Here is a 71859-nt window from a genome sequence, read left to right as displayed (position 1 = left end):
CTCAAAGACCTCAACATGGCCTTAAAACACCCTCACTATCCCATGCGGAGCGTTGAAGTACAGGTGCAAACATGTCTGGAGCAACCGTGTTTTCTGTGCTGGATGCCAAATATTCATTTTGGCAAGTGCCAAAATGACAAACAAATCATCACTGCTGACTACATTTTGGAATTAACTCAGCCAGCAAAGTTTTCTAGCGATCCATGTAACAGCTGTTTACTGGGCTTCCCTGTTCAGTCATTGTGACTGACATCATTATCGGTGGTTGCAACCTGGCTGACTCAGCAAAGTACTGGAATGTGCCAGACAAGTTACCTTGAGACTGAATCCAAACAAATGCAAGTTTTGTTTGAGTAAAGTGCACTATGTCGGTCACATCTTTACAAAGGAAGGTCTCAACGCTGATCCTGCAAAGATCACTGCCATCACCAACATGTCTGTCCCAACGTTTCCTTGGCAGTGACGTTGCCAAGAAAACGTTGCCAAAAAAGGGGAAGCAAATGTATTTACTGTAGATGACACACTATCGAGCGCTCTGAACCCTTTCACCCCGCAGAATCCATTTGAAGATGAAACCTTCAATGTCATGTTGGTGAGTTACATTTCAACAGTCCAACTGTAAGAACTCAGGGAACACATGGCAACTGACAACATGCTTAAAGCGCCTAGCCGTCGTCATACAGAAAGGATGGCCAAACAAAGAGAGACAATTGGAGCCTGCTCTGCACCCATTCTTTCCCTACAGAGATGAGCTAATTGTGGAAAATGGCATCATAATGAAAGGCCAGAAAGCTGTTATTCCACATTCTCTACACAAAGACATACATAAAGGACAGCTAGGTGTTGACGCAACAAAGTGGCATGCAAAAAGGATCTTCTGCTGGCTCACATTGTGCAACGACATCACAAGAGAGATTCTGTCGTGTTCTGTCTGCAATAGCACCAATCCCCACCATCAAACGGAGCCTCTGCACCCTCACCCAATTCCAGATCTTCCATAGTCTGTGGTTGCGGTTATAAATCCTCTGGCTTCAGTTCCTCGTCTGGCAAAGCTCCGCTCCTCTCACTCCTCATCGGCTTCTAGATACCTGTCCACCCTCAAACAATCAATCACCCTGCAGCTCCTTGAAGACCACTCCATGGAACCGTTAACTCCCAGCTTCTGGATGCTCCCACTCAAATCAAGCTCCACTCACCTCCCTCTGTCACAAAGAATATTATTCACAAGATTTATTATCAGACTCCACCCAGATATTCACCTTCTCCCTGCTTCACTTTCAGTTCTCCAGTTACACCATTTCCTGAACCTCAGACAAGCTGTAGAAACCATTATTCTTTTCTATTTTATAATAAACTTTATTATTCTTTCCCATCTGGTTTCCTTAAGTTTTCTGTGTGTGAGCAAAAAGCATTCCAAAAACCATGACATATATTTTGAAGTAATTAAAAGTTTTGGCGCATCAGCAATATTTTAGTTAATTTTAACACTAAGGTATTTCATATGATTTATTTTTTTATGGTGATGAATAGGAATTGCTGGCCAGGTATCCATAGATGTCAATGGTGATAGAGTCGGCGATTTCTCTTTGATGGCTATGACCAATATTGAAGCAGGTAGCTATGAGGTAATTAAAATATTAAAAGTTCCCTAAAAAGTAAAGTACCTTGTATCAGTCCTTAGATATAAAAGATTGTAAAGGTTTGTGAAAGTAATATAGATATCTGATTTACAGGTGGTAGTCAACTACTTTGGGGAAAATAAAACTTTTCAGCTGTTGCCTGCCTTCAACACTGATCGTTTCACTCTGAAAAGAAGAAAGGAAGTCCCAAAAAAAGAAAAAGAAGTGGAAAATCATTCATGTAAACATATTTCCCTGTTTGAAGAACTCATAGAACTTTCAGCTTCATTGACTTGATAATGTGTATGTTTGCGTTTTTCTCAACTTCTCATGATTAGGTGGACTGGGAGTATCAGCCTTAACTGGAGTCACGGTTGGAGCTGTTCTTGGAGCTCTAATGCTGATAGCATTCTACTTTTTCAGGTAACAATACTTCAGCTCTGCCAGCTGCCCCAGCTTTTTTGAGTCACTGTAGTAACCGAAGAATATTTGTCTTCCTTCAAATTAACAAGTTAATGTGTGACAATAGTTTTGGTTTGGCTATGAATAGCAATTAATACATGCCATCGGCAGTTATTTGTGACAGACTGCTGACCTATCCAGGTGACCCCGCCTCTCGCCTGGAACGTCAGCTGCAGATACGCACCAGCACCCCTCCCGACCCCACTAGGGACAAGGGTGTACAGAAGATGGATGGCTGGATAGTTTTCTCGGTTATTGTTTACGAATACCCGTCTGATAAGGACGGTATTTATGCACAACATGTGGCTTTGAAGCATAGTATATGTTTGGATGTTCAACACAAGGATCGCTAACAAGTTCAAACAAGTTCATCCGCCAATATTATTTTGACAACGATGATGTCCAGGTTAAACTTTAAAGTGTCACTGACAAGATGTTGGAACTTTGCATAAATTGTCAGTATAATTGTAAATAATTCACAGAGTTAGAAGTCAAATGCTAAATTCAAACATGGTTTGAAATGTTTTAAACTTACCTCTGTGTTGTGCTAACGGGACATCTGGCGGTGAAGTAATCACTAATTACCCCAGTGAACAAGCACGCCTGTTCTCATTCCCTAAAACTAAAAATCTTCAAGATCAATAGACAAAGCAAATATAGAGAACAGATGGCTTCCTACTCCATCTTCTGTACTTTAGTGATCATTTCACTGCAGACAGTCACACAAAAGTCCCAAAAGTGTTGAAAGTATGTTGAAAAACAAGATTATCCATAAAATACAGAGGGATTATTTGTTTGTAAATATGGTGAATACATGAGCAACCTGACGTCTAAAAAGCCAGCCTGCATTTAAACTGTCACTAGTTGCCATGGTTACCCATCATTTTCTTTGCTGTCTTAACAGTAGCCAGAATGTTGTCAGCGTGCTACAACTGTTTACCAGAAGAGAGATTCTGGTAGAGTCAGAATCTCTGGTAGAGTCCAATATTCTGACTCTACCAGAATCAGAATTACTTTTATTGTCATTGTGCACAACAAAATTTTAAAAATAGCAACTGTCGAAGGAAAGTTAAATAATTGAATAAAATAATAAGTATATCTCAAGAATATAGTAGAAAAACACAGAAACAACTGGGATGTGAAGGAAAACAAACAAATATGTAAATAAATAAATTGGCTGTATTCAGTACAACAGTTCTTGGTTAGAAACTGTTTTTTAATCTGTTTGTCCTTGACTTTATTGCCCTTTATTGCCTCTGTTATGCCTTCTTCAGGCACAACAGACTCAAGTGGAGTTAGCATTCCAGCTCAGGTCTTCACTAACGTGTTTTGTTATTTCATCACAATGAGACTGAGAGACTGAAGAAGCTCAGGAGAGGTCTTAAATTAGCTAAGCGAAATATGTATTAACCAGTTACATTGTAAATAAGAACAAAACAATTTTATTATGAAAATAACTGGTTTGGGGAAGAAATAAGCATCAACTTCCACACTAAAGTGTTTACTGGAGTCGGGCTGGATGACGATGGGTGATTGGGAAAACCAGACTTAGAATACTGTACGTATATGAAAATGTTATCCAGGTAAACAAACACAAAAACATTCAGAAAATTACATAGAACGTCATTTACAGGGGCTTGAAAGAAGGTTGGGGCGTTGCAAAGGCCGAAGGGCATAACGAAGTATTCAAAATGTCCAATAGGAGTTTTAAAAGCAGTCTTCTATTCATCCCCTGGAGGACGAAGAGAGGGTGTTTACTGGAGGTCAAGTTTTGTGAAGACTGTGGCACCATGAACTGGTTTGAAAGGATATGGAAACCCCTCACAGATCCCAAAACCCCAGTTCCCAACAAAAGGTGCTTCATGAGGTTCGGTTTGTTTATTTGTATTAGCTTACTGGCAGATGTGCCACATTCAATATGGTGGACGTTGTGACATATCGCAGGAACAAGCTGACCCACTCAATAAGGCATCTACGTATTAATGTCTATGCCTTAGCTGTTCATCTCTGAAGTCATTTTACATTTTGTAAGTTTAGGAGCAGCAAATAGGAGACATGAAAATGAAAGGATGGTACAGAGCTTGAAGAGTGGTTTTAAAATAAATTAGTGAAAACTCTTACTGTAAGGAGCAGGTTATGCAGTAAACAGAGTTGATATTGTATGAGATGTATAATGTATACATCTGGAAATCAGTTGTTAAAATTCTCAAGTATGATATTTATTTTATCTTTAGTTAGTTCATATTGTGATATTGTACACTGCTACATGTACCGTCTGTTGTAAATATATTAATGTTATGCTATCCACTTGAAGAGGAGAGTCAAAGTGAGGGAGCAATGGGAGAAGACCAGAAGGTGAGACAGGAGCACATAACAGTAGATATTTTAATTGAAAAGTTTGTGGCTGAAAATGAAAGGAGAAAAAAAAACTCTTTTGCCCCAGTCAGAGTTTTTCAACCTTTTGGCTCATGGCTCATGCATGGCAAGTTATTGAATTCAGGGATGGAAAGTGAGGTGGCGATGAATTATTGTCACAATTTGGCAGTGGTAGAGTGGTAAGGTAGACTCAGTAAACCCAGGTTTGTAGAATGACATGATTTAATGATGAATAAAGCACACAATCCAGGCAGCACAGGTGAGCAGAAGGCTAAGAGCTCAGAACTGGTAGCAAGTGGAAACAAATGGCAGAATAGACAAGACAAGAAAACAAGAGACACAGGTGGATTTAAATACACAGAGGGTAATCAGGGAAACAAGACACAGCTGGGAGCAATCAAGGGTAGACAGGACAACACGAAAACTCAACAGAACACAGAAACTAAATAAACACAGGAAAATCAAGAAGAGTTCAAGAAGAACAAACCTTGTTTTTTAGACTTTGTTTTTGTTGGTCAAACTACTGTATTCAGTTTAAAACTACTGAGTCGAATTTTACTAGCTGTTTTTAATTTAAGGTTTTAGAAAAAGGTAAAACTAGTTAAATTGCCAGTCAACCTACGTATGTAAATGCAGGTTTGACCAATAGTTAGATGTATTTTGACAAATAAAATACATCAAAATCTAAGTAAAATGACAAATATAGTAATGCAAAGTGACTTGGATAAGTCACTTTAATCTGATTATTGGATTATAGAAAGTAACCCCTGAGAGTCCTTGGTACTAAAAACGAGGGGTCAGATTAGAGTAATGACTTACTAAGTAAAGTGTTAGTATTTACAGTATTTTTTCACTCCTTGTCCGCTCGTCTCACCCTCCATTCTGCACATCACATTTCTCCTCTCCTTCTTCCTCCCTCCTGACTGTCTCAGTGACCAATCAAATGGCAAAATCAAATAAAATATACAGTGCATTTTACGTCACACTAATGCTTCTTTCAATTGCGATGTTTACGTAAAATAATGCTCTTAGTCGATTTACAAACAATACAGTTTTAATTACTAAGTAAGCAAATTACTTAATAGCTACCTTTACCTTTTATATTATTTAGATATTAAAGTAAAAAAAAATACTAGTGTATTTCTTTCAGAAACAAGAATATGAAATCCATAGCTGTCACCAATGCTATGCAATAGTAAATAAGCTTTTATATCTTTGTGTCCTGTCTTGAACTATGTAAGATTTCTATTAACCTTAACATACAGTCATTACAGTAACCTCAGTTTACCACAGGGCTACACATATAAAATGAAATTCATATTTAGCATGCAAAGGACAAATAAAATATGATCATTTCTACTTATTTTGGTCACAAATAGCATTCATTTTGACTACAGGGAATATCACATTGTTCAAGTTAATTTTTTCTGGCGGGCAAAATAAAAATAGATAATAGTTTTCAAAGAGTATTGCAGTGTTTGGTCACTGTTACCCTAATTTACACTGCATCGGGCTGTGCTCCGCTCCACTGTGAACCGCAAAGGTGTATCAAGTCACATGTGCGAGAAATGAGAGATCACGCAGTAAAGTATGTATTTACTATTATTGTAAATACATACAATAATAGTTCACAACGTCCAAAATTAATATTTTCCATCCATTGCTCTCCCACTTCATATGACACTTGACTTATAGGTATCAGAATTAAATCATCATGTTTTGTGTGTATAAATCCATCCATTTTCTTTACACCCTTGTCCCTAGTAGGGTCGTGAGGGGGGCTGGTGCCCATCTAGAGCGAAACATTTCAGGCGAGAGGTGGGGTACACCCTGGACAGGTCGCCAGTCCATCGCAGGTGTATACATAGAATAAAATAGAATATATTTTATTAATCCCCAAGGGGAAATTGCTTATTCATTGACAAGCTACTCCATCTGAGGTATTAAATATCAGTAATACAAATATAACCATATGAAACAAAGTTTATTATATATATATATATATATAACTAAAAATGATGAGATAGTTAAATATGACTAAATATAAATAAATAACAAGCATGAACATTTATAGATTATTTATTATTCAATAAAAAATTGAATAGATAGATAGATAAATCTTTATTGTCATTGTCACAAGAACAACGAAATTTAAAAGGTGCCATCAGTCAGTGCATATGCTTAAAAACAAAAAATAACTGTCTCACAATTCACACACAATGTAAGAATTAACAAATAACTGGGGGAAAAAAACAAAAAAAACTAATAAATAAGAACAGCCACATTCTCACATACATCATTCATGATGATTAATGGTTGTTTTTGAATGCATTTAGTTTTGTTATTGCTATCGGGTAGAAACTGTCTCTGAGACGGTTGGTTCTTGTTCTGATTGCTCTGTATCTTCAGCAGTGTGAACAGAGAATGTCCGGGGTGAGAAGTGTCTTTTGTGATGTGTTGTGCTTTTCTTAGACAGTGGTCGCTGTGCAGGTCCTCCAGTGAGGGGAGAGGGCAGCCAATGATTTTTTGGGCTGTATTCACAACCCTTTGGAGAGCTTTCCTTTGCGTCGTAGTGCTGCTGTTATACCATACGCAGATACAGTAAGTCAGTATGCTCTCTATGGAGCACTTGTAGAAGGACACCAGCAGCTTCTCCTTGATGTTGTTCCTCCTGAGAACCCTCAGGAAGTACAGTCTTTGCTGGGCCTTTTTTATCAGCTCGAAGGTGTTCATGTTCCATGTGAGGCCCTGCTCAATGTGGACCCCCAGGAAACGGAAATCAGCTACCCTCTCCACACATTTCCCCCCAATGGTTAGTGGTGTAATGTCCGTTTTATTCCTCCTGTAATTTATTATGAGTTCTTTTGTCTTTGAGTTGTTGAGGAGCAGATTGTTCTCCCTGCACCACACCAACAGCCGTTCCACCTCACCCCTTTAGGCGGACTCGTCGCCTCCTGAGATGAGCCCCACCACTGTGGTGTCATCAGCAAACTTGATGATGGTGTTGCTGTGGTGGGCAGAGGTGCAGTCGTATGTGTACAGACAATAGAGCAGGGGGCTCAGCACACAGCCCTGTGGAGAGCCAGTACTAAGACTGAGGGCAGTGGATGTATGTTTTCCCACCCTAACTCTCTGCTGTCGGTTGGTCAGTAAGCTCAGAATCCACATGCAGGTGGAGTGAGGGAGGCCCAGGTCCCCCAATTTGTCCACCAGTCTGTGAGGGAGGATGGTATTAAAAGCAGAGCTGTAGTCTACAAAGAGCATCCACACATAGCTCCCCTGCTGCTCCAGATGTGACAGAGCAGCATGGAGGGCTGTGATCACAGCGTCCTCTGTGGATCTGTTGGCTCTGTAGGCGAACTGGTGGTGGTCAAAGTCAGGAGGGAGAAGTGCTGTGATGTGACCCCGGACCAGTTTTTCAAAACACTTCGTTACCACAGGGCCAGTGCCACTGGCCGGTAGTCGTTGAGGCAAGAGATGTGAGGTTTCTTGGGTATGGGGACTATGGTGGAAGATTTCAGGCAGGATGGGACTGTAGACAGGGCTAGGGACTGGTTGAAGATCCTAGTGAAGACTCCAGCCAGCTGATCGGCGCAGTCTTTCAGGACACGTCCAGGGACGCCATCAGGTCCAGCAGCCTTCCTTGGGTTGACAGCCCGCAGTGTGCGCCTCACCTCGTGCTCCTCTACAACGAGGAGTGTGGTGTTGTGGGTCGCTTGGTGTAGTGTGGCTGCCTCTGTTGGCTTCACCTCAAAGCGGGCAAAGAAGAGGTTCAGCTCCTCTGCCAGTGTGGCGTCGCCTTCCACAGCTGCGAGGTTGGTCCTGTAGTTGGTGAGATGCTGGATTCCCTGCCACACCTGCCTGCTGTTGTTGCTGTCAAGGTAGCCCTCTATCGTCCTCCTGTAGTCAGACTTAGTCATTCTGATGCCGCTCTTCAAGTTAGCTCGGGCTGTACTGTAGACGGTCCTGTCCCCAGACCTGAAGGCGGTATTCCTGGTCTTTAGCAGTCGCTGGACCTCCTGAGTCATCCAGGGCTTCTGGTTTGGGAAGACCCGGATGCGTTTAACCACAGCTACAGTGTCAATACAGTTCTTGATATAGCACAGTACACTGTCTGTAAAAACCTCCAGGTCCTGATGTTCAAAAACATCCCAGTTTGTCCTGTCGAAACAGTCCTGCAGCTGCTGTGTCGCATCCTCGGGCCAGGATTTGATGGTTTTGGTGATGGTTGGAGCAGTTTTCCTGAGGGGGGCATAAGCAGGAATTAAATGCAGGGACAGGTGATCGGGCTGACCCAGGTGAGGAAGTGGTCTAGCCCTGTAGCCTAGCTTGATGTTGGAGTAGACTTTGTCCAGAGTGTTAGCCTCTCTTGTAGCACACTTTACATGCTGGAGGAATTTGGGGAGCGCTGTCTTCAAGTCTGCATGGTTGGGGCGTGCTGTGGTGGCGCAGGGGGTTAGCATGCCCCACGTTTGGAGGCCTTAGTCCTGGACGCGGACGTCGCGGGTTCGACTCCCGGTCCCGACGACCTTTGCCGCATGTCTTCCCCCTCTCCTCACCCTCCTTCCTGCCTGCCTACTGTTGAAAAAATACTAGCCACTAGCGCCGCAAAAACTCTTCAGAGACAAAAATGGAAAAAAAAAAAAAAAAAAGTCTGCATGGTTGAAGTCCCCCGCTATGATGTGCACAGCATCTGGATAGATGCTCTGCAGATGGCTAATACTGTCATGCAAACGTCCAATAGCTGTTTTAGCATTAGCATCCGGTGGTATGTAAACAGCGGTTACCATGACTACGGTGAACTCTCTGGGGAGGTATATTGGTCTACATCTAACAGTCACATACTCCAAGTCTGGGGAGCAATGGCTGATGACAGTCGTTGTGTTAGTACACCAGGTGTTGTTCACGAACACAGAGCCCTCCTTCTCTGCTCTTACCGGAGTCTTTCGTTCTGTCGTGGCGCTGTACTGTGTAGCCTGCTAGCTCGATGGCAGAGTCCGCTATGTCTGGATGCAGCCAGGTCTCCGTGATCAGAAGAATACAGCTGTCCTTCACTGCGCTGTGAGATGCAGCCTGTAGTCTCAGTTCATCCATCTTGTTTGCAAGGGATCTGGCATTCTAGAGAAACAGGCTGGTGTTAAAAAAGAGGATAATTTAATGCTAACTTTGGACAAAACGTTTGGCTCTTTCCTCTTTAATTTTCCCGGGATCCTCGACGAGTGGCGGCGTGCTCTAAAGTGAAAGCAACAACAAAGCGCGTTGACGTCACAGATCACAGAGTTTAATCTCATACAAAGCAATCAACAACAAAGCTGCAGAGGAACAGAGATATGCATTTTTCTCATAAAAATAAAGACAGACAAGGGGAAGACAGACAAACACAAAACAAAGACAAACAAAAAAGCAAAGACGTCTTTGGAGAGAGAGCCAATGCAAAAAGGCAAAATGGTGGCCGCTCTCTGCATTTTCTCTCCCGACGCGAAATCTTATACTAAAGAGGTGTTTCTCTATTTAATTTATGCACTCAAGGCGTTCCTCTTGTTGACCAACTGGAAACTCCCTTAAGCACTCAGAGAAACTTGGAAACTCCCCCTGATCTACGCAAAGATCAAAGGAACATCTGTCTTCTGACGAGACAAAAAAGCGGATAGCTGGCCCTGACCCACGTGGCTCCCACGGTCATTCTGAGTACAGAACGATCCTGAGATAAGACCTCACAGATACCTGAGAAATCTAAAGTCTCTGTCTCCCAAGGAAAATGCTAATTTTATGGCTTCGCCTCACAGCGGGGAGACTCCATTGAGTGATCTGCATTTTGGCCCCTGTTTGTCTGAATGCCTGCTCATCTACTCAACAGAAAACTGTTCTAAATAAGAGTGCTGAATATACCTTTAACACATGTCGTAAGATTAACTGTATTAAGCACTAAAAATAATCATTTTTCCTTAACACTGGGGAGCGGTGGTTTGTGTGGTTGCCTCCGTAGCCTAGCTAGCACGCCGGCCTTGCAGCCCCGCTTCTGCCTTCTCTCTCTACGCCGCCAACGCTTCCTCCCTGCTATGATGGTAATCCACGGCGCGCCGGGGCTCCTCGCTATGTCCCCCGGAATATTGAACAAGCGTTGAAAATCAGCTGTAACATCTAGTTCGTAGCGGGCACCGATCGTCAGGAGATCGTCCCGACTGTATATTTTGTTTGTCCGACATGACGAGTACGGAACACAAATCAACACGTACACAAGCAGCCAAACATAGCACCGACCGAGAGAGCAATGAGCCCCTGCAACTGCGTGCGCCCCCATCTTGGGAAAAAAAAAAAAGAATTATAGATTATTTATTATTCAATAAATAATAAATAGCTCAGACTTGGGCATTGTAAAGCCTAATGGCAACAGGCAGAAAGGATTTTCTCTGTCGCTCTGTGGTGCACTTTGGTAAAATAAGTCTCTGGCTGAAGGTGCTCCTGTATCCAGTCAGTGCATCGTGAAATGGATGAGACTCCTTGTCCAAGATGACCTGAATCCTTCTCCCACAACAGTCACTGACACCACAGTAAGAGAGTCCAGCAGCACTCCAACCACGCCGCTGGCCTTGTGGATCAGTCTGTTCAGTCTGTTGGTGTTCTCCACTTTCAGCCTGCTGCCCCAGCACACCACAGCGTACAGGATGGCAATGATAACCACGGATTCATAAAACATCCTGAGCAAGGTCCAGCAGATGTTGAAGGACCTCACCCGCCTCAGAAAGTAGTGGCGACTTTGGCCCTTCTTGTACACAGCATATTTGTCACCATATGACAAAGTTGTCCACAGCAGCCCTGTATTCAACCTCATCACCCTCACTGATACAACCAACCACATCTGAGTCATCTGAGAACTTCTGGAGATGACAGGTTTCAGTGCAATAGCTGAAGTTGGATGTATAGAGCATGAAGAGGAAGGGAGAGAGGACAGTACCTTGTGATGCCCCTGTGTTGCTGACAACACTGTCCGACACACAGTGTCGAACTGTGGTTTGCCAGTTAGATAGTCCACAATACAGGATACCAGGGGGAATCCACCTGCATCCCCGTCAGCTTCTTACCCAGTAGAGTCGGACGGATGGTGTTGAATGCACTGGAGAAGTCAAAAAACATAATTCTCACAGTGCTCGCCGGCTGGTCCAGGTGAGCGTATGCGCGGATCAGAAGAAGATGATGGCATCCTCAACTCCAAGTTTGGGCTGGTAGGCAAACTGCAAGAGGTCCAACATCTTGGAGGCCGGAGCTGCTCCAAGATGAGTTTCTCCAGGGTCTTCATGATGTAGGACGTCAGCGCCACAGGCCAGTAGACCTTGGAGTCACAGGTCTTTGGTACCAGAACAACACAGGATGTTTTCCACATCACAGGAACCCTCTGTAGATGCAGGCTGATGTTGACGACATGCTGGACGTCTTCAACATGAAGAGCTGGATAGCACAGGCTTTGAGCATACACAGCTATAACATGTTATACATGCTGACCGCAATAAATATGTATAAATATCCCCATATTTTCTTTAATATAGCTAGTATTTCAAGTAAATCTAGTCTGTTTTGGTGAATTACTTTGAAAATACGGATACTGTGCTTCTGCAGTTTCTTGTTGGAGCAGTATAATCATTGAAGAGCGACTCCACACTTGCTCTGTCGTCCTACAAAAATACACTACATAATTTCGGACATAGTGCAAATGCTCTCATTGACTAGAATGAAAACTGCAACACTTTGCAATACCATGGAATTTAAAGCAATATTTACTATTAAAAGCTTTTGTGTAGACAGAATGAAAGCACAGTATTTCAACTTTTTAAATTATGTCTTCATATTTTGCGCTAAGCACAAAGCAGCCAGGTTACACACCTTGTGTTGATTTTATAAAAGGACAGCATTGCACTACTTTATTTTTAAACACTCTGTGGGCAGTGGCATCTCAAACAAAGAAAACCAACTGAAGCAAAAACTTTTTTTACCTTGTGACTTTAGCTTGACATTTTTTTTAACGCATTTCATTACATCATGTTTAAACCAGCATATAAACATAATAAATAATCAAATTTGTTTTGCCTGCTTCTGCAGAAAAAACTACAGGATAACTATTCAGCGGCGTACACGTGTTGAAGAGTCTGAATCCATGAAGCACCATCAGTTACGAGAGGACTCCATAAGATCAAACTTCTCAGCAGCTTAAGGACGAGTCCTGACAGAAGATTATATATGTGAATGTGGATAAAGTTTTTACTGTATTTTTCAGTGATTCCATATCCGCTGCAATTTGACATTTTTTGTTGTATTTAGGACAGATTTATTTTTTAGAACCTGGGACTGTTTTGACAGGTACACACCACAGTCACCTTAGACTTTCCTTAAACACACAAAGATAAAGTTTGTGTACTGAAGAGTGCTCTATGAAAAAAAGGTTTTCCTTTTGTGTATGTGTGTGTTTTCCATTGCTCAGGTTTTCAGTTTATGATATTATTAGAATTTCTTTCTCTCTCTTATTCTGGTGTATTGCTCCTGAAATATATTTTATAATACACAGATTTATTCTCTTCAACTGACTGTTTAATAAATTAAAATTACACTGCCTGTTTCAAACTACAAAATGTCTATATTTATTTATTTGCTTATAGTAAAACTGTATTGGAACTAACTTGGTTATTTTATGGACCTTACCAAGCTCCGCCCACAACCGACCCATTGTCATCAAGCAAGGAACAAGTAATTTCTTTTCTTTTCTTTTTTTTTTTTTTTGCTTTGCTGATCCAACAGTTAGACAGATGCCCTAAACTACAGATACAGCAACACAAAAATTGCCATTCTAGAAATAAAAATTTAGGAAATTGTGGTTTGTACAAAGAGAAAATTATGCAGTAGTTGTGCGGTCTCACAGTATAAGTGTTATTAGCTTCATTTTCAGAGAGTGGCATTTATTGATTCTCCAAAGCTTGTTTGAGTGTTCTCCGGTTGCTCCTGTTAAACTATGATTCACTTACAGTTAAAATAACCCCAGTCACCTAAACCCCAGCCCTAACAAACCTCTCTGAAGAGTTATTTTTGAGTCATACATAATAAATTTGTGACTCAAAAATGTGGTGAATAGGCCTGTCACGATTAATTGCTGAGCGATTAATTGTCTCAAAAAATTATTGCGATAAACGATAATATTGTTTGAAGACCTTTTTACACTGATGTAATGGAAATGACGTAATAATGCATGTGATTTCCTGCCAAAGATAGATATACTTTATTTTCAAAAGAATATTTAACACTGGAACTGATAAACAAAATAAACAAAACAACCAAAAACAAAATGGATTCTCAGTCTCCATTAACAAAAAATGTACTTGATAAAAACTAAACAACATAAAGCCAAAGTGGAAATAAATACTGCATTCAACCTAAAGACTGTAGATTATGAAGTGTGTATATTATGTTGCCCTTCAGTAATATTTAGATTTAAATAGAGAAGACGGGCACATCGACTACCTGATGCAATAGTTCACACTACATGATTTTTTGCTCCTATTTTTCCCCATACAACAATCTTAGAACGTTGGTCTTTCTAAGATTGTGTGGTGTGTTACGGTAGATCGTCGTTGCCGCTCCGGTCCAAATCAGGGGTTTTCCCCGACTGGGAGTTTTAACGCAGCCTGTTGAATGTGACAGGTAGCCAATCAGAAAGCGCGGATTCTCCTAGTGCTTTCTGAGGGGAAATTACAGAGGGGAATCCCAAACAGCTGACACGCGCAACCCGAAGTCCATCGGACATTGGAGATAATAGTGGAAACAACATTAATGTTTATTCAACATGCAAAGAATATAGAAATGACAAGAGGAGGAGTTGGAGCGAAATCGCTACTGCAGTTGATAAACCCGGTAACTTTTCAGCTGTTCTTCGTTAACGTGACGTAAATAGGTTATAATGATTTTCATTCAGTCAGGACTTTACTCTGACACTAGCAACATGCATTGCAGGTAGACTGTAGTAAAGCATTGATTATTGCCTGGTTTTAAAATTAGTTAACTGGACTTGCAGCCATTATTTTGTGCCCATTGTTGGACACCACACTGCAGGAACGAACCCGATCGAACCTTTATGCCTAGGATTTTTGTCAGCTAATGTGTGGTCTGTCAGGTTTTGAAAATGGGCCGACAATCGGCCGACAGCTCTAAGATCGTAGTGTGCGCTGGGCTTTACACTAAGGAAATGAGAAAGGAGGGTCAGTGGAGAGCACCGGAGTTGAGCCTTTTTTCATTCGGTGTCATCAACAGAAAGAGAAAAAGGCCGGAAGAGACGATAATGCCGATAATTGAAATGACGTCGATAGTTTTAATTTATCGATTAATTGATTTATCGTTTATTGTGACAGGCCTAGTGGTGAAAAAAGGCTAAATGATGGAGGAATGGTACAAGTAATCAAATATAGTGTTTTGTATATAACTGATTATTGTGTGTAAATTACTCTGTTTTTCTTTGTGGTTTGCAAAAGTATTCATACCCCTTGAACCTTTCCATATTTTGTCACATTACAATTACAAACATAAATATAGTTCATAAACTTATACATGATTCAAGACACTTTTTGCAAATAAAAAACTGAAAAGTGTGGTATGCAAATGTTTTCAGTGCTCCTGAGTCAATACTTTGTGGAACCACCTTTTGCTGCTAATACAGCAGAAAGTCTTTCAGGGTTTTTCTCTCCCAGCTTTGCGCATTCTTTTTGAAAATAAGTTCCAGGTCAGTCAGATTAGATGAAGAATGTTAGTGAACAGAAGTTTTCAGATCTTTCCACAGATTGTCGATTGAGTTTAGGTCTGGACTTTGACTGGACCATTCTAACACATGCATATGTTTTGTTTTAAACAATTCTATAGCCCTGGCTTTACGCTTAGGGTGAACCTACACCCCAGTCTCAAATCTTTTACAGACTGTCATGGAAGAAATTTCTTTAACAAGTATCTGGATGAGAAGAAATAAGAAATTCATTAAAACTTTGCAAGGTGACAAGAGAGTCAACTGGTAGCAACTGGAAACAAATGGCAGAGTCAAAGGAGTCTGTCAAGTGCTCTGACTAATTGTGGATTCTGGCTTCCTTTTGTAGGTTCTGCCCAGCCGATCATATAGGCAGTAGGTTGTCATGTGTTGTTGCGCAACACCCCCCCCCCCTTCTTTCTCTACTCTCTCACTCTCGTACTTCCTCTTCTGAGAGGGGAGATGTGCTACCAGCTCTCCTTCTAACGGGTTAATTGAGTTTCCTAAATCTGCTGGGATTTACCCTGTCCAGAACTGAAGTAAACTCTGTTTAAGCTGGTTTCGAGAAACGATTCACCTGGTTTCTGACGGCGTACATCCAGGTGTCCCAACCTTCTTCCCCCTGTGAATTAGCCAGACTGAGCAGCCTGCAGCCAACTAGTTTCACAGAGCACACCTGTTAACAGTCGCTCGTTCTCTAAATTACAACTTGCATTTGTTATTGAACCAGGTAGGTTTTAGTGACTCGGGCGAGTCCCAAGGATGATGTTTTACATATGGGCTACCAGCAACCTAAAAACATTTTCCACTTTTTCCTCTCCAGAATCAAACATCATAACTATTTTACAACCATTAAAGAACTTTAAGGTGACTCATTAACTGAATGTCCACAACATCTTTTAGATTTTCTTTATGCTAAATATTTTATTAGTAAGGCATTTTTGCAAGGGTCAGTACAGCTTCATTCAGTAGCAGAAATAATCAAATAAGTAAAATCAATCATCTAGTTTATCTTTCCCTACTGCTGACACTGAGAACTAAAAAAGGGAACCTTTGAGAGAGACGGACGGAGTTTGGCGTTTCGAACCCCAGACCTGGCCTGATGATGAAGAAGGTGTTGCAGCAGGAGGAGGAAGTTGATCGATGAAGGCAGGAATCTCTGTAGGTCTGATGAGCTTCTTCTCTGCATAGATGGTGAGGTCACACAGGACTTGCAGGAAGGAAGGCACCAGTTCTTCTACTTTGCCTTTGTTCTTTGTCTTTGCCTTGGTCTTTGTCTTTATCTTCATCTTTGGGCTCTGAACCCAGCTGATGAGAGAAGTGTGATTTGAAGCCACAGGTTGTGGGGCTGACGGGTTGGTCCCCATGCACAGGACAGTCTTCGGCTCTGTGGCCCCGGCTCTTCTTCAGCTGCAGAGTTCTTTGTCCATCTCGATCTTGGCTCGAAGCTGCCTGGAGGATCCAACCAAAGGTTCCTCTTTTGCACCCACCTTTTATAGGGTTTATCCACCCTTTTGGTGCGTTTGCATTGGCTAGCACTGTTGCTGTACTTATTTCATTGGCTGACTGCTTAGACAGATGATCTCATATCCATCACTGTCTTAGAGACATTTCCTGATGTCTGTGCTAATGTGAACCTCCTATGTCCCTTGCCTGCAAGACCTTTTCTCTGAAACGTTTACGTTGTTCAATCTGTTTCTAAATAAGGCACTGATCATCTCTGCTCTCCTGTTAGTTCCCCTTTTTCCCCTTAACCTTTCACCTACCATCTACCTCCAACATATCAGTGATGTTTAATTGCAGTTACACCTTTTTACACCATTTCAAGTTCAATGTCAAAATCACATTTATAACTTCTTTAGCTTCTCTGATTTAGCATTCATTTGTAATTTTATAACCATACTCATAATCACGCTTATTATTATGTGAGTTATTACATATGTTTTCTGAAAAGAAACCAAGAATAATCCATGATTCTAATTATTTGATACCAAAGTTACAGTTACTTGTTTTTCTTGTAAGTGTTCCCACAAATGTAAGTGTAAGTATTATTATAAGTAAATCAATATTAATATAAGTATTTTACTTTGAATCTTATCAAATTACTCAAAATGTTTAGATTTCATTCTTTAAAACTTTCATGCTTTAAAATAAGAAATAGTCTCAGCTATTTTTATAAATCTGCAGGCTGGAAACTTACTTCCTCTTTTTCCAGGAAACCTGCTTTTTCTGTTTCATGACTCTCTCTGACTGACTATGATTTCTTATGATTAGATAGAAAAAAGTAGAATTAAAGCAAAGTTTGCATGAGACAAAAACAACACACACAACCAGATTTATTTTATTGACACTTAAGTCTACCGTTGGGCCTTGATGTCACTTGAGTGATTCATTTTAAAGATAACTTTATTTATTATTACTGTTAAACTAAAATCTCCAGCATGGGGAAGTGGGATGAGCTCGGATTTTCTTGACACCCCCTCCACGAGGTCAGACCTTTCACATGCTGGGAGTCCATCACACTCCTGCAGTTTGCCGTCCTCATCCCCTGGAAAGAGAAGAGGTTCGTCTGGGCTGTGAAGATGCAGATTCTTCATCCTCAGTTGTCACAGAGGGCTCAGTGTAGTCATCAAAACTCCACTTCTCTTGACACATGTCACCGTCTCTGGGTGTTTCCCAGTGGTGGAGAAAGTACTCAAAAAAAATGCACTTAAGTAAAAGTACAAATACACAGACAAAAATGTACTCTAGTAAAAGTAAAAGTACAACATTAAAATATTTACTTGAGTAAAAGTAAAAAAAGTACTGGCTTTTGTAAATACTTAAGTATTAAAGTAAAAGTACTTACTGAATGCATTACCTAATCGCTAATACAATATCATTAAGTGTACCTATCGTATTTAATTTTACTACATCAGTGATGTGCCATTTTAACAAACAATGCCACAGATAAAGCATGATGTTATTGTGTTTACTCTCTATAACATAGTTTAGACTTAGATTTGTGATTCTATGCATCATAATTTCAGGGATGGAAACATCTTGTCTCCTGTCCTAATATAGCATGAACTTCACTTTTTTGCCACTAGAGGCATTTATTTTGAAAGAAATCCAACAGAAAGAGGATGAAAAGAATGTGGATGGGGGAGGACATGCAACCAAGGAGCCATGTAGCAGTGTTGTAGTCAAGACCGCCTAACCCGAGACCAAATCAAGACCAAGACCAGCACTCCGCGCTACATGACACAATAAAATGAAGTGTACCTATCAAAATTGCTTCTCAAATTGATCTGAAAAATCCACATTCCCATAAAAACACCTAGATATTAAATACTTAGAGCTGAAATAAATTTAACCAGTATCATTCTCAATTCAAATTCTTCATTCTGCTTTGCTTCCATCTCTCTGCCACAATCCGCAGAAGTCTCCTGCCAAAAGATAACGCCCTGGGCGGTTGCCCATGTCAGAAACCACAATTGTCTGCACCATTAAACATAGCAATTAAGGCAATGCATTAACGGTAAACAATGCTCAACTATGAACACTGTCCAAGGCGCAACAAGCAAGAAGTAACCACGCTGAAGGAGCACCATGAGTGTTCACCCTGTCTGCCACCATGACAGGTGATGAAAACAATCAAAGAGCAATGAACATGCTCTGCGTTCTTACGTTCTTGTTTTATTCCCCAATTAAATAAATCTATATATATTTCAATTAAATATTAATAGCGACTGAAAGTGTATGCAGAGCATCACAAGAACAAAAAACGGCTCTCAGTGAGGCTTCAGTCCTATAGAACCTAGTAAAGATTCGTCCAGAAGAATTGGATCGTTCATGACTGTTATATCACTATATAGCAGACTTTGGTCACAGCTTGTCCCATATATGCGACACCTCATTCAACACCTCCGCACAATAATGGACCTTACCAGAGGGGACGCTTTTCATTGGCTGATGCCCATTCTACGTGGTCACGTGCGTAGCCATCTCACAAACACATGTTTCCTGTTAGCTAAGTACAGCATAATGGCAGAACTGATACAACTTCTACACCCTGAAGCCTGTCTGCTACACAGTCTTACGTTAGCTAAACAGATCAATATGCAATGTGTCTGTATCTGACATACACTAAAGATTTTATTTTAGCAGAAAAGGCTTTGGATTAAACTGTTACTCGTGTTAGCCACTCTAGCACCAAGTACAGCTAGTCAATCAACCATCGCTGTGTTCAGGGAAGTGTTGATTAATAATCGAGAAATAAATATCAAGCCTGGAAACTTGATATTGTAACGGACTGAATGTTATGTTTTTAACGTAATCTTTGCTCGTCTTGCGGGGCGTAGGCAATTGCCACGGTAACAGGTGTGCTTAAACTACAAAGAGAGAGAGAGGTAAAAAGGTACGAGTGGTTTTGAGTTGATCACCTGTTCGGGTTATTTTACCTTTGCTGTGGCGCATTACAGCCGCTGTAGCTTCTAAACGTTGGACTAATTACCTCATTCCTTTGTGAGTTTACGTCATTCAAACATCAAATTACGGTGGCCCTGAGGTGCAAAGCACAACAATATTAACGAAGCACAATTACAAATTCAAAAACACAACATTAACGAAAACACAACAACATTAACGAAAACACAATGACATTGACGAAAACACAAAGACATTAACAAAACACAACGACATTAACGAAAACACAACGGAAAAGGTATGTCCCAGTGGGAGACCTAAGAAATCGCTGATTGGACTACAGCTCGTTTTACTTTTGAACCGGAAGTTACTCTGGTGTGCTTCGTTTTAATGAGAAGCGGGAATACGGTCACGTCGCAATGTTTTGCCCAAACTGCGGGAAAGAGCTGGTTGAGCCGTCATCAAACTTCTGCAGCAATTGTGGCAAGAGGCTTCAACTTCAGGAAATATTTATGGAAGATACTCCACAATGTTCAAGTAAGTTAATAAGCATAAAGAAATATTTATGTTTCTTATGGATGTAGCAACTTGCTAACGTTAGTGGTCTCCAGACCGTGTCCACTGTCATTTAGTTGTTCATTGTAAATGCAGTTAAAAGTACACAAACTCGATATAATACAGCAGCATGGTATTAGCCATATATAGAAAAAGCCCATCTAGGGACAAGTGCTGCGATGACGTAAACATGAGACTGCTGTTTTGTTCAGTTTGTCCATGTCGCTGTATGTCTGTCCCTACCAAATAAACCAATTAAATTAAATTAAAAATAGTAAGGTCCGTTACAGCCTTAGGCACTGCTTAAGGCTGTGGTCCGTTAAGGTCCGTTACAGCCTTAAGTAATTTGGCTGTAACGTAATACATATCATCTGTTTGCATGAATGTGATGTGCAACATTTTTTCTTTACTTTACTTCTAGCACAACAGCCTGTTCCATCCTGCCCTGCACCAGCCCTCAGCACCTTCCTTGAATACAGAAAAAAGAAAAATGAGGAGCGACAAAAGTATTCTCTTGGGAAAAAGGGGTTACAGCAAAAGGAAAAAAAGAAAGTTCGGGTAGGTCCGGTTTTGTTCCGACCAAAAACAAGCAGCTTTTAAGTACCATAATAGACTTGCTTAAAGAAAGTTCCAGGTAGCAAAACTATACAGAATAATTGTTTAACAGTGTAGTGGTATAGAAATATACATATTCCTATACAAATAGTTTCCAGGTGTGACGCTCCGGTTGGGTAAAGTGGGCGGGGTATATAAGCGGCCGCTGTGCCCAGTCAGACATGTGTCTTCCTCATCATTCACTGTGTGGCCCGCGTCTCTTGGGTTCCGGCGGAAGAAAAGGCAACATATCGCCAGTGTGGTGCATGCTGCTTTGATTCCCTGGTGGTGAAACGCTATTGTGCTGCTCTCCTCTGCTTCCTCGTTCAGCGAGTGTGTGTGTGCGCGTTTTTGCCTGGATTGACAGGTCTCCCCATATTCGAACCATTGCTGCTCTTTTGGATCCCGGATTTTGCACGTCATCAGTCAAACTCGGACTGTGGTGGCGCCTATACGCCTTAATTGAAGCGGTGTTTGGGGTGTGGCATCGGCGCGCCGAGCTCGCTTCCTGCAGTGGCGTGACCAGAGCCACACCGGATCTTAATATTCAACTTGGATTTTCTATTTGTTTCTTTATTTAGTTTCCAGCCCTTTGGTTCCTTTAGATAATTGTTTATTTATTTGGGCTGATATTGTTGTATTAAGTTTAAGGTTGTTGTATTTGGTTAACTGTTTTTCTGTTTGCAGTTGCTGAGGCCCGGTGGCGGTGCTGGTGTGGTGACGGTGTCTCCCTCTTTTGTGTGCCGTGATTCCTGAGTTTGGGTTGTCTCACTGCGTCTGGTGCTTTTACGGGTTTTTTTTGTTTGCTGTGTTTGGTGGATGCCGTCCCTATAGTGGCCCCTTCTGCCGGTGACCTCAGCTACTATAGTTTTTTTTTCTGTTTTTCCTTAGTTTTTTTGTTGTAAAGAACTGGTTTTAAAAAGAGTTTTAAAAGAATTTAATAAATAGCTTTTTGTGTATTTGCAATTGCCTCAGATGTTTTAATTCATGCATAACTGAACCTGTGTGCTTTAAAAAAAAGAGAGGTAATATTCTCTGGGTGAAATTCCCAGGGTGGCGCTGTGGAGCAACTTAAATTGGGTCTAGAAATTTAAATTGCCCAATATTCTTGATTTTAACCTAGTCTCGCCACATTTTTGGCGCTGTGAGCAGGACTGTGCTTTTTATGAACATCTGAGACAAGTATTTGTTTGGGGTTTTTAATATTTGTGTTGTGTGTGTGGATTTTTTTTTTTTCTTTCTCCCTTCTTTTTTGTGTAGATTGGCCAATCCGGCAACAGAGCAGCAGTGGTTCCGTGCAGATCTTCAAAGTGGTGGGTGAGGTGTTAACAGTTAACCTTAGGTTGTAGTTTTGCACTGTAGTAATCACAGGAAACAGAATAAGCTTGTGATTATGGAAGAAGAAATTCAGGAACTTAAAAAGCTGGTAGCAAGCTTAAGAGCCGACAATGAGCAGTTGCGACAAGGACAGGCTAGCTTAAGTGCTCAGCCGTCCACTTCTTCAGCTTTGCCTAATGCCCCTCCTACGCCTAGTCTCCCTGTAGCAGAGAGACTGATTTTTGTCCCTAGAGATAGGAAATGTCCCATCTTCAGAGGGAGGACAGGCATAGGTTTGAGTGAGTGGATGGAGGAAGCGAAGGTGTGTATGAGAGCACGACATCTGTCTGTGGTTGACCAAGCGTTTTTCCTATTTGATCACTTGGAGGGAGAGGCTAGAAATGAAATAAAGTATCGCTCTAGTGCAGAGAGAGAGGACCCTGCTAGAATATTTGAGATCCTACAGGAATTGTATGGTTGTTCAGAGTCATATGTTGCTCTTCAAGAGGCCTTCTTTTCTAGAAGACAACAAGAGGGAGAGAGTCTTCAGGAGTTCTCCCTTACATTAATGGGCCTTATGGAGAGGGTAAAGCAGCGTGCACCTGCTGGTATGCTGAATTCTGAGACGTTGCTAAGAGATCAGTTTGTCGAACAGGTGTTAGACAGTTCCCTGCGTCATGAGCTGAAGCAGCTGGTACGCATGAGGCCGGACAGCACTTTGCTTGAGGTTAGGGCTGCAGCAATCCAGTGGGAACGCGAAGGGGTACCTCATAGTGGGAGGAGCCGTAGCCAGTCGGTTCCCTCAGTTTATGGTGTCCAGTATGGGGTTCGTGGTGGTCCTCAGGTAGCTTCTTTAACATCAACGGAAATGAGCCAGATAAGAGAAATGCTAAAGCGTCAGCAAGAGCAGCTCCAGCAGCTTAGTGAGAGCATTTCTCAGTTGCAGAATTTCCGCCGTCCTAACCAGCCACGCTTTACTGGTCCAGTGATCTGTAGGCGGTGTAACCAGCCTGGTCATTTTGCACGAGAGTGTGATGGGGTGCGTGCCCCCCATCGAACCCAATGCCAGTCAGATTCAGCTGCTCAGTCCCGTTCTGCTTCCATGGCGGAAAACTAGTTCCCACCGGACTGCAGAGCCACAGTTTGGGTGGGGATGTTACTGGCTCACTAGCCACTATTGGAAGTTTGGGTGCTTCTAAGTTGATTTCAGTTTGCCCTCATGCGGATGTAGTTATGGGTGGAGTGACAGTCACATGTTTGGTGGATACTGGTTCGATGGTGTCCACGGTTTCTGAAAGTTTTTTCCGTCAGCATATGGAGTCTTGGGGTTCGGAGCGCCTCCAGTCGTGTCATTGGTTGGAGCTTAGAGCTGCCAATGGTCTTAAGATTCCTTATATTGGCTATTTGGAACTGGATGTATACCTCTGTGGCAAATTGATCCCCCACTGCGGTGTTTTGGTTGTGCAGGACCCTTGTGGAGAGGTCCCAGCCAAAGTCCCAGGTGTTTTGGGGATGAATGTGATCAGGAAGTGTTATCAAGAACTGTTTGGGCTGCATGGTGTAGCTTGGTCTTCTGTGTCTGGTGTTTCTGAGGCCCCTCAGTCAGTCATGCAGGCACTGCAGCAGTGCCAGTTTGCCGACTCGCGAGAGTCTCGGAGTGGTCCCGGAAGGGTTAAGGTCAGGGGTAAAAAGGGCTGTCGGATTCCTGGTGGAGTCATGAAAATTGTGGCTGCCACATGTTCTGATGTGTATGCAGGCTCTACTGTTTTGTTTGAACCTTTAGAGTCCGGATTGCCTTCTGGTTTGCTTGCTTCCCCTGCCTTGGTTCAGGTAATCAAGGGTACAGCTTATGTGCCCATTATTAATGTTGGTACGACAGAGGTGGTGGTATACCCTCGCACTGTTGTTGGCACCTTAAATGTTGTCAATGTTGTTAGTCTCCCTGCAGGAATTACTGAAGTCCCAGCAAAGGTAGCTACGATGGTGTGCCAGACGGCTTCAGTTAATGTGCAACAGCAGGTGGAGGACTTGGATTTGTCCTCCTTGTCCGTGGAAGGACAAGGTCAGGTGAGGTCATTGCTCAATCAGTATATGACAGTTTTCTCATCTCACGATGGCAACCTGGGCTGTACTAATGCGATAGCTCATGACATTCCTCTGATTGACGATGTCCCAGTTAAACAACGCTATCGGCGCATTCCCCCTTCTGATTATGAGGTGGTGAAGGACCATATCAATCAGTTACTTGCTTCACAGATCATTAGAGAAAGTAGCAGCCCATATGCATCTCCCATCGTCTTAGTTAGAAAGAAAGATGGGAGTATTCGTATGTGTGTTGACTATAGAAGACTAAATGGCAAGACCCGAAAAGATTCTTTCCCCCTTCCACGAATAGAAGAATCGTTGGATGCTTTGTCTGGCGCATGTTGGTTTTCCACCCTTGATCTTGCTAGCGGATATAATCAGGTTCCAGTTGTGGAGGCAGACCGTCCAAAAACTGCCTTTTGTACCCCCTTTGGGCTGTTTGAATGGAACCGAATGCCTTTTGGGCTCTGTAATGCGCCTAGTACATTCCAACGGCTAATGCAGCGGATTTTTGGGGACCAACAGTACCAGTCTGTCTTGTTGTATCTTGATGACATTGTTGTCTTCTCTTCAAGTGTGGATCAACATCTGGAACGCTTGAAAGTGGTGCTGGGCCGACTTCAACAACAGGGGCTTAAAGCAAAGCTCAGTAAATGTTCCTTCTTTCAAAAAGAGGTACGTTATTTAGGACGTGATCTCTGGTGAGGGGGTTGCTACAGATCCTAGTAAAACTGAAGTTGTAGCCAATTGGCTAACTCCTACTAAAGCCTCAGAACTTCGGTCGTTCCTTGGCTTTGCCAGTTATTACCGTCGTTTTGTGGAAGGTTTTGCAAAATTGGCAGCTCCATTGCATAAAGCGGTGGCTCAGTGTGGTGGTACCGGCAAGAAACCTGACCATGGACTTGCTGCATGTTGGACTGATGAATGTCAAAAGAGCTTTGAAGTCTTGAAGGCTAAGCTAACAACAACACCAGTGTTAGCCTATGCAGATTTCACTCAACCATTTATCTTGGAGGTTGATGCCAGCCATGGTGGCCTGGGAGCAGTCCTCTCTCAAATGCAGGCAGGCAAGGTGAGACCGATTGCTTATGCTAGTCGAAGCTTGAGACCCACTGAGCGGAACATGGCAAATTATAGCTCCATGAAGCTTGAGTTCTTGGCCCTCAAGTGGGCCATGACCGACAAGTTTAGAGAGTATCTATTGGGGAATAAATGTATTGTATACACTGATAACAACCCTCTCAGCCATTTGTCCACTGCTAAATTGGCTGCCACTGAACAGAGGTGGGCTGCTCAGCTAGCCTCTTTTGATTTTGAGATCAAGTATCGGTCAGGGCGGTGTAATACGAATGCTGATGCACTTTCCCGTCAGCATCCACCTGATCCGCCAGATGTGAAAGCCATGCTTCCAGGTACAGCTATGCCTAAAGCATTACAGGAAGCTTTGGGACTTGAAAAGGTTGAGGCAACCCAAGCAGTTGTTGCAGTTTTGCCACAGCATACTACAGCTGAACTTTGTGCTTTGCAGCAGACTGATCCTTTTTTACAGGACTTATTGGTGTTTTGGAGGAAAGGACAGCATCCTAGTCGAGAGGAGCGAGCCCAGCTGTCCCCATCCACCTTGGTTCTGCTCCGGCAGTGGGACCGGTTTGTCGAGAGAGATGGCGTTCTCTATCGAAAGATATTTAGATCAGATGGTGGTGATGCTGTGTTCCAGTTGGTGTTGCCAAGTGTGCTAATTAAGGATGTTCTGACTCAAGTCCATGAAGAACATGGTCACCAGGGAGTGGAGCGAACTTTGGCGCTCTTGCGGTCCCAGTGTTACTGGCCTCATATGGCCTCTGATGTGGCTCAATGGTGCCAGACTTGTGAGAGGTGCCAAGTGGCAAAGGATGTTCACCCTAAAGCTTATGGCTACATGGGACATTTACTAGCATCACGTCCTAATGAAATTCTGGCCATTGATTATACCACCTTAGAGCCCACCCAGAATGGCTTGGAAAATGTTTTGGTCTTGACAGATGTTTTTAGTAAATATACTGTTGCTGTCCCTACACGGGATCAGCGAGCGGCCACTGTGGCTAAGGTCTTGGTGTCTGAATGGTTTTATAAGTTTGGCGTTCCTGCTCGGTTGCATTCTGACCAGGGTCGTAACTTTGAGAGCTTGCTTATCCAGCAGCTGTGTAACTTGTATGGCATTGTAAAATCACGCACCACTCCTTACCATCCGGAAGGAAATGGCCAATGTGAGCGCTTCAATCGGACGCTGCACAATCTGTTAAGGACACTGCCTGTGTCCCGAAAAAGGGATTGGCATGCCTGTTTGCCCCAGGTTCTTTATTGTTATAATACAACTCCACACCAATCTACTGGAGAGTCACCATTTCTTTTAATGTTTGGTCAGGAACCTAGATTGCCCCTGGATTTCCTGTTGGGTAGAGTTGAGAGTCCAGTTGGTGGGTCTATCCATGAGTGGGTTCAAGAGCATCAAGCTCGATTGCAGGTAGCCTTTGATGGGGCTAGAGAGCACCTGAAACATGCTGCAGATCGCCGAAGGCAGGCTCATGATACCCAGGTGAAACATCTGCCATTAAAGGAAGGGCAACTTGTGTTTTTGCGTGACTTTACTGCTAGGGGGCCTCATAAGACAAGAGACCGATGGAGCTCTGTGAAGTACAAGGTATTGAGGGCACCAAAGGGGGGTGGCTCTGTTTACACCATTGTGCCTCTGGATGACCAAACTAAAGTGAGACAGGTGCACCGTACCATGTTAAAATCTGTGGTTGGTGTTGTTCCTCCTGATCACACTCCTCCCCATAACTTGCCTCCCGTAGAAAAGGGACTGACTGAGGATAATGGCCCCTTTGATTATGATCTGTTTGTTTGTGAACAGCAACCCCTAGTGCAGGGGTGTCCAAAGTCGGTCCTGGAGGGCCGCCATCCTGTGTGTTTTAGTTCTCTCCCTGGTTTAACGCACCTGGATCCAATGATGGCTCATTAGAGGCCTTAGGAGAACATTGACAAGCTGAGAAGGTTGTTACTACAACCAGGGAGAGAACAAAAACATGCAGGATGCCGGCCCTTGAGGACCGACTTTGGACACGCCTGCCCTAGTGGTTGCTTCTGCCTTACCTCCTAGTAGGTTGCTGCCTCAAACTCCATCTCAGGAACCTGGACCACCTTCTGCACCCACCGAACCCTCTACATCTTTGGCTGGTCCATCTGTCAGCTGTGCTGACCCAGTGGCCCTACGTCGCTCCAACCGTCCAACTGCTGGTCGACATACTAATGTGAACCATCTCCCACGGCCAGCAGGAGACATTCATCCTGGGGGCGCGTCTGCATCTTTGTCAACTGTATCAGCTTTGTTTAGACCTTGGAACTGATAACATTGGTTTTGAATCAGCCATCGTCGGGTCGACGATGCAAGAAGGGGGGGTAGAATGTAGTGGTATAGAAATATACATATTCCTATACAAATAGTTTCCAGGTGTGACGCTCCGGTTGGGTAAAGTGGGCGGGGTATATAAGCGGCCGCTGTGCCCAGTCAGACATGTGTCTTCCTCATCATTCACTGTGTGGCCCGCGTCTCTTGGGTTCCAGCGGAAGAAAAGGCAACATATCGCCAGTGTGGTGCATGCTGCTTTGATTCCCTGGTGGTGAAACGCTATTGTGCTGCTCTCCTCTGCTTCCTCGTTCAGCGAGTGTGTGTGTGCGTTTTTGCCTGGATTGACAGGTCTCCCCATATTCGAACCGTTGCTGCTCTTTTGGATCCCGGATTTTGCACGTCATCAGTCAAACTCGGACTGTGGTGGCGCCTATACGCCTTAATTGAAGCGGTGTTTGGGGTGTGGCATCGGCGCGCCGAGCTCGCTTCCTGCAGTGGCGTGACCAGAGCCACACCGGATCTTAATATTCAACTTGGATTTTCTATTTGTTTCTTTATTTAGTTTCCAGCCCTTTGGTTCCTTTAGATAATTGTTTATTTATTTGGGCTGATATTGTTGTATTAAGTTTAAGGTTGTTGTATTTGGTTAACTGTTTTTCTGTTTGCAGTTGCTGAGGCCCGGTGGCGGTGCTGGTGTGGTGACGGTGTCTCCCTCTTTTGTGTGCCGTGATTCCTGAGTTTGGGTTGTCTCACTGCGTCTGGTGCTTTTACGGGTTTTTTTTGTTTGCTGTGTTTGGTGGATGCCGTCCCTATAGTGGCCCCTTCTGCCGGTGACCTCAGCTACTATAGTTTTTTTTCTGTTTTTCCTTAGTTTTTTTGTTGTAAAGAACTGGTTTTAAAAAGAGTTTTAAAAGAATTTAATAAATAGCTTTTTGTGTATTTGCAATTGCCTCAGATGTTTTAATTCATGCATAACTGAACCTGTGTGCTTTAAAAAAAAGAGAGGTAATATTCTCTGGGTGAAATTCCCAGGGTGGCGCTGTGGAGCAACTTAAATTGGGTCTAGAAATTTAAATTGCCCAATATTCTTGATTTTAACCTAGTCTCGCCACAACAGTAACAGCAAACTGTCAATTAATGATAAGTCAAAACAGTAAATCATCTACTGATTAATTATTGCATAATAATTTTCCAATCATTGTTCTGTTTGCATCAGTTCAAAAGTAAAAGCTTGAAAATGACTAATAGTTAATGGATCTATTTGGATATTATTGTAACATAATACAGGAGGAATTAAAAACAAAAAGAAAAAAACAGAGTATTCTCTAAAACAAAACATTGCTCAGTCTTCCGCATAATCTTTTTTTTGTTTTCAGATAAATATTGGCTTGACGACCATTCACAAGGATGGTCTGAAGCCACAGCGTGGAAAAACCATTTTCCTTGCAACAGATCCAGATGTCTCTGCCACACCTCTGCTCAGTCTTGCTGCTAAAAAAATGAAGGACTTCAACAAAGATATAAAAGATGGACCTTTCCTCCTTCTGTACCCAGATGGGACAGAGGTTATTAATATCCCTGGGACACAAACACCGTTCACTCTTAAAGCTTATAAGGCTGAAATTGGCAAGTCATACCAAAGGATCTCTCTTTTCCTCTGCTTGAAAAGGGACTTTGAAGAAGGTAAGCTCAGCTGTTTGTGTGTATTGTTTGGCACATTGCACTAACTTCAATAAATGTACATTTTAAAACTGTGCAATTAAGCATTGGTGGCATGAACCAATCAAGTAAAAAGTATACATAGATTGGCTCCTAAATGTAAACTTACTTCCTGGAAACTTGATAGCTAGACACTCAGTTATTAGTTTTTACCAGTGCTGTGTTTATGCTTCCAGATACAATGTAATATAGTTGACCGAACACGGTACTATCACTTAGTAGTTAAATTGGCTTGTTTTGTCTTTTTTTCCTTGTTTATCAGTTGGAAAATTGTCAGACTCGTCCGATTCCGACCCAGAGGTTGTTATTAGAAAAAACTCAGAGTTTGATCATGCTGATACACTGGTAAGTACAACTTAAAATGTATTTGGTCTTTTGTTTTTATTTGGTTGAGTGACCACAACAAGAGCATTTTACCTAAGCTTCATAGGACTATGCCGATGTTTTTATGTGAAATTGTGTTTCATTTTCTTCAGCCATGGGAACCTATGGATGAAAGCAGTCCTTTGCAAAAGGTGGCAGAAACAGAGTAAGTTATATTTTAGGTACATGCCATAGCATGGTGTGTGTATGTGTATCAAAAGTATTATAGCCTTCAGTGAATTTTCATACAGTATGTACTGGTGACATGTTGAATGTGGATATTTTTAAATTATGTGGTTATGGGAACATGTCCTGGGAAGTATTTGTATTTTTTTCAAGATGTTTGTTTTTAAATATTGAATATACTGGTGTGGAAATAATTATTACACTACCCTTGCTTTCTTCAATGTCTTATACATTTTACAAGTATACAGTTGTTTAGATAAATATAACAAAAAGGTTCACAAGAGTTTCAGTAAATAACTTGTCAAATAGTTTTGCATGTTTTTTGCGATAATGAGTAAAATCACTTTGCTTCTATAAAGATGGCATTGTACTGCCAAAACTGCTTTTAGGCATTCCATGTTTTAAGTTATGTCTGTTTTAGTCAGATGACGGACAGAGGAGTTACAGTGCAATAAAATGATTGAGACAGTGAAGAAAACTGGGTGATCCCATAATTTATACTTTGACAGCTTATGCTCAAAATACCCATTAATATGTTCTTTCATTGTCCTCTAAGGAATGGTGTTGGGGATCTTGTACTTGCAAATGAAGTACAACAGGTACAAACTTTTTATTATCTCACACAACAATCCACAGATTTTTATCTCAAACCTTTAAGTAAAATATTTAAATATTAAAATAACTGCAGGTTAGTCAATCATTAAGTTTTACTCTTGTCTTTTCTCTGTTTTCAGGTTATGGACTTGGATAACAATGGCAACAATCCAGGCACCAGTCAATGTCTCACTGTCCAGAGCTCCTGTTACAGGTGTGTAGGGGCTTCTGTCATAAAAAAGAAGTGTGTTTGTAGTGTCATCATGACAAAGTAATACTGATACATCTATTGTAAATTTATGTACTTTGGATGTTGTATATGTAATTTCTGACATAAATTGAATGTTTTGTGAAGAAAAGTTGGAAGTACACCTTTATGCTTTTTTTTTTTTTTTTTTTTACCTCATCTATATTGTGCATGTTTTTTCTCCACAGAGACTACACCACTCTCTTTGAGTCCATTGTTATTGATGATGATGATGAGATTGAATATTTTACAGAAGACAAAAAGCAGGACCTGCCCCCAGAAGAACATTTGTTAGTAATTTTAATATTTTGTATTAAATTAATCTGCATCCTGGTCCTGAACGTAATTACATAATGCTAAGTGTGATCAATCAACTGTTTTAAAATAAGTTTATTTTTTTCTAGACAAACGTGCAGCCACATGATATTATTGCAGAACTGGCCAAGAATATTGACCACAAGAAAGTCAGCCGGTTCAACATATGTCGTACTGATGTGCGGGATGGAGCTGTTCGGGGCTTTCAGAGGAGCACATACTCCGACAAGAATGACATGTTCATCAAATTTAACGATGATGCTGGCTGTTTGGAGGAAGGGTTGGACACAGGTGGCCCGAGGCGTGAGTTTCTCACACTTCTTATGGCCATTCTGAGAAATTGTCCTATCTTTGATGGACCCCCAGAAGCTCGTTACGTTGAGTGCAATTCGAGAGGTGAGTCATTTTTGGGTTAGTGAACCTAACTAACCTTAGTTAGTGAAGTGGTAGTACTTCTAAAATAAAAATTTGCAGAAACATGTGCTTATGTGTCTGTCATAAGCAGATCTAAGATTTAATTACCCACAGTAATAATTTGCTCTGTACAACAGCTGCCAGGGAAGATGAGTATTTTTTAGCAGGAAAGATGATTGCTGTATCGATTGAACATGGGGGACCGGCACCACATTTTCTCTCAAAGAACCTGGTCAACTACATGATAGGGAATCCAAGTTTCAGCGCCACTGTTGAAGATGTTCAAGATGAGGAGATAGGGAAAGTTCTAAAGCAGGTAGGAAATGACCTAGGTTTAGGAAATAGATTTATTGTATGCCAACTGGAGATTATTTTCACGTTCAGATTAAGATTAGGAAATTATTATAACAAAATAGTAATTTCGTTTTCTCAAAGCTTGACAAATCTTTTTGTTTTGAAAGGCCTGATTTCAGCCTATCTCAAGAAATGTGAAATCACAAATGCACAAAATGTTTATGCTATTTTTGTATTCATAACGAAGAAGTTGTCAAATTGATAGTTCTGTACTTCTTCTTATAATAAACTGCTTGTTTTATAGGTCCTGGAAGCTGAATCAGACGAATCTCTGCTAAATATAATTTTTCAAAACAGCGGGATGTTCCAAACTGCTGGTTGCTTCAGAAGTGTGAAGAAAACTTCTGTAGAGGAGTATCTCAGATGGTACATCCTTGACAGAAACCACAGTGCCATTCAACGGTAATTACTAAACAGTGAGCTATTAATATTATATTATGTTATAAAGATTTTAAAACTATTCTAAAGTTCGATGCTCAATACTCAAGATCAATGACATATTTCCAGTTGTTCACACCTGCCACTGATATCATGATGTTGTAATTTACTATGAAAAACTAATTGGGTATAAAAAATTGTGATCAAATTATAGATATGAAATTACTTGATCAGATATCAAGTTTAACAAGCTTCTTTCCTTAATTGATTTTGTTTTTTATCTTTGGTTGGTAACATCTTTGTGTGTCCTTCTGAAAAAATATGTGAAATGTTGTAATATATTGAGCAATACTTTCCAAATTCTGAGTTTCACCACTTTTATCATCCATTCAGAATTTTATGTACAATAGGTATAATCTTCTTTTGTCATCATAAATATATATATATTTTTAATCATTGTCAGATTAATCATAGGTATGGCACATGAATCATTTTTCAATGTGATTTCTAAAAATATACTGTTGCATGACACAATTTTGTTTTTTTTGCACAGTGAAAACATTTTTTTTTTAAAGTTTGAAATGATAAATTTTTACTTTTAATGATGATTTTTGAGCACTGTGTAAGGTTAGCTTTACTTTGTATATTTAATTTTCTTTTCTTTTTAGACATATTGTACTACAATGTGGTTCACATTTACACAGGACTTAGAATACTTCATATCTATGCTATGAATAAAGTGCAGTGCGTATGTTTTTATCCTTAACAGATTCAAAGATGGACAGGCAAGTCTGGGGTTTTTCGCTGCACTGCAACAGCATTCCAGTGTCCTGTCCCCAGTCCTATGTTTCTCTGCCAAGGCCCTGACTGCTTCAGACTTGGAGACTGTTGGGTAAATTATATTTTTAGTATTATCAAATATTTGTTGTATTATGTAGCCTTGTAGTTACATTTAGATAATGTTTCTGTGTGTTCATTAATTCTGATTTTTTCCTAATCCCTCCTTGGAAGAGGGAGGTGACAGATATTCTCAGCAGGACTCCCTGTTTAATGGAAGTGTTAGTTGTTCCAAGCTGAGTTTTACAACCCTGGAGGAAACTCTGCTTTGTTCTTTGTGATACAAAGCCGTTGCTTTGAAGCTATACAACGTGTCCTATTCGACGCTGTGCTTGGAGCAAGAAGGATTTAGATTGTAGATACCATGTGTTTAGTTTAGTGATTGTCTTGTAGCACTGCAACTAAAATGCTTTGACCCCACCCCCTAGAGTTGCAGCGCCCCGTGTGGCAGGGTTCCTAAAATCAATAAAACAGAGGAGCGGGAGATGTGTTTTTCAGAGCGGTAGGAGATTTGTAACTGAAAGCACATCTCTGTCCGTTCTCCTCGCGAGAAACAAAGAATCTAACTCTCTTGTCTTTCCTGTGTTTGTTTAAATTGTCTCTAATAGGTATTTAGACCTGACAGAGACCATGTTCAAACCAGATCTCAGCCCAGTAGGAACCAATAGGCGGCAAAAGGAGGGCAAAACAATCGTCTTCTGGGCAGATTATTTGCTTGATTGCGAAGGTTAGTAAGGACGGATTGTGTTTTATTCTAAAATTGTTTTTTCCTCTTTGTTTTATTAGGAGGAAAGCATACATAAAAATAAATCATTTGTGCAATGCATTATCTATTAACTACATTGTTTTTAATTTTTCAGAGAAAAACACTGCTGTATGTCTAGAGGAAGTCCTGATGTTTGCTACAGGTCTGACAGCGATTCCACCAGCAGGCATGATGCCATCCCCACATCTTGAGTTTTTGAGTGATTCACCCTTTCCTGTTGCAAACACCTGTGCAAATACACTGAAACTGCCACTTTTGGAATCTTACGCTGCTTTTAGGGCTAACATGGACTTTGGAATACAAAATGCTCCGGGATTCGGATGCTACTGAAACTGAAAGAAGAGATTTCTTGGCAGTCTTGTTCTAATGCTGTTGGCATTCAGCTAATTTTGTAATGGTTGCTCCATGGGTCCATGTTGTTCTCCATTTCTGGGTGGCAAAGCCTTGCCATAATTTCTGAAAAGATTAGATAATATGATGTCCTTTTCAAATGATAGCTTTGAAAGGGACATCAGCTCATGAAGTCAACAATCCGTTAGGGCAAATTCTGTATTTTTTTTTTAGAGTGGTGTATGTCTGGTTTAGGCTCACAGTCCGGGCATTTCTAATATGTCCATAATATAGTTTTTTTGTATCATCTTTAAAGGGGATACACTCGGCTTTCATTTAAGCCAAGTTTTGAATCTGACCAACTCAGGTCACCAGAGCTTGTTAAAACAAAATAATATGAATCCTATTCGCCTAACCAAGAAACATTGTTTGTAATCCAATGGTATCCAGGGATACAAGAGTTGACAACTGAAATACTCAGACTAAGAAATCCTGAAATGTACCAAATCTATACTACCATGCAGTCATGTTTTTATGTGGTTATTATGGATTACATAATGGTAGGCTAATCTAAAAAACAGTATATGGTATACATTTCCAGATTTCTTAGTCTGAGTATTTCAGTTGTCAACTCTTGTGTCCCTGATGTCCCTGGATACCACTGGACTAAAAACAATGTTTCTTGGTAAGGCAAAAAGAGTTTGTGTTATTTCTGTTTAACAAGCTGTGGTGACCTTTGAGTTGGTCAGATTCGAAGCTTGGCTTAAATGAAAGCCGAGTGTATTCCCTTTTAAAATGATACAAAATTTTATATTGTAGAGCTTTGACAAATGCCCGTATCGTGAGCCTAAACCAGACATACACCAGTCTCAAATAACAGAATTTGCCCAAAGGGATTGTTGACTTCATGAGCTGATAACTATGAATAAACTGCCACTTTAGAAGGGCTATCCTTCTAAAGTGGCAGTTTATTCATAGTTATCAGCATGATTTTATATGATTTTCATATGATTTTGCTATCATATGAAAATATCTAAAAATAGATAATATTTTATGTTATATGTTCTTACCATAACAATGAGTTTTCATTTGAGTAAAATGAACAGGACACAAAATATATATATAAAAAAAATGTATTCAGGTTGTTTGTGTCTACAGCCTTGCTATGTGTTTGAGGAATAAATACAGTTCCATAGCTGACTCCCAGTTTTGTGACTGCTGTTGTCCATGTTGTTGCATGACTTGCTGTAGGTATTCCTCGATGTCTTTATCACCACACAACTCTGTCACCTGACTTGCTTCCGGGAAAACATCCAGATCACTGTCCTCAACAGGAAATCCACAATCTCTTGAACCATATCTGCAAAGTCAGAATATAATTAGTAATAGAATTGTGACAGATATTTTATATATTTAGTACAAGTACTTTATCATGCTGGAACGCTACTCTGTGACCCAGTTTCCAGAGGAAAGGGATCATGCTCTGCTTCAGTATTTCACAGTACATATTCGGGTTCAGAAATGTAACTCCCCAACACCTGCTACACTCCTGCAGCCCGAGACCATGGCATTCCCACCACCATGCTTGACTGTAGGCATCACACACTTCTCTTTGTACTCCTCACCTGACAGCTGCCACACATGCTGGAGACCATCTGAACCAAACAAATTAATTTTGGTCTCATCGGACCATAAGACCTGGTTCCAATAATCCATGTCCTTTGTTGATATGTCTTCAGCAAACTGTTTGCGGGCTGTCTTGTGTACAGACTTAAGAAGAGGCTTCCTCCTGGGGTGACAGCCATGCAGACTAATTTGATGTAGTGTGCGGCGTTTGGTGAGTACTCTTAGGGACCTCTTAGGGGTGTACTCACTTTTGTTGCTGGTGGTTTAGACATCAATGCCTTTACATAGTTATTTTGTGGGAAGAATAAATTTACACTGTTATATAAGCTGTAATCAGACTACTTTTCATTGTGTCAAAGTGTCATTTTGTTGGTGTCATCCCATATACTTGAATACCTGCAGAAATGTGAGGGGTGTACTTACTTTTGATACACTATACATTAACAGCTATAGGTTACTTGTACATAGATAATAGATGTTCTAACTTGTGCTAACAGCACTTCTGCATTATTATGTAATGTCAAGCATTATTTCTATTTGTGAAGATGTCAATTACCTGTGAGGCTAGAGATAGAGTTCGTTTGGAATCCCCCCAGGACATGATGCAAGTCTGCTTGGCCGGATCCTGTGGTTATTCCAGAGATTTTTGCATTCATCCAGGTCTTTCTGCAGAACTCTGGTGAAGCAGAATCTGAGCAAGCACTGGTGCTCAACACTTCCGTTGAAGTTTCCGGAGTCTCTTAAATCTCCAAACAAGTCCATCCAAAACTGACACCTGAGGATACATTGAATTAGAAACGGTTCTGTTCTTTTTCATATTAAAATGATTAAAAGATTGTCTGTCTTTCTCCATGTCCATAACATTGAAAGCATGCTCTAAATCAGGCGTGTCCAAAGTCGGTCCTCAAGGGCCGGCATCCTGCATGTTTTTGTTCTCTCCCTGGTTGTAGTAACAACCTTCTCAGCTTGTCAATGTTCTCCTAAGGCCTCTAATGAGCCATCATTGGATCCAGGTGCGTTAAACCAGGGAGAGAACTAAAACACACAGGATGGCGGCCCTCCAGGACCGACTTTGGACACCCCTGCTCTAAATCTATGTCAAACTGAATATCGCATCCTAATTTTCCACGTACAAACTAAAAATTTGTATAGCATCTGTAACCAAACAATGAAAAATTCTAATTTGGAAACAAAATATTTGCTAAAGCCTTATGAAAAAAAATGTTTGAAACTAATTCAATATGGCATGTTAACTGGCAAAACGGCAGCTATGTGACTGCCAACTCCATAGGCACTTCCTATGGAGTTGCCATGACAACAATAAACAAACCACAAGCTTAGAAGTAGCTTTCACCTCATCCCTTATTTATAAACAGTAAAAGTATGTAACGTCTATTACTCCATAATGATTTTTGAGTACTCTACCCACCTGTGTGTAATACTAAAATTAATATCACAAACATGTATTGTAGTACTTACTGCAGAACCTGCAAAATTTGCTTAACTAACATAGAGCTTACGTGACTGTATGTTACTAAAGTCACCAGAACCTTGTTTTTCACACGAAGAGTTTGGACCTACTTTACAAATCCTTTTTAAACTCAGACTGTATGCTTCCACGGATTTCAGACCGTGATCAGCTTTCGCTGTACTTGACATCTGAAAAACACAGATATGTACCCACCTTCCTCTTCTGAAAAAAGACCACCATGACTCGATGCGTTTTTTCCCTGTGGATGATCCGTAACTGTGGCTTGATGACCCAGCATAATAATCCGTATGCGCATGGCGGAGGGTACACTGTATTGCTGCCACAGTCCTGTTCTCTGTGCCGAGGTCTGTTCGTAGTCTCATTGGTATCACTCCAAGACTCTTGACACAGTTTATATAATGCTGGGCAATGACAGAAGGATTGTTGTTTGTTGCCCCACAAACAAGCCACATCATTCTTCTCGAAAATCCATCAATGCATCCTGAGATGGCCAAGCCGAATGGCTTCAGTTTGTCGTAGCCGTCTACATGCCATATGTAATTGGGCCCCATAGAGTGATAGGTGCGCCTTGTAAATCTCCTGCGAGTCCTCAGAGCGATGCCTTGAGGGTTCAGCTGCCTCAGCAGTCTCATTACAACATCACGTTTGACACACAGGTTGTGTTTTTGTTTGAGAACTTGCCACATGGTCTGATAGCCAAATAATTGCCCTGGCCCTCTCAGCTCGGCCGTAATGGCACGCCTCACTTCCCGAAGTGGAGAGTAGTTGCCTCTTCTATGTAGCCCCGCTTCTTTTAAATAAGTCTTTAGTGAACGCATACTAACTGACTCTTTGTGGTTGGTCCGAAGCATGTCCAGTATCACCTCATATGTATGTCCTGAGTCAAAAGACTCTCGAATAGCAGTAGTAAGGTTTGGATCACCGAGAACATTCATGTTATTAAAAAACAGGTTGTAGCCAGAATAACTTCCGGTTCAAAAGTTAAACGAGCTGTAGTCCAATCAGCGATTTCTTAGGTCTCCCACTGGGACATACCTTTCCGTTGTGTTTTCGTTAATGTCGTTGTGTTTTTGTTAATGTCGTGTTTTCATTAATGTTGTTGTGTTTTTGAATTTGTAATTGTGCTTTGTTAATGTTGTTGTGCTTTGCACCTCAGGGCCACCGTATCAAATAGAACAAATATATTTCATACACAACAAATGGGTTCTACCCTGGTAATTATGTGAAATTAAATTAATTATATCCCAACTTCAGAAGATTTGCCTTTACCTTTACAGAGCTCTTCCTCCTATCAGTCTGTAGCTTCTCATATTTCAGTCATCAAACCAAATTTCAGATCTATCATAACTGACTGACACCTGCTGGCCTCAGGTTTGCAACCAGCTTGTGACTGAGAAACCAGTAACCTCCTCCCAGATGATATGAACTTGTTAGTTCCTCTGTCCATTTTAGTAGCTGATATATTGTGAAAATCCAGTAGAAATGATGCACTAATCGAGTCATGTTTACATAGAAACAACCCGCTGCGAGGCTTTGTTTGTGAGACTTGCGGTCACGTGGGTCGGTTGTGGGCGGAGCTTGGTAAGGTCCATTCAGCGCATGAGTGACAACTTTTTTTCATTGCAGATGCAACAGCGTCTCTGTACAGCTAGCTTTGCTAACATCACATCCACATAACTTACCTTTCGTTAAGCCTCCTTTACAAGTGACGCTAAACGTTGGACGAAGTCCTCACCGTCTGTGAAAGCGAAGCGCTGCTGATTTTACATGTTGTGGTATTCTACTACTGACGATTAGACGGACATCTTCTCCCGCTCAGAGAAAACCACTGCACATGTCTCGGAGCTCCGCTTGCGAGTGAAAAGAGGAGGCGGTGGGTAACAGACACATGTAATTAGTAAGTCACGTTATTGCTTTGATTTTACAGCACCTTGTTAAGTCCCTGAACGTAACATTTTAACGGAAAAAAAGCGCAATGCGAGTAACGTGACGGTTTTGTAGAAATGTAGTGTAGTAGAAAGATATTTACTGTAAAATGCAGTGGAGTAAAAGTCAAAAGTATCCATGTGTAACAGGGTTCTGCTTCACTCCACTGTACCAGGCCGGCCCAAGTAACCCCTGGACTCTGTGTTGCGTAGTTTTTTAACTAAGACAAGGAGTTTCTGGGTGATCACGCAGTTTATGTCATGTTTTGGTTTACTCGATTAACCCACATGCGCAGAACACACTAGAGAGACCACAGTAAGTTCAATGATTTATTATAAACACGGTGCAAAATGTGAAAAACATCCAGGATGTGACACTCGGGAGGGCGGAACCGGACCAATGGTCTTCCTGAAGAGGAACACAGAAGTGAGAACAGAGTGACGGGAGGGAAACGGAAGTTCAGCGGTTCGAGGCCTTACTTGCTGGTGGAAAAAGCGGAGCTGAGAGGGATAGGCAGCACGGTGGATCAGGGGTTGGAGCAGAGAGGACGGGCGACTGCGGCGTTGGAGGGCGGACAGGTGAGACAGGTTCTTCGGGAAACAAGGAGGACCAGGTCGTGTGGTCTCGATGATTCTTCCGGCCACTGGAAATCCAGACGGACAGAATGCCGGCAGTTCCGCGGCAACGAAACCTGAGGCAAGGCCACAAGAGCAGAATTTTAGAACAGAGCAGGTGGTCTGAGGTCAGCAATAAACTGGATCTACCATTTACGAGCTAACACTCTGGCACTAGAGTGTTGACATGTCCTCCTGAAATACTCCTCCCAACAAGGTAAGTGGCAGCAGGTGTGCCGGTAGGATCCGCCGACCACGCCCACTACGATGTTCCTGAACGCCCCCTGGTGGAGAAGGCCGCAGGAACCTCATCCAGTCCTCCGGAGATCCACAACAGTTTATTTCCTGAATGAGAACATATCGGGGTTCGAATTAGTGCAACGGCTCAGCTTCACTCAGCACACTACAACAGAGCATTCTGTTAGCTTATAACTTTGCACATGAAGTGTTTTATATTAACAAAACTAAAAATACAAAAATTGGTGCCAGGCACACATCTAGTAAATAGTCATTACACACTATCTGTCTAAGTTAATAAAAAATATGTTTTATGTGTTGCTAACACTTTTCTATACTGTGTGCTGAAGAATGCAACTCACCTTTCGTGCAGCTTTCTCAGACTGGCACTGAGTACATGGGCCAGCAACCTATAACCAGCCACACAGAGATGGGGGCGCTATTTCCCCATTGCACTGACCTAACCTAATCTAAACACTGTTACATTCCCCCCTGCTGAATGGGCTCTTTGCACCTGCCATGCTGATGTCACAACCGCATGCGCAAATGCGGCTCTCTTTTTTCTGCTTTGAGTTACCATGACAGCTAGAAAAGACAAAGTCTTATTTCAGACGCAAATAAAACAATACTATGAACATTGCTGTCTTCCTAATATAATGGGCTTTTAAGTTTTCATGGATTGCCAAGCGGTCTTGAATTAAGAAGACGTTGGCTTGTAAATATTCGTCGCTACCAGTTAAAGCTAATGCTGCACAGCAAATTTTGCAGCCTTCACTTTACTCCGGATCAACTTCTTCAGCCTAAAGAAGAAGGTAAAGTCTTTCCATGTTATTTCCATGGAATCACTTCTGTATTCAGCCTGAAAGAGCGAGTTTATGGGAACAAGAGAGCAGACCAGAGCCAGACAGCCGAACAATTGATCCGCCTGTACACACTGCTGTAAACACTGCCCTGCTTCACAAGAAGCATGCAAAACTAATAAAGCGAAGTAACACAGAGACCTTAAGGAACATGGCCATATTTTTCTAAAAGCAACAACAGTCAGCTGAACTAGAACTCCGACACCAGAGCTGCTCTACTGTTAAGCTATGGGCTTGTTGTTCCTCAGGCTTCAGAAGCAAAAAGCCTGAACCGTAAAATCCCCGTTACTTGGTCTCTGACACTAACGACAATAAACACACGTAATATACTTGAACACAAGGTAAAAACATTGTCCGTTAGAATGGATGAAAAATGTTTAGATACTTAAATAGCACATTTTTACAATAAAAATGTCTAGCATAAGCTAAAGCTAATGTTAGCCACAAAGTTTAAAGAAAGTAAAACTCACCTTCGTATCTGTGTATAACGAGGCGAACATCTTAAAACCTTTCTCCAGCTTACTTGTCGGGGCTTTGGATCGATGTACATCATTAGCTGTTACCTTGGACAAGCCCTGCAAACCCCCAGTGTAAAGTGCCTTTTTCAATAGATCGGAAACGATTGAGCCGCTTTTCCCCGAACGCGGAAGCTGAGGTGCAAAGAGCCACTTGCACCCCGAAATGTTGTTCACCATTAGCACATTGTCTTAATTGCTATGTTTAATGGTTGTTGAGAAAACGAGATATATTTGCTACCTGTTGCTCGTTGTTATCTCGTCCTCTATGGAGTGAAAATAGTCTCAAAATATCTGTGCGCGTGTAAAAGTATATGTGCATGTGTAAAAATATTTGTGTGTGTGTAATACTGGATTTGTAACTCGTGTAAGCATCTTTGTGTGTAGCTTTGGATCGTTGTGTCTGTGAGACATGATTTGTAAGCCTTAAAAATAAATTAAACCTTCTCTTACAACTACAAATGTTGAAAAAGTACGCACAGGTCACCTGGTACACACACACAAAACTGGATTTACACAAAGATCCGGTTACGAGTGCACGAGTATTTTTGAGACTCATTTCACGCTTCGGGAGCTCCCAGATTTGTGTGTAGATGGTGCGTTTAAATACTAGTAGAAAGCTGGGTCATCTGAGTTTTGCTCTGAATCTAGTGTTTTTATCCTTCTTAACCTGGGCTCTATCGAACCCTAGGGGTTCAATGACTCGGTCTCAAGGGTTCGGAGGAGCCTCTGCCGCGGAGGTAAAGACACACTTGTGTAAAGTCGTGATGACACGCCCAGCTTGGCCATCACTTGCTGCAGAGGATCATATTACATTGCTTGGCCAATCAGTGCTGCGGAAAATATAGTGAGCGCAGTATTCAACGGCTGTCGTAGTTGTACGTCGTGTGGTTTCTTTCTTAATATTTTAATCCATACTAAATATGTAGAGCAAAAACAGAAGAAAATGAACAGATTTTTCTGTGAAGATGACATGAGAGTAGCAAGGTAAGCCACGCCTATCTGAACTGGTCTCCCAAAAACAACAGCAGAAGTCACACTGATTCGCAGGTATGTAAATTTGGTCAATGCTTTATTCTGGCCCCCAAAAAAGTATTTTGTGGATTCAAAATGGCAAAAAACAAACTACATTTAAAATAATAAAAAAAATTAAGTTATTAAAAAAATTTTAAATTCTTCAAAAAATCCCATTTTTTTAAATTAGTATAATAGTAAAAAAAATATTTTTGGGGGCTTAAATTCTTTTATGGGGCTGAAATATTTTTTTGGGGGGAGGATAAAGTAATACCGTAATTTGTTGTGAGTTCATGCATTGTGTTGGTTTTGTTCTTTGAGCAAGGTGACGTTCATGCATGGCTCATTTTGTGCACCAGTAAAAAAAAAAAAAAAAAAACATATACCTATGTCTTAAATTTGAAAAACAAATATTTTACTTATCACTAAAGAAGGGTTCAGTGAATGCGCATATGAAACTGGTGGGTTCGGTACCTCTAAAAAGGTTAAGAACCACTGCTCTAAATGTTTCTCACTGTGGCCGAAGTGGCAAATACGTTAGTTCGGTGGAAAACGGAAACCCAAAAATATCCCAAAATTATTTATTCACATATTGTGCATTTTTGAGCGGTACAGGAGACTAAGTGGTCTGATAAACGACCACTGGATGGCGAAATGGTTCGCTGGCCGGAAAAATAGGCAGGCACATCAAGAAACAAAACTTCTTGATGGTCTGCCCTCAGAAGTAAGTAGAAGCTAATGCAGGCTTTGCTCTCCAATTATAATGAGACTTGGAGTAATTATAAATAATTTCAGATTACGTTTTATATGGCTGGTATTTTGATACTCTGCCCTCCTCATATGTTTCTGTTAGCGGGAGCTAATGTTTATGTGAGCTATGCTACTTTAGCTGTTCGCAGCTAAATCCGTGTATTTTTAGTGTCACACTCAGCACAGTGTGAGTCTATCTTCAGTCTTAACTTTAACCCAGGTTGATCTAGTTTTATCATGCTGAAGTCAGCAAGCATCTTCAGGACATTATGGCAGTTGGATGTTGGTCACTATCACTGAAACCGTATTTTGTTGCTTCAGCTGTATTGAAGGTAGACCTGGACCTGCAGGAACATCATCTGGTGCTAGACTTTATTCACCAGAACAAACTGAAAGGTACTTCGTTTATGTTGACTTCTCGACATATTTAAGGATTTAGTCTAATGTTCACACATAGGCCTGTCACAATAATCAATTAATCAGATTATAAATTAAAACACACTCAATCATTTCCATTGACCTGATTTATCGTTTCTCTTTTTTTCTTTCTTTCTACCAAAAACTGGATAATAAAAGCCTTCATTTTGGTACTTTGGTCTCGACTAGCCCTTATTTTGAAAGGCAATTTTGTTTACAAAGACTTCAAAATTCATTAGTTGTTTTTTTTGTTGGAAAATTATTATGTAAGTTTATTTAAATTATGAGTTTATATGTTTTCATATTATTATTCTTTTGTGTTTCTTCTTTGACCCCTTTTCTTTTATGGTACATTATTAACTGTTCTTTGGATGTTTGCTTGAAGATTAGAAACGCTACACACTCTTCTTGTTTTATCAATGTTTGTTTGGAGATTAGAAATGCTCACTCACTCTTCTGGTGTTATCAAACTGCCTGTCTTAGACGAGTCAGCTTTGTGTATTGTAAGAGTGTCCCAGAACATCCTCTGACGAAACTATCTGTGTGACTATGTGAAGAAACCCAACCCTCTTTTCCTTGACGTGATAAAAAAAAAAGCAGCTGAGAGCTGGGGGAGTTGATCCCAGACAGTTGTTTGACTGCGGTTCTCAGTGTCTGGCTTCTCTCCCCTCTTCGGCAGAAGAGTAACTTGTGTCTCTGGTTGATTCCTTGCAGGTTGGGAACTAAAATAGACCCAACATATTTATTTTGGATATTAAAAATGTCTTCCAGTTCCAGTGTTGAATTTTCATTAGAATTTAAAGTTTAATGACCTTTGAGAGTGTGTTCTTGCATTATTATTTTGTGCTTACCATCTTATTACTTAAAAAAATGGTCTCAAAAGAACAATATTATCGTTTGAGAACTTCTGGAACAATTTATCATACAGTAAAATTTTTCATTGTGACAGACCTATTCACACATCCTACAGAATCTTCAGATTAAATTGTGTTTGTGTCTCGATCTCTGAAATCCACAGAGACTCCATTTCATCGCCCCTTAAACAAATATATACCTCATCTGCAAACCTGCTGTTCCTGTTTGTCTTCATTTCAAGTTGATTAATGTAGATGATAAAATGTATTCAGATGGTTTAGATTTTCATAAGCAGTAAATTTCTTTCTCAATTGATAGTTTGACACAATTTACAGCTAATAAACACATACTTAAAAAAATATATATTTTATGCATTTATTTAAAGCACCACTGCAAAAATAGCCTCCACAGCAAAACATTTAATGCATAAACATTTGATCAACATAAAAAGAAAGATTTCTACATACATTGTGATGATTCAAATAATTTTCAGGTTCAGTAATGTTTTGTCAAAGACAGGTTTGTCAGTGCATCAGCTGTTCAGGAAAATCAACATACATTTTTTCTAACACTAACAACTTGTTCTTTTCTCTGCATCTTCAGACAATCTGCAACAGCTGAGATTCTGGGAGTTTCAACACCAAAACCTCAAGCTTCAAATTGAGCCGTCAACTGGACCAAGACGCCTTTCAAACAACTACAGTAGTTAACGTGCTCTGTTGGTAGACATTATGGTTTATCTGTAGAGACTGTCCTTGGTTGTCTTTGAATACACAGCTTTATGGTGTTTTCTTTTGTTAATTCATTATAGTTAATATTTGAGCATCTATGTAAGTTTTAAGACATTTCATTGTTAACTTTAGGTTGCTGTGAAACCACCCATGTTAATCTGAACCTATTTTGTTAAAGATTCAACAGATTTGTTGCAATCTTAAATATTTAATCTGTCCTTTCTGCAGTGAGGTGAACATTAAAGTTAATTCAGAAAACACTTTTGTCATCTTCTTTCTACATGTGATGGACCGAGCAGTTAAGGAACAGCCAGGCACTGGTTTAAAGTCAAAATAGTTGTTTTTTATTTAACCCAAAACAAAACTTGGGTAAATAATAGAAAAAATGACAAAATTTGGGCCCATAAAAGAGGTCAAAGTAACAGACATCAACTCAGACTAACGCAAAGAACAGACCTCTCAAACAGAGACAAAAGGGGACTTAAATACTGGCTGATCAGGCCACATACAAAACACAAAGGGGAAAATCCACAGAAACCTAACTGAAACTAACATAGCAAATCCCATTCCCCCCCTCCGGATGATGAGTAATGGTGTGAACCAATTTGCAGTCTCAGCTGGCTTGCTCCACCCCTTCTGCACCTCTCTGCTCTCCTAAGGATTGGGCAGCCAGCACTTAAACTCAGAAACAAAACAAAGATTAAATCAAGCAAAACACAACAATATAAACTAAAATGTGCGCACTTATTCTAGAATACACTGTGATGTGTTGCTTTCTAAACATAACCAGTTATTCTGTAAATTAAATCCTAAACTTAAAGAAATCCAAATATAAGTGAAATGAACTTATTGCGTGTGGTGAGAGTGAATATTACCACATTTGTGTGGCTGTAACTGCAGCCATCACACTACATTGTAAATCGAATGATGCCTCTATAAAAATCATATATTTGTGACATCAAACTTTTTTCTGCCATAAAGCAATGGTCAAACTACGGGTAAATGTTTGTAATTCACTTTCAACAAATGGAAACCAAAAAGGTTTTAAAGTAAAGACACTGTGAATACTCCTCATCTACCTCAACACAGGTAGTTTCCACTGTATATACGTAAGTAAATGTGATTATAACTGAGTGAAAATTGTACAGCAGGGCTTTAGCTCCAGTTCAGGAGGGTCAGCGTCCTCCAACCTTTAGATGTCTCTTCTTTAACGCACCTGAGTCAAATCATGAGGTCAGAGGTCATTAGCACGACTCTGGAGAACTTGACTCCCCTAAGCAGCCATTTAATTCAGTTGCGTTGGACCAGAAAGTATCTAAATGTTGCAGGAAACCAGAAATCAATGCCTGGATCTGGTAGATGCAGCAGCCAGTCAAAAGCTGCCTAATTGAGCTGCTGGTAAGATGTGTGCTAATGCTACCTCTCACTCTCAGTAATGTTTATAACGTTACAAATAGTTCTCACAGTTTTTGTGCTGCATAAAAATATAATGTTAAGTGTCTTTAAGTGTTTTAAAAACTTTGGGTTTGGTTAAAATTAAACTGTTACTCTTATAAAGTTTGTCTGAAGTTTTCCCTCCAAAATGTGTTTGTTGGGCCGCAGACTGTGACTGTGTGTACCATACCCGGTGATTGAGTGTGTCCCACACTGTGTCTTATAGGTATGTGATGAATACACAGTTTTCTGTTGTAGTTTTATATCTTTTAATTTAATTACTTTTAATTTCTCATTACTTTTAATTTAATTACAGAATATGTCCTTTATGCATTCTTTTACATAAAGTAAAAATTTTAAGTTTTGTATTATATTTTTGACTTTTATTTATATTATTTTGCTTTATGTATTAACATATTTCATTGATACTGATTTGTACATGATTTTATTTTTCTTTATTCCATTTGTTAATATAAAAAGGGAGAAGCTGCCTAACTGAGCTGCTGGGATCTGACTGTGACTGTGTGTACCATACCTGGTGGTTGAGTGTGTCCCACACTGTCTTATAGGAATAAACTGACACAGATCCTGATTCCAGTGTGACGTTATTGATCCTTTTTACAACTATTATAATAGCTCACATAAACATTAGCTCCTGCTAACAGAAACATATGAGGAGGGCAGAGTATCAAAATACCAGCCATATAAAACGTAATCTGAAATTATTTATAATTACTCCATGTCTCATTATAATCGGAGAGCAAAGCCTGCAGGTTTAACTTCTACTTATTTCTGAGGGCAGACCACCGGGACGCTCTGTCTTGCTTCTTGATTTGCCTGCCTATTTTTCCAGCCAGCGAACCATTCTGCCACCCAATGGTCGTTTATCAGACCACTTAGACTCCTTTACCGCTCAAAAATGCACAATATGTCTAAATATAATTGTGGAATATTATAAGGAAGTGCTGAGATATGCCACCGATTTCCACTGAACTAATGTATTTGCCATTTCGGCACAAGCACAGTGAGAAACGTTTAGAGCAGGGGTGCTCAAAGTCGGTCCTTGAGGGCCGGCAACTTGCACGTTTTAGTTCTCTCCCTGGTTTAATGCACCTGGATTCAATGATGGCCTAAGAAGAACATTGACATGCTGAAACGGTTGTTACTACCACCAGGGAGAGAACTAAAACGTGCAGGATGCCGGCCGTCTAGGACCAACTTTGAGCACCCCTCGTTTAGAGGATAAAAACACTAGACTTGGAGCAAACCCCAGATGACCCAGCTTTCTACAAGCATGTAAACGCACCATCTACACACAAATCTGGGAGCTCCCAAAGCGTGAAATTAGTCTCAAAAATACTCGTCCACTCGTAACCGGATCTGTGCGTAAATGCAGTTTTGTGTGTGTTTACCAGGTGACTTGTGCATACTTTTTCAACATTTGTAGGCGTAGGAGAAGGAGTATTTGTAGGCGTATTTTATTTTTAAGGTTTACAAATTATGTTTCACAGACACAACTGTCCAAAGTTACACTCAAAGATGCTTACACAAGTTACAAATTCAGTATTACACACGCACAGATGCTTTTACGCACGCAGATATTTTGAGACTATTTTCACTCCATATCTCCCCAGGTCCGTTAATGTCCAGCGTAAAAGTGAAACCACAAAGGCAACAGTCACTGTTCAACTTGACAATCAACCAGAATTTTATTCAAACAATCAAGTGCATAAGATCATATAAATAGCTCATCATAATCTTCAGAAACCAAAGCCACAAAGAAAAAATTAATTACCTTAGAAAAATACAAAAATACGAAGACTCTCCTTCGGAGATCACTGCGTTAAGACAGTTCCCCCCCATTGATCTGACTAGCTGTTTTAGCTCAATTACTTTTATATCAAGGCGTGTTTCTACAGTTTGATGCGTCCTAACGTAGTTTAGAGGTGGTCTCAAACAGCCCGTAATGACGTGTTGCTGTTTGCTCGCCAGAGACCATGCAGGTGTTGCCAAGGCCAAGGGATGAATTCATCGCTGTCTAAGCTATCCACCATGCGCACTTTCCCAGGGCATGAACAATAGATGTGTTCATTTCATACAGAAACATTTTACTCAAGAAAGCGAGACCAAAGTTTATCAGCTATCCGTGTTTTTCATCCCTTCAAACTGGTTTCTGAACTTTAAAGAACTCTCCTGACCTCTCCTCTGACCCAGTACATCAAACAGATGTACTGGGTTATCAAGCAGATTTTGACTATAAAAATTAGCACACGTTTTATATAATAATTTCAAAATAAAAATGTAAGCAAAAGTGTTAAAGGTTTTGAGAACAAAAGACATGAAATCTTGCTTTCAGACTGACAATGTGTGGTCTTGGATTATGGCAGAAAGATTCCCCCATAGTTCTCTAATTTACATTGTTATTTGTGCAATACCCTGCACTCCTTAACATGCAGCGGAAAGCCTGCGTGTCGCTTTTTCAATTTTATTTTCCGGGGTTGATGGTTGGTGGGTTATAATATTTAATATATAATAAAATTTATAATTCAGTTGAGTTCTTTGTATTAAATAAAATCTTCAGCAAAGGCCTGCAACCTTGAAACGATTACCTTTACACTATTCACGTAGATTGAAAATCACAAAATAAAATAGCCTTTTCCACAAAATACCAAGCAAATGACAGATCTATTCACTTCACAATGTTGTTAAATGGAAAAACAGAAAGAGCAAGCGGATGTGAAAGCCGTCACTTGGAGTCCATAGTTACCAGATGTTTTATAATCCTTCTACTCTTATTTCTTTTGCTTGTTTACCCATAATTTCTATAAAGCAAATATTTTTTATATAACTTCATGTGTAATGTAGACTTAGACTGACTTTATTGTCATTTTGCATGCACAGGGTGTATACAGAACGAAATTTCGTTGCATACGGCTCAGCACAGTATTGTACTACACATAGTATGTTTTGAACCAGATTTCACCAATGACATATTATGCTGAAAAATGCTCCACTGAACTCTTATCATCCAGTAGACCTAAACAATGAAGTCATCCACATGACAGACATGCAGCCTTAGAAAAGACATAAACTACACAATTTACATATTTTATTTTTCCAACCTGCCCAACTCTGTAGGATACATACTTGAAAAAGGCTAGCACTTTTTCAACTGATTAAATCCAGTCTAGCACTGGTTTACTACACATATAGTAATGTGCATTTGTAGTAATGCACATTACTACAAATTTAATAGTAATGTGCATTCTCAGCATTAAGAATTGCTGCAAAGTGTACCACTCATGCATGCTGATCCAGGAGAAGGAATCCTAAAAGTTAGTAACCTAATCTGTGAGACTTTTTTGCAAATTTGATAGTAATTTGAACTGCACTGCATGGTTTGATATCTAGTCTCAGCTGGAATGCATGTATAATGTGTCTGAATGATTGAATTGACTACCTTTCTCAAAATTTGTTTTGAAAAAAAAAAAAAAACAATTTTATTTGTGACATTTGTAGCTGACATCAGTTGTCCATTAGCACTATATAAAAATTATTTGGATTGACAATAAGGTAGTTCAACTGAGAATTTTGTATCTAGCCTCAAAAGAGGAATTGTATTGAAACCCTTGCTTTCAGAGGTTTCATTAGAAACCAATATGTTCTAAAAAACATATCTTTTAGTTATCTTTAAAAAATAATAACGTGTAATTGTTTCAATAAGTTTACATCCCTGCTGTTATTTGCAGTTTTTCAGTAAGTGCTAGGTTTTTTTTACGCATAAACAGACATACATATTTTTAATTACCCTACATGGTCACAAATTTATTTAAATCTGAGAGTGATATTTTTAATAACTGCGTTATATTTCTTCTTCATGTTGAAAATTTAACCTTACTTTTTTATATTTTTTACTATTATGTGAATCATGCTTACACCTGTCACTTTGGTGCAGGTATGTGTGAATTTCCCCAATAAGGTACACTAAAAGACATTTCTGTTTTATTCTACGCTATGCTAAATGCTCAGCTACTCACCCAAGACAAATGAAAGACATGTAGCAAGACCTGCGATAAACATTGTAAGTCATAAAGATACAGAATTAAGTAACATGACACAATGTTTTATATAACCAATACTAAAATATTTCAAATGCACTTTGTTACTCTCTACTTTTATCAATTAACTTAGTTGATTTTCTGAGTCAATATATTGAAAAACCAAAAAAAATTAAGGTGATAAATCTACAGCTGTGATTAGCTTCCAAATGTGCTTGTCAGCACTTTTCTGAAACATTTCTTGAAAACAAACCATGTTGAGTTTTGGAGAAATAGATAATAATGTTGAACTTGTACAATTGCATGAGAGGAAAGAGGCGTCCCCAGAGAATTTGGGGATATCTGATGTAAGACTGTTGTAAACATCACAAAAGGAAGTCACTCAATCTCAGCTTTAACAAAGAAAGTTGAGTACAGTCATTTCCTCACTACCGTGTTATGATGCTGATTTGGACATTATCCACATAGCCATCAACTGCTGATTTGCCTGACGTCAAAAACTTATCAGATCTCACACTGTTCATGGTCAAGCTGCAATGGAATGCATCCTCTTTCAGCTTTGGGAAAACTGGCTTCCTTCCGTCTTTGCTTTACTCTTCCTTTCTCTAAGTCCTTTACATACCTTAGAGTTTTATACCTTCATTCTGCCTATCGCAACATGCCTTGATATGTTTGTTCATAAATTTGAGCATTGATAAGGCAGATATGACAAATTCTTGTCTTGATTCTGTAGTTATAAAAAAATACTAATATTGCAAGCTGTAATCAGCAAAATAGACCTATGGTCATTAATCACTAGGCGTATGTTACGACATGCTGTTGTAATCATTTGTGCTTTGATCAACCCAGCAATCCTGTTTATAATTCACCAAATGATGTTAAATCAATTTAAAACAAAGGAAATCCTTGATGAAGCCAAACTAAGGGAAAACAGACATCTGCCTCTGCTTGTTGAAATGAGAGGACACTAAGAGGAAAAACAAACTGGATGAAAGAAAAAGAGACAACAAAAACCAATAAACAGTTCTCGGGCCACTTACTGCAGAGTACACATGCTGCTCTGGAGCCAGAGATACCTGACAGAAGATACGGAGAAAGACAAACATAAACAAGAGAAAACACTGTCATGCAATCAAACTATCAAAAGGTACAAGAGACAGCTGGTAAAAAACAGAGTAAAAATGTAGAAGAGCAAAAAGCCCTGCTGAGAGAAAGCACTTGTGTTTGGCATTCATGAGAGTTTTCTAATTGTAGAAACCATCATCTCTCTTAGGTTAATTAGCTACTTTGAATTGCTCTCTCATATGTGCTCTGTGTTACCCTGTGATGGACTAGTGAGCTGTTGCAGGGTATGCCTCACTGCTCACTCAATGCATGCTGGATGTATACAGCCCTACTGGTCTAGTGGCTCATAGCAACAGTGATAAAGAAGAAGGAAAGAGATAAAACATGATCATCTGACGAGCAGAATCAGCAAGAGGCTTGGATTTTAGACAATAAAGTCAGAGGTAAGAGTTTGATAGGTAGTAGTTATTAAACAAAGGTCAGTGCTTTATTCAAACTTCAGAAAATTTTGATATCTACTTAAATTCCCTATCAGAGTATACTCTATAGAAAGCAGTGGCCCCACAATAAAAACATAAGAGAACCAAACATACTAGCTGATTTCAGAAGTAATATACACCTTTTCCCTGGAGACCCTACAGGGATGAGCGGGTATTGTCAATTGATATTTTTTGTGGCATTTATGGTTATGATATTCCATTCTCCGACAGTTGGCTTCAGGTAATTAGAAAGAAGTTGGGCCTGAAAGTGAGGTAGTTTAATTGATCAAAAAGGTTGTTGATTATTGAGCCCCTGCCCCTTTGATACTCTAAGTGCCCATTTTGAGTCTCCTTTTTTTCTCTTTCAATAATTTATTGATTTTTATTTTAGTTTTTATCTAGAGGGGCACAAACAGGCTTCAAAAATAGTATTTAGCTAAAAATAACAATTCAGCTAAATAAATGAGTCTCGCTCCCCTTGGTCTAATAATGACTGAACCGATTCTCAGTGCCCTTCCCTCTATATGTTGCTAAGACACCAGGGCCATGGTGAGGAAGAGGGGGGCAGAACTCTAACTATCAAATTATGGGCAAGAATATTTTTTTCCCAACATACACTTGTTTGTGAATAAAACCGTAGGTCTGGTGTGGAAGTTAGAAAAACTGTTTCTGTTTATTTTTGTAATTGTCCTTGTAATAGCTGGAAAGCCCCCTCCAATCCCCCCAACACAGATGATTTGGCTGCAAAGAAAACTTCTGACTTTAATTTTATCAGGCTGCCCCAGTGCTGGACTAAATGCCCAGTTCGCTGCAGGCAGCCTGAGTCGGTCCCATCGCTGTGGGTCAGAATCAGATATCCTGATATAGAGAAACGGTACTGTGTCTGTCATCACAATGCACCTCAAAGTCCCGGCAACCAAAACAGCCTGTGTGGCTCAACAGTCACAAAACAGAAAAGCCTCATAGTCTGTCCCTAGTAGTGCCACATAAATTAAATCTCCCTATTGGTCTCTCCTCTCTTGCATCCAGGAGAGAAGTGCACAGCACAGGGGAGCAGCTCTAACTCAGGGCAGGCCCAAGGTAATATGGGGTCTTAGGCAGAATCTGATTTAGAGCTCCTCTTCCTACTAAGAACATCAGTATCACTAGCAGTGATTGAATATAGATTTAGTGAACTCTGTGATAGTGGGCCCAGGTTAATTAGTCAGCTTAAAATCAATCTGTTATTGGGTATTATTTACTGTGACGTATTTGTGAAAAAACCCAGCTGAAATACCAAGAATACAGATATAATCAGATTGTAGCCTATAGACCTTCAGTAGAAGTTTGATATATTTTCTAGGCAGATCTATGAAGACACTGTCACAGTAATCAACTGAGCTTAAATGCATGGATGTTTCTCAAGATCTTCTAGAATGACAAAATCTAATGAAAATAATTTAGCTCTCAACCTTACAATTCTAGATCTATCTGAGGTGCTAACATTGAAAAATTATATGTAGTTAACCCCTCTGAGCTTTTTCAATTTTTAGAGCAATCTGCAGCCAAGTTTCTATAGAGGCTATACAGTCAGATATTATTAGGGTTTATTTAGTAAAACAGCAGTTATGAAATTTGCTTATTTCATAACTTCATAACCAGTAACCTTCTCTCCTATGGTCTGTTTAAAAACTACAGTCTCAGATCATCACAGCTCTCCAGCTCTGTCAGCAGAAGAAACCCCTCAGCAACATTATACCCATCAGGAAAAACAGACTACATTTGCTTTGCATTGTCCACACATGATGACAATGATATAATATGATCCAGTTAATTATTAGATTCTTGATTGTATGGGTTGTTGCTATGTTGATGTATGGTGTTTTAAGATCTTGTTCAATGTGCCCCTTTTTAACTTTGAGCCCCTGCCTCTTTAAAAGTCTCTGCACAGCCCTGCCCAAATGGAAGTACAGAAACATGCAAAAATTGAATTTGGAATAATAGTGGACTTTAAGGGGGCATTCATTAAGCTTTTATCTTTAGAACTTATTTGGACTCTTTAAAAAATATCAGGATGTAAAACAAAGGAATGGTATTGCTGACTTCCTGCACTTTCTTTGAAATTCCTCAACATTTGCTCTTATCAGATGATATAATTTTAAAATAACCCTTTTGCAAAAGACAAACCACTCCATTTCCCTGAAGCATTCAGATGTGCAGACTCTGAGTAAAGTTCACATCATCATGCCTACTGGGAATAAAACCTTTACCAACCCAGTAACTGTTTGAACAAAATTGACTGCATAATGGTGGGCTGTCTTGTTAGGGATGGGATGTTGGGGATTTGTTGACATTTCCCAGACACTTGCTGCTGTGTGTTCTGTATGTGTCTCTAATAAGATTGACACTAAACAAAGCCAGCCATGCTCTGTGGAAATTAAATTTGTCATTGTTAACTTGTGCTTGACTGCTCTGCTCATTCTTTATACGTAAACACTCAAGTGTTAAAGGGGCAGTATTATGTATTTTCCAGGCTCAGTACCATTTTATAGCACAATCTAGTAACTATTTAGTTGTTATAAAAATGTTGTATACATCAAAAATGACTTAAAAGAAATTTGACTTTGAAGAAAGTACCAAATCTCTGAATCACCTGACAACTATAAGCAAATGAATATAACGGAATTGTGAGAGGCCAGGTTAGCTTTGAAAACTACGACAAAAGAATTTTGAGCTTGGAGATGAGCCTGGTAAACTGTTAGTGCTACAACTTAAGGGTGCCCAAGCCACAAGATCAATTTATAGCATCAAGTCAAAAACTGGCATTCTCTTAACCAACCTTGCTGACATTGACTATACATTGCTGAGATTCAGAGAGCTACGCCAAGCTATATTCTTCAGAGAATAATGCAACACAATGTATTTTTAACAATTTCTTTCAATCGTTAAAATTAGATTGCTGCTGCCTAAACTGAATAAATCTGACAGGGACTCTTTACAAGGCTAACATTTCTCTTTTTCCTAAAAAGGGAAGGGATAAAACCAGTCCTGCTAGCTTTAGGCCAATTGCACTGCAAAATGTTGATTGCACAAAAATTTTGGCCACTAGACTGAATAAATGCTTAGCATCTATTATCCATCCTGATCAAACAGGAGTATCCCTGGCAGATTGTCTTTTTTCAATGTAAGACAATTACTTAATACTCTATACCTTCACCATAAAAATACCAATGCCTTTATTCTGGCCCTTGATGCACATAAAGCATTTGATCAGGTCGATTGGCCGTACATGTTTGAATTATTGCGCAGGTTTGGGTTCGGCGAGACTTTCATCTTCTGGGTGAAACTGATATATCAAGAACCCATGTGCTCCATCCTGACAAATAATGATCAATCAGCTCCATTTTGCCTGCAGCGCTCAGTTCAGCAGGGCTCCCCGCTGTCACCAGCACTTTTTTTCTATTGCAGTGGCAATTGCTGTGGCAATAAGGGAGCACCCGCACGTTGAAGGCCTTCAAGTTGGTGGTGTTGAAACACTTATTAGTTTATGCGCCGATGATGTGATATTATATTTACATGACAGTAAAATCTGTTCCCTTCCTCCTCAGCTTGATTATATCTTTCAGTAAAATGTCTGGGTATACAATCAATTGGTCAAAGAGTGAGTTGATGTCTCTTTCCAATATGTACCCATCTGGATTTTTACAAAAAGTCCCATTCAAAGTGGTTGAGAGCCATCTTACCTATCTAGGTCTTACTATAGGCTACCCAAAGACTCAGAACTTACAGTTGTGGTCAAAAGTTTACATGCACTTGTAAAAAAGATAATGTCATGGCTGTCTTGAGTTTCCAATAAGTTCTACAACTCTTATTTTTCTGTGATAGAGTGATCGGAACACATACCTGTTTGTCACAAAAAACAGTCATAAAGTTTGGTTCTTTCATAAATTTATTATGGGTCTGCTGAAAATGTCACCAAATCTGCTGGGTCAAAAATATACATACAGCATTATTTGGTTGCATGTCCCTTGGCCATTTTCACGGCAACTAGGCGCTTTTGGTAGCCATCCACAAGCTCCTGGCAAGCTTCAGGTCGAATGTTTGACCACTCTTCTTGACAGAATTGGTGCAGTTCAGCTAAATGTGATGGTTTTCTTGCATGAACCTGTTTCTTTAGCACTGTCCACATGTTCTCAATGGGGTTTAAGTCAGGACTTTGGGAAGGTCATTCTAAAACCTTAATTCTAGCCTGGTTTAGCCATTCCTTTACCACTTTTGATGTGTGTTTTGGGTCATTGTCCTGTTGGAACACCCAACTGCGCCCAAGACCCAACCTTCGGGCTGATGGTTTTAAGTTTTCCTGCAGAATTTGGAGGTAATCCTCCTTCTTCATTATCCCATTTACTTTCTGCAAAGAACCAGTTCCACTGGCAGCAAAACAGCCCCAGAGCATAATACTACCACCACCATGCTTGACAGTAGGCATGGTGTTCCTGGGATTAAAGGCCTCACCTTTTCTCCTCCAAACATATTGCTGGGTGTTGTGGCCAAACAGCTCAATTTTTGTTTTGTCTGACCACAGAACTTTCCTCCAGAAGATTTTATCTTTGTCCATGTGATCAGCAGCAAACTTCAGCCGAGTCTTAAGGTGCCTTTTCTGTAGCAAGGGCTTCTTTCTTGCACGGCAGCCTCTCAGTCCATGGCGATGTAAAACACGCTTGACTGTGGAGACTGACACCTGTGTTCCATCAGCTTCCAAATCCTTGCAGACCTGCTTTTTGGTGATTCTTGGTTGACTCTTGACCATCCTGACCAATCTCCTCTCGGCAGCATGTGATAGCTTGCGTTTTCTTCCTGATCGTGGCAGTGACACAACTGTTCCATGCACTTTATACTTGCGAATAATTGTCTGCACAGTTGCTCTTGGGACCTGTAGCTGCTTTGAAATGGCTCCAAGTGACTTCTTGACTTTCCCATTGTAGCTTTTGTGGCTGAGTCTAATCACTAGGTCAAATGAGCCCTATTTAAATGGGCTCATGAGAAGTCAACAGCTGTAGTCAATCAGAATCACTTACAAGAAGTGAAGAGGCCATGACATGAAGCTAATTTGATTGACACAACTCTCTACATCACCAAAATTGACAATTTATGTTGCTGTATGTATATTTTTGACCCAGCAGATTTGGTGACATTTTCAGCAGACCCATAATAAATTTATGAAAGAACCAAACTTTATGACTGTTTTTTGTGACAAACAGGTATGTGTTCCGATCACTCTATCACAGAAAAATAAGAGTTGTAGAACTTATTGGAAACTCAAGACAGCCATGACATTATCTTTTTTACAAGTGTATGTAAACTTTTGACCACAACTGTATATTCAAACTAAACTTTGCAAAGTTTATATCAGGAATAAAGCAAAACATCGAGTACCGGAAAACCTGGCCCCTGTTAATGACTGGATACATTAATTCAGTTAAAATGATCTAGGTTCTTGTATTTATGTCAAAATTTTCCTATTTATCTTACAGCAGCCTTCTTTAAAGACTTAGATTTGACCATTCCATCCTACATATGTAATGGGGAAAATGCTAGAATTTCTAAAGTGCATTTACAGAAACCAAGGAGGAGGGAGGGGCTGGGCTTACCTGTATTTAAACACTATTATTGGGCTGCCAACATCAGAGCACTAATGTTCTGGCAGCAGGGGTTCCCTGGTAACCCAGCGTTCGATACTCCTTTGTGGCTCAAGATGGAATCCAACCTGGTGAATAGTTCCTCCCTACAAGTTATGTTGTTTGCCTGCCTTGAAAAACCAGAAGCCTATCGAAATTTGAGGTTTGTGTTAAAACATGTAGTAAGAATCCTAAATCAGATCAGGAGTTTCCTTGCACTACCAAATACTGTACATCAGAACAGACGCCGTTATGTTTTAACCACAGTTTTTTGCCTCCTTGGCAGGACAAAGCTTATCACAACTGGAGGGAAAAGGGGTTGGTGTCAATTAAGGACATGTATATTGGCAACAAGTTTGCATCATTCAGCCTATTGAAAAAAAAATACAATCTGCCTGATTCACATTTCTTTTGATATCTGTAGGTCAGGCATTACATTAAGTCAAAGATTGAGAACTTTGACAATCTTCTGTTGGAGCAGAACGTTTTGGACATCCTGGGGAACCCCCCTGACTCTAGGCATCTTATTACAAGAATTGTATATCTATTTGGTGACCGCACTGTGGCACACACCACAAAAATCAGGGAGGCCTGGGAAAAGAAGCTGGGGATAACAATCCCTGGACCTTTGTTTAACAGGTGCCTTTCTAAAATCCGTTCTTGCTCAATGAACAGCAGGCATCAATTAATTCAGTTTAAAATTACACATCGGTTACACTACTCAAAAGTCAGATTGCACAAAATGTACCCCTCTGTCTCATGGTTTTTGGTCTTGCCCTTCACTAACTGGTCTTTGATCGAAAATATTCAATTGGTACTCCAAGGCATACAAGACTCCCTTACAACCTGAACAAGGACTTATAATCTTCGGATGCCCTCAGGTGCCGGGGACTATACCCGCCGCAATGAGGCAGCCACTGGAACTGGGACTCATTGTTGCCAAGAGACTAATCTTGAGAGACTGGAGGTTCTCTGTTCCTCCTTCCTTCCACTTGTGGGTGACAGACATGATGTCCATGATACAGATGGAAAAACTTCGTAAAGGCTCCTAAGACACATTTTTTGTGTTACTGGAATCCCTTCCTGGAACACTTTTCAAAGACCAGACTAAGCTGAACAAACTATTCCATGAACTCTCCCCTCAGTCACCCTCTAGTGTGTATGTATACTCTTGTATGTGACTATGTATATATTTGTTGTGTGTGTACACCATATGTCAACTGCAATGTTTTATGCTTTGACCTGTGCAAAGCATAAAACATTGCTTTTATGCTTTGCACTTAAAATGCTATGCTGTTTGTTTATCTGTATGTTCTAAACTTTGAAAACTTAAAATAAAATTTATATATATATTAAAAAAAGAGGGTCATGCCATGGTGTCGTAGGGGATAGCGCAACCCATGTTTTGAGACCTTGAGTCCTCGATATTTCAGTTCACAGTTCATGAAGTGGGTCAATCATAGTTTCAGGACAAAGCACCTTTTTCTTCTCAAAGAAACAGCCTAACCCTAACATTCTGTGCTGTTCTTTAGTTTTACCTTATTTAAGTGAGTCCAGAGAGATCTGGGGAATTAATTACAAAACAACACAACAGTCACTAATCAAACTTCAAAAAAGAGCAACAAGAGTAATTAACAAGGTTAAGTACCAAGATCAGACTAACCCATTATTTATCCAAATATTTTGCACACATACATTTTGTACTGAACTACTAAATAATATTCAAATAAATAAAGCCAATGCTGTATACAATTTCCATTCATAAATATCACAAAAACAATTCTAAATTAATTAAGTATTGCATTACCATTTAAAACTGCCCATTGCAAAAAAATCGCTAAGCATAATATTTTGCAATGCAAGTTGCCGTCTGAATAAAGGCGCTGATGATACAAGTCTGCCCCCTTGTAGCTGGTTATAAAAAAATCTATATAATGGTCTTTACTGTTTTCTTTAGAGGGTGGTTCTAGACCAAATTTACCACAGGGGACATTGTAGTCAGTGTGTTTAATGGGGAACACTTAAAAAAGAATTACACAAAAAGCATAGCAATATATGATGATGTATATAAATATATTAAGTCAATGAAATGAAAAAGTCACTTGTGTCTCTAGAGACTCAGGTTGCAGATCTCTGACCTAGCAGATGGAAAATTTTAGTAATCGAGTAATCTATCGATTATTCTTACAATTAATCGAGTAATCGGATTAAAAAAAACATAGGTAAATCTAACATAACAGCAGTATTACTATTGCATATCAACATCAGTCCAATTTTTCACATTTGAGTTTTCCTAACAATAACTTTTATGTAGTTTAGAAAATTAACGTGTAACAATAATAGATCACTTTCCAAGTTAACCTGAAGAAACGTTATACAAAATTCTGAAATTATATACTAATCAATAATAAAGAGGCAAGCTCACAAATACGCTTATAAAAAAATTCTATACTCCAGCATTTATGTATTCATCTTCAGTCAGTTTAATAGATGAACTCTCACCTTGCCCAGACATTTATAGCTTTGTGTTCAGCAATAATAGCGAAGGGATTTGGCACCCTAATCCTAACCCTACCCTTTTTTTTTTAGAAAGTGAGGAAATGTCCTGTTTTTTAAATTACCTTCATTGGACCATTAAATTTACAGGCACTAGGGCACTGCGCACAAAAAAATAACCCTTTTTGCATAAAAAACAATTTCAGTTTCATATTTAAAACTGCCTGTACAAACAGTACTCAGAGAAATGAAATACCTACTCTGAACATTGTGTCATTCTAGTTCCTCTAGTTTTGAATTTGACAATACTAGAGGAACTAGAATAACACGTTACTCTAATGAGTAATACATATGATTACTATGTATCATATGTATTACATACATTCATATGTATTGAATTCATATTCAATACATATCAATAAGTTCATATGAATACGTTCATATGAATTCAATACATATGAATGTATTGAATTTATATTCAATGAATATGAATTCAATTCATTCGTATGTATTGAATCACATGTTCAATACATTTGATATGTAATCATCTGACAAAATCAGAAAATTGAATTGATTCTACATTTCAACAAAACTTTCATTTTAACAAAGCTGCTTCACAAACAAAGAACTGCTACAGCTTAAATGTAGATTTTTTTTTTTTTATAGGTCGATCATTCAAAGCAAGCCAAAGCCAGTTTGCGTAGAGGAAATGCATGCTAAAAACTCATCACTGAAAGATTTGTAACTCGTGTAGTGACAAGGAATTCTTAGCGTTTCGTAGCATGTGGGAGCTGTTGGGTAGTTTCCATGAACAATCTCCACAGACAGACTTGACGGCAGATATTCCCATCCGGTCCAGAATTTCATCATGTCTTTCAGTTCAGGTGGTGTGGCTTTGGAAGAGAACAAAGCCACAATCACATTTTCAATTCTAATTTACCATACATCCGCAACTTATGGATAACTTAGTATGTTTGTAAGACTAAAGTAACTGGAAATATTCAAGACAGTTTTACTTTTTATTAAAATCCACATCAGTTCTGGAACCACATGTTGAGATAGAGCTAGACTACACAGAGAGAACACACAAACATGCATGCAATTCAACTGTTTCAATTTTGAGCTAAGATTAAAACTGAATTGTGAGGTATCACAGCCCCTCCTTGAAGCATACAAGGCAGCCATATTAGCTTAGTACATTAGCGGTAGCATCTCCTGAAAAATTACACTTTACTAAGACTGCCTGTCTCAGTCTCACCTAAGACAACATCAAACAACCCAGAAAGTCACCACCCATCAGTTTTCTTTCAATATTCTAGACTTGGCGCAAGTGGTATTTCTTTTTGAAATAAAACGGAGTAAATTGGGTGAGGGGCAGCGGGGAGGGGCTGGGGGGGCTAGGAGGTAGCGAGAAGTAATATGCCAGCACTAAATGGTGTAAGATTAACAACGGCCCAAACCGTGTTTTAAATCAAGCTTTAAGATAATGTATCAAACTTCATGCGCAAAATAAATCTGATTCTGATTCTGAACTATTCAGAATCAGATTTGCAAATAGATGCATAGATTGACAGCAGTTTACAGGTTATGTTTCACTTCTGCATCCTTACACATAGAAACTGTAGCTCACAAAACACACATTTCCTTAAAAAAACAAAACAAAATAAATGTAAGTTTTCTCAAGTGGACTTTCGATTGAAAGTCCACTTGAGAAAACTTTTTTAGTGTTGTAATGTAGTCATCCATGCCCCCCCCCCCCCCCCCCCTCCCCCGCTCCAAGGCGTCCTGGTTTTCCCAAATGAAAATATGGTCACCCTACCATAAGGAAAAATCAAAACATAAAATCGTGTCAGAATAAAAAATATTGAATCTAAAATTGGACTATTTGCCGATTATATTATTTTAATGTTGTCCAATCTAAATTGCTCAATCCCCCCAACTACTTAAAACTATCAATAAGTTTAGTTATATTTCCGGTTATAAACTCAAAGAATCTAAATCCGCCATCCTATTTTAAAAACGGCCTGAAAGAAACAATCCACCAATTCACACAACATTTCAGGTGGCAAAAGACAGCCTTACTTACTTAGATATAAAAATTACTCCAAACATGGATGATCTGGTTCAGGCAAACTACACACTGGTGGTTGATTCAATAATGGAATCACTTGATAGATGGTCTGCCTTGCCTATACAGTGAACCTTCGCTATATCGCGTTCTCGCTGCTTCGCGGATTTGCATCGTGCATTGTGTTCTGCATTCTGATTGGCTAAACAGTCTCTCCGCTTCTTCTCTACCTGTGTGTCAACAACGTTGCGGTTTAATATGTACACGTACGTAAAACAGCTTGCCAAATTTAACGTGTGGCATGTCGGTTTATAAGAATTCTTTTGCCCAGAAGAAAAAAGAGCGGCAACAGCTACCGATAACTATGTTCTTCTCTCGAAAAACCACACCTGCACCGGGAACTTTAGAAGAAGAAAAAAAAACTCTACAGAGCGAAGTCAGGATGCAGCGGCTCAGTCAGAAGAGCAGTGAAATACACGTGAGTCACTATTTTTCCTACTGTACTTTTTTTTTTTCATAATCATTTTTTATTTTCTCCCGTTCTAATCCAATAACTCAGGTCGCGGTGGGGCGGCGCTGATCTCGGCAATTCGGGCACGGGAATCCGCTTTCAGTTAAATTATTATTTTACAGTGCAATGTACAAATGTTTGGGCCTGTAAAAAGGTTTTGTTCTTTGGTTTCAATGTATTATGGAGTATTTCATTGTATAATAATTGTAAAAAAAAATAAAGGTTACTACTTCGCGGATTTCGCCTATCGCGGGTTCTTTTTGGAACGTAACCCCCGCGAAAAACGAGGGTTCACTGTATCTATGATTGGCCGTATAAATATTCTCAAAATGAACGTACTCCCTAAATTCCTATATCTTTTCCAGGCTATCCCTCTTAATCCTCCCAACGTTTTTTTTTGTTGTTTTTTTTTTTTTTTTTTACAAAAATTCAAACAATTCTAAATAACTTAATTTGGAACCAGATTACGTTTATCATTATTATATTTCCATACGACAGAGGAGGTGTTCCAAATTTCAAATGGTGTTATTTTGCTGCTCAGCTCTCTAGTGCATCCTGCTGGTATTCAGCAACTGTTCTGTTGTGGGTAAATATAGAAAATATAAACACCATTCTCTTATCCCTGAATTCATATCTATACTCAAGGAAATGCAAAGTGGCATTAAAAAATATTTCAAGCCCATTTGTTAAAAACACTATACAAGTATGGTATGATGTACATAAATTCACAAATGAAATACCAACACTATCCCAATTCTCCCCGATCTGGGGCAATATGACATTTGAACCAGGTAGGAAAGACATGGGTTTTAAAACATGGTATGCTAAACGTTTATGCAAAATTTCAGATTTATTTGATAAAGGGATTATGATGAGTTTTGAAGATTTGACACAGAAATTTGACATTCCAACTAAACATTTTTTTAAGTTTATGCAAATCTTAGTTTTGTCTTGGGTACTCAAAAGTCTCTAACATTACCTACTCTTACTTCTATAGAAGAACTGGCAACAAATTACCCTTTGAAAAAGGGCCTAATATCCCACTTTTATAACATCATCAAAGACAGCTCCCAGACATCCTCAGAACACAAAAGAATGGCCTGGTGTGAAGACTTGAAATGTACTACATCAGTAGAGGAATGACAGAGGGCCTGTCTGAAGGCACAGACACACTATTAATACTCAATCTAAGTTAATCCAATACAAATGGTTGATGAGAACATATGTTACTCCAATATTACTAAATAAATTTAATTCCAACATTCCAGATACATGTGCTAAATGTGGAGATAAAGGCAATTTGATTCACTGCTTTTGGGAATGTCCTGAGGTTCAGAATTTTTGGAAGGAGGTTATGGATAAAATTTCACTTATCGTCAGTACTAAACTTAATCCCTGTCCTAATCCCAGAACCGCCCCTGAGCTGCAGGTCTGTGTCTGGTTCATTTTTGGTTAGCATGATTTTTCTTCATTGATAGGAAGTCAGGTTATCCAAACAGGTAAACCACGTTAATAAAATATTAGTGAAATAATACATTAAATGACCACTGACCAATGTATTCATAAAATATATAAACATTTCTGAATAAAACACAAAGAAAGTCCTAACAAACATTTTTAATGTTGGAAATATGTATGTACTGATAATCCATTAGCATGATTTGTTCTGGGCTTATTATTTTGGCTAATGCTATTACATATTAAATAAAGTATCATCCAAACTCAATGTTCTAAGCAAATAATCAAACCATTGTAGTTCAATAAAAAAACTGATCAATCATAAAATGTTCTGTACCATATCAGGCTCAGGAGATGATTGAGGATGAAGAGACTCTGATGTCTGGTTCTTTAGGTTCTGACGGATCTGCGGTTCCTCTCCTGATCCAGTCAGGATTTCTCCTAATAAGATCTGTTTTTCTCAGTTCTTTAACTAAAACACAGAAGCTGTCTTTACACAGAGAATCCATTTTTAGACATAAATTCTATGTGAACAGCATATTAGCTCCAGTTCCGAGGGCATAGGAATGAGTCTGTCATGGAGGGGGACGCATATCGGAAACCTGACAGATCAGTAAATAGGTTGAGCAGAAATGTCATAAACAATTGTGCCATCAACACGTCAGTAACACGTTACTCTAATCTGGCCCCTTGTTTCAGTAACAAGTATTCCAACACGTTACTATTTACAATCCAATAATCAGATTAGTTATGCATCCACATAGCATAATGACTGTCTTTCCAGGAGTGAACACTCACTTTATCATTTGCCTCACAACTAACAAGCTAAATGCTCTGGTAGCACACACAAGCTACCAGATTCTGACATATTTTATTGGTCAAAATACATTGATGCAAGTTAACTGGCAATTGAACAGGTTCTGCCTCTTTCTAAAACAGCTCGTAAAATAGGACTCAGCAGTTTTAAACTCAATACAGCAGTTTGAATAACAAAAATAAAATTTAAAAAACAAGTTTTGTTTTTCCTGAACAACTCTCTACATCAGTGCAACAGTTTGATCCACAAAATAAATAAAAATGATACTTTCCACATCTAACTGACTCCTTAGCTCAGGGGTCTCAAACTCCCGTCCTCGAGGGCCGCAGTCCTGCAACTTTTAGATGTGCCTCTGCTGCACCACACCTGAACAGAATAATTAGGTCATTAAGGCTCTGGAGAACTGATCTACACAAGGAGGAGGTAATTAAGTCATTTCATTCCAGTGTTTTGTACCTGTGGCACATTTAAAAACTGCAGGACTGCAGCCCTCGAGGCCTGGAGTTTGAGACCCCTGCCTTAGCTCCTCACTGATAACTCAGTCTCACTTTCCAGCCCTGCATTCAATAACTTACCAAACATGAGCCATAAAAACACTGAGGCAAAAATCCAAAATGGTTTTTTTTCCTGTCATTTTCAGCCACAAATATTTATCTAAAATATCTTAGTGTTTCTGTCTCTGCCTCCCTCTGACTCTCATGTCCCTGCATGGACTCATGTATTTACAGACACTACAGTAATGTACAGTATCAGAATGTGAATTAACTAAAACATTTTTTAAAAAGTATGTTTTCATCATACAGAATGAGAATTTAAACAATTTAACAATTTTCAGATGTATATATCATTATACATCTCAACTCTATTTACTGTGTAACCCATTTCTGATAGCAAAACTTTTCACTCATTTATTTTTAAACCTCTCCTCAAGCGCTTGTCTTTTCATGTCTCCTAACCATTACCCTAATAGCATGGAAATAATGAAACAAATATTGAAACATTGAAAGAAATCAACCTGACTGTCTTTTATCTTCAGTCCTCACCTGTTGTCCTTTCTGGTTCTATTATAATTAATATAATTTTTATATCTTTAAACTCCACCTGGCTCTCCTATGCCTTCTCGTAATAAAATAGTTTAGTTTATTTAAAAATTAAAACCGGTTAATACATATTTCAATAAACTAAATTAAGACCTCACCAGAGCTTCTTCACCTTTCTTCAACATCATTCTAGTACTGCCATTCTGCCAAATATATAATATAATATAATACACGTTAAGTGGTCAAGTATGATCAGGTGCTGTGTAGCCATTGCTCACTTTAAATAATAAAAAGGCTCATTTTGCTGTTGTTTCAGATTCATTCTGATAAAATAAAACATCGTGGCTAGTGTAGCTAACTTTTAGACAAAGTAAAACTTTAGACATGTGACTATTCCAGAATTAAAACGGCTTAACCAAAAAGATTTAGTTCTATATATGAAAGTAAACTGACAAGATGTTATAAACAAGCGATATTCATGGCAACATCCCCTACAGACTGTTTACCTCATTCATACAGAGTTTCCCGCTCCCGCTGCCTCCTTCTGCCTTTAAGCACTCTGAGCCATTCAGAGGGGGAGGAAGGCTGTGCTGAATTTTATATTTTTGAATATAAAAGCACACAAGTGGAAGATTTCAAAATTCTTTGCAACTGCGGTGAAATTATTGGGTGGGACAAATGCGACTGTCTCCAATATTGGGGGGGACACGTCCCTCCCTCCCCCCGGTTCCTATGCCCAGTTCACATTCCATACCAGATAGTAGCAGTAATGTGCACCTTCAGTTTTTTTGAAAACCGCCATAAACAACACTAGTAGAAAAATGGCATCACTGTGAAGCGAGAAGGACCATAGACGTTTATGACTTCAGTAAAGCTAGCCGCCTCTTCGAAGATGACAGTAAAGCCAGCCCACACTCGATTTTCACGTGAGCCACAGCACAAGACGTTACAGCACCCTAATTTACGAGTTCTTTTTAGAGTAAAAGCTCACATCCGGTTCATGTTTGTATTTATGCAGTTACAAAAAGAAATGAAGTATCGGAAATAATTGGGGACATTAAGCAATGCTGAAAAACTCTGGGGGTCGTCCCAGCCCCTGTTCTTATCCAACAGATGTCTGACTAACATCTTAGCTTTGGTGGTGTGTGATAGTATGAACCCCAATGGATCGTACTCGGTGGCCAGTACTTTGTATTTCAGGGGTGTCAAACTCCAGTCCTTAGTCAAGGGCCACTGTACTGCAGTTTTTAGATGTGCCACAGGTACAAAACACTGCAATGAAATTGCTGAATTACCTCCTTCTTGTGTAGATAAGAGTCTTGCCTAATTATTCTATTCAGGTATGGTGCAGCAGAGGCACATTTAAAGTTGCAGGGCAGCGGCCCTCCAGGACTGTAGTTTGACACTTGTGCTGTAGATGGTGCGCATGGTAGGAGCTGCATACTGGACTGGACAGTCCTTATAGCCAAGTATGTCTGCCAAGCTCTCCATCTTACTCTCTGCAAGCCAGAGCTCAGCACTGTCTGATCGATCTTCTGGTAGGTGACTGATGGCACATTACTCGTTGCTGGCCCGTTGCTGAAGGACAAATCCAGCCGAAGATAGTAAAGCTCTTAGTTAGTCCACTACTTCTCTGGCCTTGGTGGCTGTTGGCACACTGTGAAGACAGTTATCCACATAAAAACATCTCTCTGTGGAAGTTCTCACCTCTTCTCCTAGCTGACTGTGGTCTTTGGCATGGCGTTGCAGAGCAAATGTGGCACAACATCAGGTGGTGCCGAGGGGTAACCCCTGCCACTCGTACACTGCAGGTGGTTCCTCATGTTGTAGGTTACGCCACAGGAAGCGCAGAAGAAGGCGATCTTCAGCTAGTAAACAAACCTGATGGGACAGCTCAAAAATAGTGTATTTGGGGCCTGCCATAGCAATGCATGGAAGGCACCTTTTGTTCTATTACATGGAAGTCACCTCCGTCACCATAAATGCGGCTCGTACCACTGCATGCACCCTCACAAAAGTGGCATCAAAACGTGCGGCTCAATGCCGAGAAGGGAGCTATGAGTGGAATTCGGAGTTACCATGGCAACATAAATTGCAAAAGATGACGCCCCAAAATCCCATTGTAAGTTAATGGAGCGATGAAAAAAAAAATCCTCAAAATACCTATTTTTGAGGATTTTCTGTGTCGTCATGAATTCACGTAGAAATGCCATTCAAATTTCACTTTTTAGATACGTCCAAGCTCTGTTCAGAAGTGAAGACAGCACATTGATACGAATTACGGTTTGTCCACAACTTGTCTCTAAGCGCACCTAAGTTTTTGATTTTTCGTAAAATTAGAGTGTAACTGACACTCCGCTAGAGTGAGACACGGAGTGCTATTTTGACCCCAAAACATTTTTTAACTCGTCCTCATGCCCACAAATATCGCCCTATTGGTATCAAAGTCGGTCATGACAGTGATACGCATGCCTGCTCCGGTAAAATGTTTTTGAAATTTATCTAGGGCTTACGGTTTTCTGTCAAGGTGCTTCAGAGCAAAGTCATGCGACAGGACAAGCTCAAGCTCTCAGCCATTGATTTCCATACATTTCTGAAAAATTTCAGAGTTTAGCGTACACCATCTTTCTCTCATCATTGCTATTACTGTGAATGAGGTACAGATATGAATCGCAGTACTATCGGAGATGACAAATAGCCCTCTCATACGCTTCAAACAGTTTTCGAATACATATCACAGTTCCCGAACGGGAAGGAGTTGTTCGGACTGCTTTTTTTTAGTGAAACTGGCTGGCTCAAACAGATAGAATTCTGTCTCCCACTGTGTGTCTCACTCACAGTTGGCAGAGAGGATTCATTACCACAGCAACAGAACACAGAGCAGGGGAGAGCTGCTGCTTAGGACTACAAATACACCATCACTGTAGTTCTAACTATGGCAGAACACTCAGTTAAAACAGAGGAGGACTGAGCTGGCATTTAGAACTACTTGCTGTTTTGGGCAGTATATAACTGATTGAACCCAAACACTGTTACTCATAAGATTAGTGTAGCCCTTTAAAATAAAGCTTACTGATAATTTCAAAATAAAAGCCTGAATATTCCTCTCAGGCCTTTGTTATCTTTTTCTCAGGGAGAGCTACAGATATGAATCGCGGAGACGAGAAATAGCCCTCTAATATGCTTCAAACGGTTTTAGAATACGTCTCGTGGTTCCTGAACGGGAAGGAGTTGTTCGGACTGCTTTTTTCAGAAAAACTGACTTTGTCTCACAAAGATAAAAATCTTTCTCCAGCTCTCTGTCTCACACACACACACATGACTGAGTTGGCCGAGAGCTGAGCTCCACTTTAGAACTACAATGGACCTTACCAAGCTCCGCCCACAACTGACCTAGAAAATCCCACGTGGCCGCAAGTCTCACAAACAAAGCCTCGCGAGCGTTGTTTCTAAGTAAACATGGCATCTTCCACTTCGACTGATTCTCTGCTGTGCATTTCTGACTCGATTAGTGCATCATTTCTACCGGATTTTCACAATATATCAGCTACTACAATGGATAGAGGAACTAACAGGTTCATGTCATCTTTTTTGGATGAGATCAAGGTGTTTGAGTCACGTGATGCCTCCAACATTGTGTACGTCACAGCAAAATGCTTTCGCTCGATGAGTAAAACGGCAGATCCACACACCCTCTACATCAATATAGTTGTGGACAAGATCACTGATGCCTATTGTTCTTGCAAGGCTGGGTAAGTCGGGCACTCATCGTTTTGTAGGCTACTTTTGAAATCTGTGGGTGATTCCTGTGGTTTGTTGGCAAATGTTTGAGTGTGTCTAGGCCTGATACACTGTACTTGGTGCTAGAGTGGCTAACATGAGTAACATGAGTAGGCCTGTCACGATAGCAAATTTTGCTGAGCGATTGTCTCAAAAAATTATTGCGATAAACGATAATATTGTTTGAAGACCTTTTTACACTGATGTAATGGAAATGACGTAATAATGCATGCGATTTCCTGCCAAAGATAGATATACTTTATTTTCAAAAGCATATTTAACACTGGAACTGATAAATAAAATAAACAAAACAACCAAAAACAAAATGGATTCTCAGTCTCCATTAACAAAAAAATGTACTTGATAAAAACTAAACAACATAAAGCCAAAGTGGAAATAAATACTGCATTCAACCTAAAGACTGCAGATTATGAAGTGTGTATATTATGTTGCCCTTCAGTAATAATTAGATTTAAATAGAGAAGACAGGCACATCGACTACCAGATGCAATAGTTCACACTACATGATTTTTTGCTCCTATTTTTCCCCATACAACAATCTTAGAACGTTGGTCTTTCTAAGATTGTGTGGTGTGTTACGGTAGATCGTCGTTGCCGCTCTGGTCCAAATCAGGGGTTTTCCCCGACTGGGAGCTTTAACGCAGCCTGTTGAATGTGACAGGTAGCCAATCAGAAAGCGCGGATTCTCCTCGCGCTTTCTAAGGGGAAATTACGTCGGGGAATCCCAAACAGCTGATACAGTGCAACCCGAAGTCCAGCAGACATCGGAGATAATAGTGGAAACAACATTAATGTTTATTCAACATATAAAGCAAGGGCGTAGGTTTGGTCTAAGTTTTGGTGGGACCTTAGAACTTACTGCCCCCCTGACCATTTTTGACCGGGGGGTGGGGGGGGGAGACCACATTGGCTTATAGCCCCCTCCCCCCAACCATAACCAGATCATACATCTTGTGTATACAACCAGATACAGTCATACTCAGCAGATCAGTTCAAGAACACTTTACTTTTTCCTTTTCAAAATTCAGCAAACATTACAAGTAAGATCATAAGAAATATCCTCTGGATCTACTGATTATACAAACACAACTGCAGATAAGAACAAAAAATGACTTCTTGCACTTCAGGAAAAAGATCCAATTGTTGAGATATTATGCATTTAAGAGGAAAAAAGATTCATAAAATTGCTTGCTCTGCTGTCTGAGCATCCTATGTGAAAAAGTATTACATAATTAACAGACCTATTCTACCTCACATTCAGTGCTGACCTTACTAAACACCGGACTTTACCACAAATGCGTTGCGTGATAGATATCTAACTTATGGGTCCCCTCACTGTACTTACAGCCGAGGTAGCGAAATAACTTCTAATGTCTGTCGTCCTTTTCGTTTTTGGTGGCGACATGGTCTCGGAGACTCATAATAAATGTCAAACTCAGAAGGAGACGCGTTCACCATCAGCACCACGGAACCAAGCTTCCGTTCCGCGTGTGGCCAGCTGGCCGCCGCCTGGTGCAGCTAATCCAAGAACGAAGATCCACATTCTTTGAGCCAATAGCGGCATGGGTCGTCATAGTTGAGAACAGCGAATTTTAAAATGAATGCTACCACTGTGTAGTATATTGAAATATTAAACTAATCAATGTAGATTTTCGTTTATTTATTTTTTGTTAAAAAATACATTTTTTTTTAATTAATATGGCAAAAATTGGTCGGGACTATTTTATATCCCTTGAATATTGGTCGTGACATGTCACGACCGTCCATACCCAAACCTACGCCCATGATGCAAAGAATATAGAAATGACAAGAGGAGGAGTTGGAGCGAAATTACTACCTCAGTTGATAAACCCGGTAACTTTTC

The 71859-nt window shown here is 40.0% G+C and overlaps 3 protein-coding genes and 4 long non-coding RNA genes across 9 annotated transcripts in view; 5 read left to right on the top strand and 2 right to left on the bottom strand.

The window, feature by feature from the left end:
• npr3 (natriuretic peptide receptor 3) overlaps positions 1-13639 on the top strand; it is a 96539-nt gene extending 82900 nt beyond the window's left edge. The window contains exons 5-8 of the mRNA XM_028034982.1: positions 1531-1625; positions 1734-1860; positions 1958-2042; positions 12552-13639. Coding sequence (XP_027890783.1) covers positions 1531-1625; positions 1734-1860; positions 1958-2042; positions 12552-12663 — 419 coding nt within the window. The 3' untranslated portion in view covers positions 12664-13639. The remainder of the gene's footprint in view (positions 1-1530; positions 1626-1733; positions 1861-1957; positions 2043-12551) is intronic.
• A 6264-nt stretch (positions 13640-19903) lies between these two features.
• LOC114155199 (uncharacterized) lies at positions 19904-24187 on the top strand. Its single transcript, XM_028034986.1, has 2 exons — positions 19904-21151; positions 21472-24187. Exon 2 carries the CDS (start codon positions 22178-22180, stop codon positions 23216-23218), a length of 1041 nt encoding a protein of 346 aa, XP_027890787.1. The 5' UTR covers positions 19904-21151; positions 21472-22177; the 3' UTR covers positions 23219-24187.
• Positions 24188-28810: 4623 nt separating this feature from the next.
• Positions 28811-33028, top strand: LOC114155201 (uncharacterized). 2 transcript variants are annotated; one of them, XR_003597690.1, is made up of 8 exons: positions 28811-29257; positions 29556-29638; positions 29770-29822; positions 30399-30441; positions 30577-30650; positions 30872-30973; positions 31088-32168; positions 32914-33028. XR_003597690.1 is itself a non-coding variant. In XM_028034990.1 (7 exons), the coding sequence occupies exons 1-7, from the start codon at positions 29074-29076 to the stop codon at positions 31332-31334; spliced, it is 786 nt and encodes a 261-aa protein (XP_027890791.1). In that variant the 5' UTR covers positions 28811-29073; the 3' UTR covers positions 31335-32640. The 2 variants fall into 2 exon arrangements, 1 of the variants encoding a protein (XP_027890791.1); XM_028034990.1 differs by lacking the exon at positions 32914-33028 and having other exon boundaries at positions 31088-32640.
• A 581-nt stretch (positions 33029-33609) lies between these two features.
• LOC114155212 (uncharacterized) lies at positions 33610-35277 on the top strand. Its single transcript, XR_003597696.1, has 2 exons — positions 33610-33708; positions 33842-35277. It is a non-coding gene; the product is annotated as an uncharacterized LOC114155212 (long non-coding RNA).
• A 4159-nt stretch (positions 35278-39436) lies between these two features.
• LOC114155209 (uncharacterized) lies at positions 39437-40537 on the bottom strand. The gene is made up of 2 exons (XR_003597692.1): positions 39886-40537; positions 39437-39812 (listed from the first exon to the last, which is right to left on the bottom strand). It is a non-coding gene; the product is annotated as an uncharacterized LOC114155209 (long non-coding RNA).
• A 3361-nt stretch (positions 40538-43898) lies between these two features.
• Positions 43899-70177, bottom strand: LOC114155213 (uncharacterized). The gene is made up of 4 exons (XR_003597697.1): positions 70166-70177; positions 51939-51945; positions 48887-48893; positions 43899-46022 (listed from the first exon to the last, which is right to left on the bottom strand). It is a non-coding gene; the product is annotated as an uncharacterized LOC114155213 (long non-coding RNA).
• Positions 46017-47140, top strand: LOC114155211 (uncharacterized). 2 transcript variants are annotated; one of them, XR_003597695.1, is made up of 3 exons: positions 46017-46774; positions 46865-46895; positions 47029-47140. It is a non-coding gene; the product is annotated as an uncharacterized LOC114155211 (long non-coding RNA). The 2 variants fall into 2 exon arrangements; XR_003597694.1 differs by lacking the exon at positions 46865-46895.
• Positions 70178-71859: the final 1682 nt, after the last annotated feature.

The sequence above is a fragment of the Xiphophorus couchianus genome, chromosome 12 (assembly GCF_001444195.1).
Source record: "Xiphophorus couchianus chromosome 12, X_couchianus-1.0, whole genome shotgun sequence".
Taxonomy (NCBI): domain Eukaryota; kingdom Metazoa; phylum Chordata; class Actinopteri; order Cyprinodontiformes; family Poeciliidae; genus Xiphophorus; species Xiphophorus couchianus.
The sequence above is the reverse complement of the archived record's forward strand: the minus strand, read 5'-3'. Positions and strand labels throughout refer to the sequence as shown.

Coding starts and splice junctions, on each gene's coding strand:
- LOC114155199 (XM_028034986.1), top strand. CDS start 22,178: ATGGAAGAAGAAATTCAGGAACTTAAAAAGCTGGTAGCAAGCTTAAGA.
- LOC114155201 (XM_028034990.1), top strand. CDS start 29,074: ATGAAGGACTTCAACAAAGATATAAAAGATGGACCTTTCCTCCTTCTG. Junction 29,258..29,555: donor GAAAAGGGACTTTGAAGAAG/GTAAGCTCAGCT, acceptor CTTGTTTATCAG/TTGGAAAATTGTCAGACTCG. Junction 29,639..29,769: donor TTGATCATGCTGATACACTG/GTAAGTACAACT, acceptor CATTTTCTTCAG/CCATGGGAACCTATGGATGA.